General features: G+C 41.5%; 1 protein-coding gene across 3 annotated transcripts; it reads left to right on the plus strand.

Moving 5' to 3' along the window:
• Positions 1–31,426: 31,426 nt before the first annotated feature.
• Positions 31,427–49,707, plus strand: CCR3 (C-C motif chemokine receptor 3). 3 transcript variants are annotated; one of them, XM_077990829.1, is made up of 2 exons: positions 31,427–31,612; positions 48,262–49,707. In XM_077990829.1, exon 2 carries the CDS (start codon positions 48,273–48,275, stop codon positions 49,338–49,340), a length of 1,068 nt encoding a protein of 355 aa, XP_077846955.1. In that variant the 5' UTR covers positions 31,427–31,612; positions 48,262–48,272; the 3' UTR covers positions 49,341–49,707.
• The last annotated feature ends 22,382 nt before the right edge of the window (positions 49,708–72,089 follow it).

A 72,089-nucleotide genomic window follows, 5' to 3' on the forward strand; every position in this document is an offset into this window, starting at 1 on the left:
TATATAGTAGAAATGGGTGTCTTGTCATGTTGCCTAGGTTGGCCTCAAAGTGACCCTCTTGCCCCAGCCTCCCAAAGTGCTGGGATTACATGTGTGACCTGTGATCCCACCATGCCTGACCTAGATTTGCATTTCTAGTAAGTTTTGAGAATCACTGGTCTACAGGAATTCTCTGAAATGTAATTTGTTTATATTTTTAAGTACACAAAGTTTGCCTACCCCTGGCCCCTTATTTCCCCCATTTCTCTTCCCAAAAGGAACAACAGTATCAGATTCTCATGTCACTTTGAACATAGAACACACACACACACACACACACTTTTTTTTACACAGGTGAGTGAATACAATACACATTGTCTTCCATTGCTTTTGTCACTGAACCTCATACCCAGGAGATTCTTCTCCACCAGCAAGCACATGGGAATAAGCATTTAGGCAGTGACTGTAGCCTCTCGATGTGGTGGAAACAGAGAAGTATCAATAAGGTGCACACCTGAAGATTCTAACCTTGAGTTTGTCTAAGGCTCTGATTCCTTAATTTGATACCCCCTCCTGTGTCAGCCCCATGACTTGGCCTGCTGGTTCCTTCTCACGTATTTGCCTTTCATGACCTGCACATGTCATCCATGGCATCCAGTTTTGACCCAGACCTGTTTCTGGTTCTCCTTTCCTGACGCAAACTCAACATTCCAGAAATCTTATGCTCTGATTTCACCAAGACAGGGCAGGGCCCAGGCATCTCAACTGCATGGACCCTGGTGGTCACTGACGCAAACCTTTTAGGTTCAGTGGCTACATGAATAAGTTAATTTGGTGGTGCCGTGATCACAGAGATGTCCCTGTTGCCTAATTCTGGGGCACACTGTCTGCATGACAAAAGAGGTTGCTTCTGATCCCAGGCTATTTCCAGAACACCAAAGTCGGATTGGTTAGTGTCTCACAGATGGGCAAAAGTGGTTTTGGGAGATGTAAGAGGGTCTTAGGCAGTAGCACCGCAGGTCCCTCAGCATCACCTCATTTCCCCCACCCTGGCCCCTGTACCCCACTCCTCCTGTCTTGTCTTTCCCCAGCCTCTCTTTCCACCTCCCCTCCTCACTCCATACTTCTATCAAGGTGGTCATTTTTCCTCCTGCATCTCCGCCCTTTTTGCCTGCGTGGCCTCTGGCCTCTCCCAGGCACTCTCTCACCTCCCATTCTACAAACTCCAACATGACAAACCAAGGGGAAAGGGGCCCAGAGTTCTTCGCCCCCTCTGTCCCTTCTCTCTGTCCTGCTCATCTATCCCACTGTGCTTCATCATGTCCCAAAGCGAAAGAGGGCATTGGGCACATCTGTGTGAGATCCCTCACCATGGATCATCCAAGAGGCCACCTCTTCCCTGAAGACTTCCCATCCTCCATGGCAGGAAGTCATCAAAGAAAGACTGATGTCACACCTTTGAAGTTTTTAAGCTTCTTCGGGGGAGTAGGGGGAGATCTGTGTTGAAACCTCATTGTATAAATTGAGTACTTTTGAAAGCAAATAACAAAGCAACGGACTCAAAATAGCTTAAAAAAGAAAAGAAAAGAAAAGAAATCATTATTTTCTCACAAATCTAGATATTAGCTCTGGTTTGAAATTACTCTTTAACATTCTCTTGTCATAATTCTTGATGATTTCACTATTCACATGTTTCTATTTGTCTTTACATCCTAACATACAGCCTCAGAACTCAGGGGCTTGAAATCACAGTGACATTTTTTCCCATGATTCTGTGAGTTAGATGAGTGGTCCAAGGTGCTCTCACTCCCACATCTGGGGTTGGGGCCAGCAGTCAACTGTCAATTCACCTTTATGTGGCTGCTCATCCTCCAATTGGCTAGATAGACATGACATCTCATGTCTATCTCAGGCCAGTTACAAGAGTACAAAATAAAAGCTGTAAAGCATTTTAAAGTATAACCTCAGAAATCACATGATGCTGCTTTTGCAAGTAAGTCACAAAGCCAAGCCGTATTCAAGGAGTCAGGAAATAGAAACTACTTTTTTGGAAGAGCTACAAAGTCACATTGTAAAAGGCTGTGCGTACTAGGCTTGGGGGAGCTTGAGTCCATATTTTACCTTCTACCACAATGCACAAATTTCCTCTAGTTCCAAAGCCAAGTAGTCCCTTGAACTTCATCCCTCTAATAGTCTTGTCTTCCCCACACCTTGGTCACCCATGCCCATGATCATAGCTCCTGAATCTTACTATCACTAATATCTGTAGCTCTTCATACTCCCTGCTGCCAGCATCCAGCCTCTGACCACCACCTCCTACATTTACTACTCATTGACTCCAACACCTCAACTCTAACAGTTCTTTGACCCCAGTGGGACCTCCAATCCATTGATATTTTAATTTTCCACTGACCTTCAGTCTCCTCATGCCCTCACTTCCCATCATCTTAAAAACCCATGACCCATCATTACAGTCTCTCCCTTAAGCACACCCTCAATTCCTTTGCATTTTTCTGATCTTATCATGCCCACTTGGCAAAATTCTGGTCCTGGTTAGATCCAGCTCCCCACTTGCATCTGTGAAGTTGAATACAGCTGGAGAAAATCACACAACCACAGTGACTAGGGTGACTCTAAATGATGATAGCTGTATCCAAAGCATCCTTAATGCCCATCAACTGCATTCCCCTCTTTTAGACATTATTTCACACCTTTTGCCTTTTTCTTAAACCTCCAACACCACCTGTTATCCTCATTCTTAGCTGATGATCTTGTTTCCTATTTCACTGAGAAAATGAAAGCCATCAGAAGAAACTTTCTACAAGCCCCCACCTCCCACCTCCCCTGCTACCTGTCACTTTTTTCCTGGACATATCTCCTCTGCCTCCCACCTGTTACATGACTGGATTCTCCATGTTCCTGTCTAAACCCATCCCTTCCACTTGTGCAGGATCCCAACCTCTCTCACTCACTCAAGGACATTACTCTAGTGATTTTCTCTTATCTTGTCAGTTTTTCCTGCTCTATTGCATTATTCCTATCTGAGTTATTTAATTTAGAAGCTTCATCTGGGACCCAGATTCCTCCCATCTTTCTGCTGTGACATGTTCAGACCAGTTCTGCTCAGGGATATGGCTGCTGGTGTCACACCGAGGTATGAGGACATCTAACAGAGAAAAGGGCTGCTTCTCCTTTTTGCCAATTTATAGAAATAAGGAGCCCTGATGTTCTGTGAGAAAACAGCCACTTGTGAGGCAGATCCTCTGGGGAGACCAGGAGACAGCCCCTCCACCTTTCCTCCCTGGGCAAGCAGAGGGTAATATATGCTGCAGGGCAATGTGGATGATACAGGGAAGCCCCTTCCTTCAGGTCTTCTGGCACAGGGAAGTGCTTAGCAGAAAGCAGACACTGGGGGGCAGGATTTGAGAGTGTATGAATGAACCAAGAGCACAGTATCCCCTCCCAATGTCCCTCCCTGTCCCCAAACACACAAGTTTCTGGGGTGGTTCCTGCTGGCAGAGAGCCCGAGAGCATGGCCATTGAACCTGAAAAGGCTGGTGGCAAGGGCTGACAACTAGAACCTGGTAGGTCTGTAATCTACTCGCAAGAATGGGGCAGTGGCTCATTGTGGTTTGAACCTGGAAGGTGGGTAGGCAGGAATGAAGAGCTAATAATGATCCTTTGTACTCCAAACCTAAGCTGCAGACAGTCACAGGTATGCTCCTGTCACTTCTTACATCCAGTCTGAGTGCTCATGCTGGTATTTGTTCCCTTACACCTCATCCATCACACACCTATTAAGCATGTGTTCTCTCTGTCAAGCATGGAGTGGTTAAGAGTCCTAAAAGTTGAATTAGGTTGGGCCCGGAGGTAGTGTTATGCAAGGTGAGGTATGTGAACCAGCAGCAACTGCGTCACCTGGGAGCTTGTTGGAAATGAAGGTTCTCAGGCCCCATTGAAGGTTAGACCCAGGAATCTGTGTTTTAACAAGTCCTCCAGGTGCTTCTTGTTTATGCTAGAGTTTGAAAATCAGTACTGGACACTGGTGTTCAAAGTGATGGCAAGACCTGAGAGCTTACCAAAAATGCAGACTCTCAGGCCCCACCACAGGCTTACTGGGTGGGAGTCTGCATTTTTATCAGATTCCCAAGAGATTTGTTTGCACACGACAGTGTGAGACACCCTGTCTAGACGATCACGGTCTAGTGGGATAGAAGTCTGTGTGAGGTTCAAGAGAGACACAAAGGAAGTTAGCTGGCATCAAAAACACTTTGCAGAGATGTTTACCCTGGGGCTAGAGAAATGAGTTGGAGTCTGCCAGAGGACCAAGAGGGCCAGAGATGAATGAACGGTGCCACAGAACAACCCAGCACATCCCAGCACATTTCAGCTTGTAGATGTTCAGTAACCATTTTTTGGTTGGTTATGGGCTGTAGGGAGCAGGCTCACTAGGCTGCCCCAATAGATGGCTACTTCTGAGACCCAACCTGCAGCTTCACTTCATGGGAATAGCGAGAATCTGGGAGTCAGACACCTGACTTCAGATCTAGTTCCAGCACTGAGTTGGTGAAGCTGTGGAGGAAAAGTCATGCCTGCCTATTGCTGATGGGAAGGTAAATTGGGTCCCACTCCATGGAGGGCTGTTTGGCAATAGCTATCAGAATTTGAAGTGTATGCATGTTTTGTTCCAGCAATTCCACTTTTATGAATTTATCTTACAAATATTTACACATATGGCAGAAGATACAGGTTACAAGGATGTTCACTGCAATGTAAGGGACTGATTAAGTCCCCCTGGAATACTATGCAACTTTATGTGTTGACATGAAATGCCCCCCAGGTTGGGGTGCCAAGTGAATGAGCAAGGACTTTGTGCCGTATACACACTGCACACATTGGGTGAGCTGTGAAGGCACCTGTGTCTCTGGAAGAATAATTGGTGTGCCTGAGGAAAAAGAGGAATCTAAAAGTTTAGAAAATGTATCTGAGGGAATAATTGAGGAAAATTTCTCCAGTCTTGATAGTGATCTAGAAGTCCAAATACAAGAAGCTCAAAGAACACCTGGAAAATTCATCACAAAAAGATCATCATCTAGGCACGTAGTCATCAAGTTATCTAAAGTCAAGGTGAAGGAAAGATTCTTAAGAGCTGTGAGGCAAAAGCTTCAGCTTTTCCTTTATAGGTAATCTACAAGGAAAACCTATCAGATTAACAGCAGAATTCTCAGCAGAAACCCTGCAAGTCAGAAGATATTGGGGTCCTATCGTTCGCCTCCTTAAAATAATTATCATCCAAGAGTTTTGGATCCAGTCCAACTAAGCTTCATTAATAAAGGAAGATAAAGTATTTTTCAGGTAAACGAATGCTGAGAGAATTCACCACTACCAAGCCAGCACTACAAGAACTGCTAAAAGAAGTCCTAAATTGTGAAATAAAACCTCAAAATATACCAAAATAGAACCTACTTAAAGCAAAAATCTCTCAGGACCTATAAAACAATAACACCATGAGAAGAAGTTATTCAGGCAACAACTAGCATGATGAATAGAACAGTACCTCACATCTTAATACTAACATTGAATATAAATGGCCTAGATGCTTCACTTAAAAGAAATAGAATGGCAGATAGATAAAAATCCACCAACAAAGTATCTGCTGTCTTCAAGAGACTCACCTAACACATAAGGAGTCTCATAAACTTAAGGTAAAGTGAGGGGGAGGGAAGATATTCCATGCAAATAGAAACCAAAAGCAAGCAGGAGTAGTTATTCTTATATCGGTCAAAACAGACTTAAAACCAACAACAGTTAAAAAAGACAAAGAGGAACATTATGTAATGATAAAAGTATTAGTCCAGCAGGAAAATATCACAATCCTAAATATATATGCATCTAACACTGGAGCTCCCAAATTTATAAGACAATTACTACTAGACCTGAGAAATGAGATTGATGGCAACACAATAGTCATAGGGGAAGTCAGTTCTCTTCTGACAGTACTAAACAGGTCATCAAGACAGAAAGTCAACAAAGAAACAATAGACTTAAACTATACCCTAGAACAAATGGACCTAACAGATGTTTACAGAACATTCTATCCAACAACTACAGAGTATACATTCCTTTCATCAGCTCATGGAACATTCTCCAAGATGGACTATATGATAGGCCGCCAAACAAGTTTCAATAAATTTAAGAAAATTGAAATTGTATTAAGTACCCTGTCAGACCACAGTGGAATACAACTGGAAATTAACTCTAAAAGTTAAAAGGAACTGCTGAAACTATACAAATACATGGAAATTAAATAATCTGCTCCCAAATGATTCTTGGGTTAACAATAAAATCATGAGGGAAATTTAGCAATTCTTTGAACTGAATGACAATAGTGACACAACTGATCAAAATCTCTAGGATACAGCAAAAGCGGTGCTAAGAGGAAAGTTCATAGCATTAACCCCCTACATCAAAAAGTCTGAAAGAGCACAAATAGACACTCTAAGGTCACACCTCAAGGAACCAGAGAAACAAGAACAAACCAAACCTGAACCAAGCAGAAGGAAAGAAATAATAAAGATCAGAGCAGAACTAAATAAAATTGAAACAAAAAAATACAAAAGCTAAATGAAACAAAAAGTTGGTTCTTTGAAAAGATAAACAAAATTGATAGAGCATTAGCAACATTAACCAAGAAAAGAAGAGAGAAGTTCCAAATAAGCTCAATTAGAAAAGAAATGGGAGATATTACAAACAATGCCACAGAAATACAAAAGATTATTCAAGGCCACTATGAGCAACCTTATGTGTACAAACTAGAAAACCTAGAGGAGATGGATAAATTCCTAGAAATATACCACCCTCCTAGGTTAAACCAGGAAGAAATAGAAACTCTGAACAGACCAATAACAAGCAGCAAGATTGAAATGGTAATTTTAAAAATTGCCAACAACAACAAAAAAAGTCCAGGACTAGATTGATTGACAGCTTGAATTCTATCAGGCATTCAAAGAAGAATTGGCACCAATCCTACTGAAACTATTCCAAAAGATAGAGAAAGAGGGAATCCTCCCTAAATCATTCTATGAAGCCAGTATTACTCTAATACCAAAATCAGGAAATGACATAATGAACAAAGAAAACTACTGATCAATATCCCTCATGAATGTGGATGCAAAAATCCTCAACAAAACACTAAGTAGCCGAATTCAACAGCATATCAAAAAGGTAATGCACCATAATCAAGTAGGTTTCATACCAGCAAGGCAGGGCTGATTTAACATATGTAAGTCAATAAATGTGATATACCACATCAAGAGAATTAAAAACAAAAATCATATAATCATCTCAATAGATGCAGAAAAAGTATTTGACAAAATCCAGCATGCATTTATGATTAAAACCCTTAGCAAAATCAGCATAGAAGGGACATACCATAAGGTAATCAAAGCCATCTATGACAAACCCACAGCTAACATTATACTGAAAAGGGAAAAGTTGAAAGCATTTCCTCTGAGAACTGGAACAAGACAAGGATGCCGATTTTCACACTTCTATTTGACATATTACTGAAAGCTCTAGCCGGAGCAATCAGACAAGAGAAAGAAATAAAGGGCATCCGAATTGGTAATAAAGAAGTCAAACTGTCACTGTTTGCCCATGATATGATCATATACCCAGAAAACTCTAAAGACTCATCCAAAAAGCTCCTAGATCTGATAAATGAATTCAGTAAAGTTTTGGGATACAAAATCAATGTACAAAAATCAGTAGCACTGCTATACACCAACAGCAACCAAGCTGAGAATCAAATCAAAACCTCAACCCCTTTTATAACAGCTGCAAAAAATAATATTATAAAATACTTAGGAATATACCTAACCTAAGAGGTGAAAGATCTGTATGGGGAAAACTACCAAACACTGCTGAAAGAAATCATAGATGACACAAATAGAAACACATTCCATGCTCATGGACAGGTAGAATCAATATTATGAAAATGACCATGCTGCCTAAAGCAATCTATAAATTCAATGCAATTCTCATCAAAATGTCATCATCATTCTTCACAGAACTAGAAAAAAACAATCCATATGGAGCAATTCATACAATTCATATGGAGCCAAAAAAGAGCCCACATAACCAAAGCAAGACTAAACAAAAAGAAGAAATCTGGAGGCATCACATTACCCAACTTCAAACTATACTATGAGGCTATAGTTACCAAAACAGCATGGTACTGGTATAAAAATAGGCACATAGACCAACGGAATAGAATAGAGAACCCAGAAATAAAACCAAATATTTACAACCAACTGATCTTTGACAAAGCAAACAAAAACATAAAGTGGGGAAAGGACACCCTTTTCAACAAATGGTGCTGGGATAATGTCAAACCACATGTAGAAGAATGAAACTGAATCCTCATCTCTCACCTTAGACAAAAGTCATCTCAAGATGGATAAAAGACTTAAATCTAAGACCTGAAACCATAAAAAGTCTAGAAGATAACATCAGAAGAACTCTCCTAGACATTGGCCTAAGCAAAGAGTTCATGTCCAAGAACCCAAAAACAAATGCAACAAAAACAAAGATAAGTAGGTGGGACTTAATTAAACTAGAAGGCTTCTGCATAGCAGAAGAAAATAATCAGCAGAGTGAACAGACAACCCACAGAGTGGGAGAAAATCTTTGCAAACTATGCATATGACAAAATGGTGAATATCCAGAATTTACAAGGAACTCAAATCAGCAAGAAAAGAACAAATAATCCCATCAAAGAGTGAGCTAAGGACATGAATAGACAATTCTCAAAAGAAGGTACGTGAGTGGACAACAAACATATGAAAGAATGCTCAACATCACTAATTATCAGGGAGATGCAAATCAAAACCACAGTGCAATACCACCTTACTCCTGCAAGAATGGCCATAATTTAAAAATCAAAAAATAATAGATAATAATAATAGATGTTGGCAGGGATGTGGTGAAAAGGGAACACTTTTACGCTGCTGGTGGGCATGTAAACTAGTACAACTGCTATGGAAAATGGTATGGAGATTCCTTAAAGAACCAAAAGTAGAACTACCATTTGATTCAGCAATCCCACTACTGGGTATCTACCTGGAGGAAAGGAAGTCATTGTAATGAAAAAGCCACCTGCACATGCATCTTTACAACAGCACAATTCACAACTGCAAAAATAAGGAACCAAAGTAAATGTCTGTCAACTAACTAGTAGATAAAGAAAATCTAGTATACATACACCATGGAATTCTACTCAGCCACAAAAAGGAACAAAATAATGGCATGCCCAGCAACCTGGATGGAGTTGGAGACCATTATTCCAAGTGAAGTAACTCAGGGGTGGAAAACCAAACATCCTACGGTCTCACCTATAAGTGGGAGCTATGCTATGAAGATATAAAGACATCGGAATGACATAATGAACTCTGGTGACTTAGACAGAAGGGTGGGAAAGAGACAAGGGATTAAAGAATACACACTGGGTGCAGTGTATACTGCTCAGATGATGGGGCACCAAAATCTCAGAAATCACACCTAAAGAACTTACCCAGGTAACCAAACACCACCTGTTCCCCAATAACTATTGAAATAATAAAATAAAATGATGCACATAAAGAGTTTGACAAATAATGTAAACTCAACAAACGCTGTTATTGTGGTTACCTAAACTCTGTTAGACTCAGACTACCCACTTTCGCCTTAGTGATATTAAGTTCACAGCTTGAACTTGACCACAGAGAGTTTTTACACCAGGGAAATTGGAAATTGATGCTATTATATCAGGCGTGTTATGCCTGTTTTGATTTTTCCTCCAGAAAGCTGGTTGTTAAACACTTACCAGCACACCATTGCAAAGTACCTATAGGCCATGAATGTACAGGGAAGATGTTTGCATTTCTTTCATCTTAAGTCTTCAAGGACAAATGGATCTGACCACAGCACCAAATATTGTATCTGAGTTTATATAAAATATTTGGTTTCAGCAGAAATAGCTTTTACTTGAATATCTACTCTTCCCACTAGTAACTGGGGCCTGATTCTCTAGTTGTAGGGGTATTCCTGCACATGCAAGATGTACTCCTCACATGCCCCCCACAGCCCAGTCCTGCTTCACAAAGAGAGGTCCTGGCCTTGCCCCTCAGCCTTCTCGGCTGGGCTATGGTTCAAGACACACAAACAGTTCAAACCACACGGCTCTGCCTTCAGTTGAAGCATCTTGAACCCAATTTGCACTTCCCTTTTCTAGACTTTTAGTCTTATTCCTATCTTCCTTTTCCCTCTGTGGGTTATTTTGGGGGGTGGGTTGGAGTAGGGCTATTTTGTTTTGCTTAAGCCTTCATTTTTGAGCTTGCTCTCCTCCAAGCACCCCTGGCAGGTTTCCAGTCATTGAAATGCACATTCACTTCTTCCAAAGAATCATCCTGTGTTCTTTTGCCCCTTGCAAACCAGACCTACCCAAGACCACTGAAGACAAAGAAGGGGGTGGGTCCATGAAGGAGTGTGTCAGGGCCCCTGACTGATCGCCACCCTGCACTTAGCTCTGCCTGCCTTTCCTCCTCCCATATGCCCCCTAGTCCCTCCCTAGCCCCTCTCTTGCCACTGCTGTCCACACAATTTCTTACAGGCTTCCTCCACACAGACTGGCACTGAAGATTCCCCCTGAGGCCTGGGTAGGAGCCCTGAAGATCAGATAGGTAGGCCTCCCAGGCTGTCCCACTCTCTAGGACAATAAGTTGTGATGCTTTCCATGTTGAAGGGCCCATGTCTGAATTCCTGTTTCAGAGCAGTGAGAGGAAGCAGGACCGTGTATCATGCCACACCACCAATCCATATCAACACAGCAGCCACAGAATGTGGTACACCTAGGGCATTCCTGGATGGCCATGGTGGAGGTGGGGAGATGGGAGTTTCATGGGGATAGATGAACTTCTAGCTAGACTGGGCAAGTGATGGGTCCAGTATGATAATCTGGAGAAGTTAGAGGGGCTGACAGGCAGCCTGGTTGCATTACTTTCTCTTATTTAATTTGTCACCCTCTTGCTGCTGCCTTGCCTCTGAAGCCACCAAACAGGAAGCCCTAGGTTTCTTCTTGAAGGGTACTGCCAGGCTGGTAAAGAACTCAGGAGAAAAACCTCCAGAGTCCCTTACTCTTTCAGGGCCCCGCCCCACAGATCTGGTGCCCTAGGTCCTGGGCTCTAACCTCAGACATCATGCATGGCCAGGCATGCTGTGCTCCTCACCTTGTTCAAGCAACAGGCAATGGCAGCATCTTGCCACAGGCAGCAAGTCCTCCGGCACACCAGACCTGGCACAGCCCTCAGATGCCAGCCATGCCACCTTGGGCATTTTTCTTTACTGCTTGTCGGAACCTCAGCTTCCCCACCTTTAAAACAGTGAGAGTAATATTTCTTTCTCAGAATTGTTGCAAGAATTACATAAAATTCAATATGTGTCTGGCACTTGGTAAGTGTTCAGCTGATGGGAGCTATGTGGCTATTTATTTCCTCATCCTATGCCTCAATCAAACTGGTAAACATCTGTTGAGTGTCTCCTATGTGCAAGAAAACTGTCAAGAAACCCTCCATGCTAAAAAGGGGAAGGAGAGAGTGTATTAAGGAAGTGCTCTAAAAACTCCCTGTCCAGGTCCAGCCCAAGTTAACACTTACAGTCTTGCATGCCAAGTTTTAAAACTCTTTTGAGGCCAAGCGCGGTGGCTCACGCCTGTAATCCTAACACTTTGGGAGGCTGAGGCGGGCGGATCATGAGGTCAGGAGTTTGAGACCAGCATGGCCATTGTGGTGAAACCCTGTCTCTATACTAAAAAGACAAAATTAGTCCGGTGTGGTGGCGGGCACCTGTAATCCCAGCAGAGGGAGGAGAACTGCTTGAAGCCAGGATGTGGAGGTTGCAGCGAGCTGAGATCACGCCACTGCACTCCAACCTGGGTGACAGAGCAAGACTCTGTCTTGAAAACAGACAAACAAACAAATAAAACCTCTTTTGAGTCTGGGCTTACGTACTGTCTAATACACAGCATTTTGTGTCATGTCATCTGTATTACATCTTTTCTCTCCAACTAAATTGTAAACTTTTCAGCTGCTGGGCCCATGCCCAATCCTTTTTCATTTGTTTTCCACAGTACCCAGCACTGAGATGCATAGATATAAGAGGTGGTCACTGTAAGGACTTGCCAATTAAACTTGACGCTCACGTGTGTGCACACATGTTGTGTGCATGGGTGCAGGTGTGTGTGCATGTACGCATGTGTGACTATTGATAAGCACAGTTTGACATCTTTTATTCAGAGTGACATTATCATATGTCACTGTATAAATCTGTTTTCCCTTTTCAGCCTGCCTCAGTTTCAGGAAGCAAGAAGTCTTTTGGCTCCTGAGAAAGAAGGGAGAGAGACATTCTCCATCCCATGGCTTGCCCGAAACTTGGCCAGGGACAGTGTGCTGGTGCAGGTATGGGACATGGAGAGAGGTACTAGAGGACAGTGGATGATGTGAGCAGGTTCAGAAACGTAAGCCCAGAGGTGTCGGTAAATAGAATCTCCCATCAGGTGTGATCGGGGGTGCCAGGAGCTGGGTAGAAAGCAGCATGAGTGCCCACAGCCAGAGACAGCTCAGGGAGACCTTTTTCAAATAAAGGAGTGCATATACAAAATAAATTAAATACTCCTGTCAGTTAATAAGAAAAGGACCAATGGCCTATTTTTTTTTAATAGGCAAAAGACTTGATTAGGCACTTCATAGATGAGGATGTCCAAATAACTAACATGTATGTGAAAAGGTGCTCTGCATCACTAATCATTTGAGAAATGCAAATTAAAACCACTGGTTTTAATGAGACAAACCAATGAGACAGCAGCACATAACCACCAGAATGGCTAAAATGAAAAAAACGCAAAACAACATCAACAAAAAAAACAAACCCTGGGCCAGGTGCGGTGGCTCACACCTGTAATCCCAGCACTTCGGGAGGCTGAGGCAGGCAGATTACCTGAGGCCAGGAGTTCGAGACCAGCCTGGCCAACACCAACATGGTGAAACCTTATCTCTAATAAAAACACAAAAATTAGCTGGGCATGGTGGCACACGCCTGTAATCCCAGCATTTTGGGAGGCCGAGGTGGGTGGATTACCTGAGGTGAGGAGTTTGAGACTATCCTGGCCAACATGGTAAAACCCTGTCTCTACTAAAAATACAAAAATTAGCCAGGAATGGTGGCACACACCTGTAATCCCAGCTACTCGGGAGACTGAGGCAGTAGAATTACTTGAGCCTGGGAGACGGAGGTTGCAGTGAGCCGAGATCGTGCCACTGCACTCCAGCCTGGTGTCAGAGCAAGACTCTGTCAAAAAAAAAAAAAAAAAGCCAACCACAACAAAAAACGAACCCTGACAATAGACAATACCAATTGTTAACCAGGTTATGAGACAACGAGAACTCTCACACGGTTCTGGTGCAAGTATAAATTGGTACAGCCACTTGCAAAACTGTTTGACTGCATGTAAAGCTAAACATGTACTTTCCCTGTAACCCAGCAAGCCTACTTCCAGGTAAATACCCAAGAGAAGTGCATATAAACCCAAAAGATGTGTTCAAGAATGTTGTTAGTAACTTTATTCATAGTAGTCTCAAACTGAAAGCCCAAAATTCTTATCAATAATAAAATGGATAAATTAGTCATATGAGAGAATACTACATATAGTAATATAAAAGACCAAACTATTGCTACTACATGCTACATAACCTCATTTATAATGAATTCAATAATGGTCAAAACTGATCAGCAGTGATAGAAATAAAATAGACATGACCCCTATGGAGGTGGGTACTGACTGGGAAGAAGCACTGCAGAACATTCTGGGGTTCTAGTAATGTCTTGACTGGTGGTTACATGGCTATGTGCACATGCAAAAACTTAAGATTTAGGCATTAACGCTTTAGGCATCTTACCATTTCAATCTTTAAATCTTTGAACATTTTTTAGATAAATTGTCCATGGCATGGTGGCACATGGCTGTAATCCCAGCTACTCGGGATTACTCAGCTACAATTGCCAGGTTATATTATAAGCACGAATTTAGTTTTGTAAGAAGGTGCCATACTCTTTTTCATAATGGCTGTATTTTTTATGTTTCCAACTGCAAAATATGAGTGATTCATTTTCTCTGCATCCTTGCCAGTGTTTGTTTTACTATTTTTTATTTCAGCCGTTCTGATAGGTATGTAGTAACATCTTATGGTAGTTTTAATTTGCATTTCCCTAAAGACTAATAATATTGAACGTCTCTGTATGTGCCTAGTGGTTATCTGTATAACCTCTTCGGTGATGTGTCTGTGCATATCTTTGACCATTTTCTAATTGGAATTTTTGCTTTTGAGTTTTGAGAACGCTTTATATTCTAAACACAAATATTTTGTTAGATATGTTGTTTGCATTTTGAGTTACTTTTGTATGAGATGTGAGGTTTAGGCTGAGGATCATTTTGTTTTTTGGTTTATCTATGAATGTACAGTTCCTCAAGCACCATTTTTTGAAGACTATCCTTCCCTTTAATGGCTTTGCACCTTTGTCAAAAACCAGTTAAGCATATTTGTGAGTCTAGTTCTGAGTTCTCTATTTGTTCTTTGATCAGTATGTCTATCCCTCTGCCAATATCACTCTATCTGGATTACGGTAGCTATATAATAAGTCATGCAATCAGGTAAGTGATTCCTCTCACTTTATTATTGGTTTTCAAAATTATTTTAGCTATTCTGGGTCCTGTGACTTTCCATATAAACTTAAGAATAATAAGCTTACAAATGGCTATACAAATTTCACTGGAACTTTGATAATATAAATTACCTTAAACCTTGGATTAATTTGGGGAGAATTGATGCTTTTACTATGTTGAGTCTTCCAATCTATGGACATAGTATATCTCTATATATTTATTTAGGCCTTCTTTGATTTATTTTATCAGCATTTTGTAGTTTTCAGCATACAAGTCATGTATATACTTTACTAGAGTTATACCTAAGTATAATCTAAAACCTTTTTGGAGCAACTGAAAATGGCACAAAAATTTTTAATTTTGGCTTCCACATGTTCCTTAGTACATGAAAATGTGATTGAGTTTTGTTTGCTGGTTTTGTTCGTATAATCTTGCTGACCTTGGGATTTTCTGTGTAGACTGCTATGTCTTTCTTAAATAATAGGGACAGTTTTATTTCCTCCTTTCCAATCTGTATGCCTTTTATTTATTTTTCATGTCTTGCTGCACTGGCTTAAACTTCCAGTTGAATAGGAGTGGTGAGAGTAGATGTCTTTGCTTTGTTCTTGATCTTAGAGGAAAACATTCATTCTTTCTCCATCAAGTATAATGTTATCTCTAGACATATCTTTGTAAATGCTGTTTATCAAGTTGATGAATTGTCTTTCTATGTTTAGTTTGCTGAGTGTTTATCATGAATGGGTGAAATATATGTAAATATATATGTAAATATATAGGTAAACATATATATGTAAATATATGTAAACATATATATGTAAATATATACATATATATATATTTTTTAATTGAGATGGAGTCTTGCCTTTTGCCCATGCTGGAGTGCAGTGGCATGATCTCGGCTCACTGCAACCTCTGCTGCCCAGGTTTAAGTGATTCTCATGCCTCAGCCTCCTGAGTAGCTGGGACTACAGGTGTGTGCCACCATGCCTGGCTATTTTTTTTTTTTTTTTTTTTTTTGTATTTTTAGTAGAGCCAGGGTTTCGCCATGTTGGCCAGGCTGTTCTCAAACTCCTGACCTCAGGTAATCCACCCGCCTCAACCTCTCAAAGTGCTGGGATTACAGGCCTGAGCCAGCATGCCCAGCTAAAACATTTTGTTAAATCATTCTGTCACAGATATTTTATCTATGTCAATATTCAACAAACTAGTTTTTCTGAATGGTTAAATTTATAATAAAGTTGTTCATATATTCTATTATTATTCCTTTTAATGGCTGAAGAATCTGTAGTAATATCCCCTGTTTTATTTCTGATATTGGTGACTTATGTCTTCTCTTTTTCTCTTGTATGTCTTGCTAGAGGTTTATCACTTTTCTTGATATTTTTTAAAAACCAGCTTTTTGTTTCCTTGACTTTTTTTCTCTTGCATCCCTTGTGATGGAAGTTTCTTTGATTTTTGTCTACTGTTTTTCTGTTTTCAATTTTATTTATATTTTTTCTTTATTTTTTTCTCCTTTCTACTTATTTTGAGTTAATTTTGCTCTGCATTTTCTGGTTTCTCAAGGAAAGAACTTGGATTATTGATTTGAGACTGTTCTTTTCTAATGGAAGCATTTAGTGCTGCATATTTTCCTCTCAGAACTGCTTTAGCTGCAGCCCACATATCTTGATATATTATTATTTTGTTTTCATTTAGTTATATATATTTTGAAATTTCCTTTGAGATTTCCTCTTTGACCCATAAATTACTTAAAAGTGTTTTTAAATTTTCAAGTGTTTAGAGATTTTCCTGTTATCTTTCTGTTATTAAATTTTAGTTGGTTCCATTTTGGCTTGAGAACATACTTGGCATAATGTCAATGAAAAAACTAAAACCCTCGATATGGTTTATATCGGTGAATGTTCCATAGGTACTTGAAAAAGTTTATTCGTTGTGAAGGTATCTAAATTTTATATGAAGCCCCTTCCTGGTCAACATACCTAGAGAAGATTTTTATGACCAAACCCTGACAAACAGGAAAGTAACATCCCACAATATACAGCAAGCCTTCCTGAAAATCCCTGTTTAACATTTCTGTCTTTCCTTCCCAAACTCTTTTTCACCTACTGTCCAGTTTCTGGTCTTTTTTTCCTTCCTCACAGTCCCATATAGCCTTTCCAATCTCACTGGGGACATCCTGGTCTTTCTTCTTAGATCTCACATTGTACCCACACCCCCTCCCACTCTCTCTATCCCTGTTGTTAGAGAGAAAAAATTTTCTCTTCAATTCTAAAAAAAATTTTAAAATTTGCCTCTTCACCCTTCATCTCATAAGAATTTTCTCTGAGTCACCCTTCTTTGAATGCGGAGGCTGTAGTAAATAGCAAGTAACTTTCTTTATCTTCTAGTGCTGAATTTAACCCCACCCTTGTATCTGTGGTGCAGGTGTCTTCCTGGCCATCTGCCCTGAGGTCTAAATTGTGAAAACTATCTTCTCTAATCCTTGTATAATCTTTTGATAATATGACACAATCTTCACCTTCTTGGTACCCAGACTTATTTTGAAATCTGCTGGTGATATTCAAGGCTCTCACGGAAGGCAAAAAAACAAAACAAAACAAAATAAACAAACAAAAAAAAACCCTACAGTTGATTTGTTCTGCCCAATGTTAACAGCACAGGCTTAGGAATTAAAAATACCTGTGTACAAATCTATTCTCTGCCACTTGATAACTGTGCAAACATGGTGGGTCATATAATCTTGTGTTGCCTTAATCCTCATCTGTAAACTGGACACCTAGAGAGTTGTGAGGCTACATGTGATGATGATAAAACACTTGGCATGTGCCTGCTCATCAGATGATAGTTATTCTTTTCATCTGTTCTTTCTCTTGTGTTACATTTGTTATGCATATTCTTATCGTGTGTTTGTTATTTTGTTGTTGTGCTTGCTGTTATCAAAGATGGTAATGCTATGTGTCAATGTCTCTTTCTTCTTCCTCTTTCTAGCTTTTCCTTTCCTGCTCAGCTAGCTATATGCATATGTGAGAGCTTTGATAGTTTGTGGGCACATAGGTAGACTATATTTCCAGTCTCTCTTGCGTGTGTGTGTGGTCATATCACTGAGTTCCAGCCAATGGAATATAGATAGAAGTGCTATGAGCGATTTCCAGGCCAGCCCATAAAGCCCTTTCATGAACATTCTTTCATACTGTCTCCTTCCTTTTGGGTGGTGCAGTTGTGTATGTTGTGATCTCAGATGCTAACTCTCGTGATATCAGAATCACAATATGAAAGGTGCTTAGGAGCCTGTATTAATGTTTACCAATCCTGATTAGCTTTACATAATCAAGGGATACACCCCTAAGTGTTTAAGTCCATTGTACATTTCAGAGTTTGTTTTTTATGTAATTTTCTTAACAAATATAGAAACAGGTACCTTGAAGTGGGATGCTGACATACAAAAACCTAAAATGTACAGCATTGATGATATAAATTGCTTTAAATATTCAGGCAGTGGGTTGCAAAGGAATGAGCTTAAGGACTGGAAAGTCGTGATTGTCTGGAGTTGGCGGTGGAGGGCAGGATGGACTGCAAAGGGACACAAAGAATCTCTGGTGGGAGGAGGTGAGAGAAATATTTTGAATCTTGATTATGGAAGTTATTTAACAGATGTGTACAGCTGTCAAGATTCCTCAAATCATAAAAATTAAATTGATGCAATTTATTATACATACATTTTATCACAATAAGTTGTTTAAAACAACAACAGAACCCATACATGGTAAACTCCTTGTCTTAAGTCATGAGCCTAGATGCTGAGATGAAGATTCATGTGCAAGTAATTTATTAAGAAAATGTGCTCAGAAAAAAAAACAGCATAGGAGTCAGAGAAGCGGGACAGAGAGGGAGGAGGCCAAGCAAGAGCGTGGTCCCAGGCACAGCCCTTAGGGTAGCCCTTATCCCATTGGTGGACCCTGGACTCAGGAGCATTAGGTTATGCCTCAGAGTCTATTCTGACACAAAACAAGGAAGTTGGAGAGATTCCTTTTGGCTTTGTGGGCTAAACCACTTCATTAGTCAGAGGGCAGGTCTTGATAGAATCATAGGTGCAAGCAGCTGGAAGCAAAGAACATGGAAACAGAAAGGGGTGCATAGGAAGGGTAAGAAGGACTCCACAGGGTCCAGCAGAGCCCCACCAATATCCGTGACACTCTCCTTCTAGAAGGAGGACTCATTCTTTTCTGTAATGAAGTCACAATATGCAAGTTTTCTTCAGATTTTCTTTATTAAAGAGAAGTGTAGAATTAAAGCAGAGGTGTTCTGACATAAAATTAAACTCCTGCATCTTGGGCATGGGCCTCTGGAGCGGAATGGAAAGCCTGGAGTGAACAGAAATACTCCACCACCCACCCCTCAGGCCACCTGGTCCTATGTAACCCCTCATGCCACATCAACGGACCTCCAGGAAGGCAGCAGGCAGAGTGGTTAGGGCTGGGTACTAACCTGATAGAGCTGGATTCCAGGACAAGCCTCACCATTTTTTGCTTATGTGATCTTGGGCCTGTTGCTTAACAAACTCACCTCAGTGCCTCCTCTGTGAACTGGTAAAAAGAAACGCTGTCATCTCCCAGGGTCACTGAAGGGTTTGAACAAGACAGGGTACCTAAAGCCCTTAGCAGAGTGCCCAGCCCCTCTGATGATGTAAATGTAGCCCCTTCATCTACCTCCTTGCCCTGTCCTCCTGATCACCGTCCTAGTTCATGAGCCTGGGTCCATTAATGTTGTCTGGTGTTAAGGACTGAGGCACTTTTCCTCTACCCTCCACATTGGCCCTCTGATCTTTTCCAGGGCAGGGACCTAGGCACATGTTTTTATTCATTCAGGATTTGCAGTGCTCGAAACAGGTTTTGATAAGTTTTTTGTTTTTTTGTTTGTTTGTTTTGACGGAATCTCCCTCTGTCACCCAGGCCGGAGTGCAGTGGCACTATCTCGGCTCACTGCAACCTCAGCCTCCCGGGTTCAAGCAATTCTCCTGCCTCAGCCTCCCGACTAGCTGGGATTACAGGCACGCACCACCAAGCCCAGCTAATTTTTGTATTTTTAGTAGAGACGGGGTTTCAGCATGTTGGCCAGGATAGTCTTGATCTCTTGACCTCGTGATCTGCCCTACTTGGCCTCCCAAAGGGCTGGGATTACAGGCGTAACCCACTGTGCCCGGCCCAGATTTTTATAAGTTTTAAAAGTGCCCAGATGAATCTTGTGGATGGGATGCAAAACAGCACTCCATATGAAAATGGACTGTGCACCCCTCCCCACATGACCTTCTGAGAGTCCTGATCGCCACTGCAGTTTATAGAAGCCTACAAAACACTTTATTACTCAGGCGTGAACAAAGCAGAGATTACATCTTCCCACAATAAGAAACATTTCTGGTTGTTACTTGTAGGAAAAGGAGGAATTAGCTTCAATATCTATTATCTATCTATCTCTATTAGTCAACTAGCACAAAGTTTCAGTTATACAAGATGAGTAAGTCCTAGAGATGTACTGAACACCGTGGTGCCTCTAGCTAACAATACTGCGTCATATACTTAAAAAGGTGCCAAGAGGGTAGATCTCGTGTTAAAGTAATACTCACAATAAAAATAGGACAGGAGGAAACTTTTGCAGTGATAGATATGTTTATGGTATAGATTATGATGAGGGTTTCAAGGGGATATATTTCTCTCCAACCTCATCAAGTTGTATAGATTAAATATGCACAGCTTTTTGTATATTATACCTCAACAAAGTGGTTTTTTAAAAAGATCCATTATTCATCCACCCCTCTTACCTCGTTTGTCTTGTCTATTGATCTATCCCATCTCTTTGCTTGCCCCAATTTCTCTCTTACATTTCCAGGGGCCCATGTGACAGTGTGAGGTACCACGGAAATAAGGACTTCACATCTTCTACTTGGGGAACATTATATGAATTTGTTTCTGTTTATTGGAAGTGCATTGTTTTTGCACTTAATTAGGAAGTATTTTCCATATCCTGGAGAAAGAAGTGTATTTTCTGCATCATTTCTAAATCATTGTTCAATTTTTTTCTTCATCATCATATTTATTGACTGAGTTTGATACTAGATTTTTGATATCCTTATTAAAAAAAGTAAATGAGCAAAATGAAACACACAGAATGGTTAGAGGAACAACAGCAACAACACAGTCCCTCACGAGAATGCCCTGAAGGGATCTGAGGAATATTCTGAAGCTAATTTGAACATGCAGGTTACGTCTGTCCAGATCTCCAAAAGTAGCCATCAAGCAGGTTTTACACAGGGAAAGATTTTGTTGGAAAAGCACCTGGGAGGAAAAGTGGGTTGGGAGCAGGAAGGTCTGGGAGAGCCGGCAGAACCCCAGTGAGGTAGCAGGGGAGCCAAGGGGGAGCAGACGCATCCTAGACTGCTCTGCAGCCTGAGGAAGGTTTGGCATAGCCACTTGGGAGTCCTTAAGCTAATGTCAGTGCATCTCTCAGGATTGGGCCTGCCTCAGTATCCCATTGGATACATTGGAAGCACAATCTTGATTTCAGAGCCTGCAGAGGGGTCTTAGGCTTTCTGCAGTGGGAGGGGCATGTTCATGGCTGCACCGGTGGTTTGACCCATCCTTGGTGCCATTCTGGATGTGATGTTGCACTGATGGTAAATATCAAGGCCCAGGTCAGTGCTAGACTCTGTTTGCCTGTTATCTTGAAATTACGGGAAGCCCACCACCTCCCCCAATAGCACAGCTTCCACATTCTCACTCCTGTCTCTTTTGTAGAATAGGTTATCTATCGGGGGATAATCCTTTTGTTTTTTTGACATGGAGTCTCACTCTGTTGCCCAGGCTGGAGTGCAGTGGTGCAATCTTGGCTCACTGCAACCTCTGCTTCCCGGGTTCAAGCAATTCTCCTGCCTCAGTCTCCCAAGTAGCTGGGATTACAGGCGTGCACCATCACGCCTGGCTAATTTTTGTATTTTTAGTAGAGACGGGGTTTCACCATGTTGACCAGGCTGGTCTGGAACTCCTGACCTCATGATCCACATGTCTCGGCCTCCCAAAGTGCTGGGATTACCGGCGTGAGCCACCGCACCCGGCCCATAGTCCTTTTTGTAAAGGTTTCACAGGAAGGTGGCGTGCTGTCAGTGGAGGGAACACAGAAATACAGAGGACCGCCAACATGCCAGAGAGGGGCCCTGCTGGCCACGAAAGTCTTTCCACTAACTTCACTAGAACACAAGTCTGGCTGGAGCCCCACATTTCTGGCCCTGGTGCCCAGGAAGGAAGGTGGGTGCACTGAAGGAAGCTTTGCACTTCTCCCTGCTGCTCTGGCAATAGTTTCCGTTCACGCGCTCAAGGTTGTGGCTTGACCTATGCTCTCCTGCAAAATATTTCTGGCCCTTTCCTATTTCTGAGGTTCTTTGTTTTTCCCCTCCCATGTTCCCATACTCTTAAGCTATCTTCTGCGTGTGTTGTTGCTGTTCCTTTGGCTTTTTTTTCCTCCCCACCTCCCCAGAAATGTGTCTGCTTCAGTGTAATGTGGCAGTGAAAATCTGGGAGATTGGAAGAAATTTGTGTTTGGTTGGGTTTTCCCACACACCTCTGTTTGTCCTGTGAACTAAGAGCCCCAAAAGAAGCACCAAACATTTATTTCCCATGGTAGGAAAAGCCAGGACAGAACAAGCCATTCTGGACCTTGGAGAAAGCACTTTGGGTTCTGGTTTCCTTCAGGTTTGATGCCATCCTCACATTTGGCTGAAGGGCAACAGGCAACTGTTCTTCAGACGGCTGTACCATACAGAGCACCACGTGGCTAGCCCAGTCCTGGCCAAGCTCTGGGGTAGAACCAGCTCTGCCCTTCACTCTCTGTGGCTTTTGCCAAGTCCCTCATTGAGTCTCAGCTTCCCCATCGGCAACACAGGGGTAAGGTAGCAGGGTTGCAAGAGCGTCCTGCCACCTCCTGGGCTGCAATGGATACCCCATCAAGATGAGACAATGGACAGGGGGCAGTATGCCCTTGTAGTGCCTGTGCATGCATCAGGCCGGCACTGCTCAGAGTGCTCCTGAGGCATCCTGACCTTGAGAGATGCTAACACTTGTTATTTGAAAAGCGTTTTTTTTCTAAGTTAAAAATAGGTTTGAGAAATGCTGGATTAGGAATGTTTTAAACAGATTCATCACTACAGGACTTCTCAGGGGCCTTTAATGCACTGTGAGTCTCCAGCAGTGTTTTCTAACAGTGCATGCGTTTATCCTAAGAGACATGAAATGCACTGGGATGGACTCGTTGGTTTAATCAATGGGTAGTTCATGAGAAGCTTCAACCTGAAAGGTCTGAGGGCTCTTGACACCCAAGAAAGCCCAGGGGAGGATCCTTGACATCTGTGAAGCATCAGATCCAAGATCTCCCAGAGTGACCACATACCCTTTCAGAGTCCACTCGGGTATTTCTATCAAGAATTTATGTGGTTGTGCTTATCCTCACATTAATTAAGCCTCGTTTTAACATTCTATAAAGCTTAGTCTTGCAATTGATGACCACTCATTGCCCTAACTGGAGCACCCCACAAAATGCCCCCTGGTTTCCCTTGTTTGTATGTGGAACACACAGTAGAGTCCCTCCCATGAAGCTCTGAGTCACTGCTGAAATCCATGTTCCTGTTGATAATTTATCCCAAATTTGTGTTTTCTGCCGCAGAACCACCACTTTTTTTTTTTTTTTTTTTTTTTTTTTTGAGACAGAGTCTCGCTCTGTCGCCCAGGCTGGAGTGCAGTGGCGCAATCTCGGCTCACTGCAAGCTCCGCCTCCCGGGTTCACGCCATTCTCCTGCCTCAGCCTCCTGAGTAGCTGGGACTACAGGCGCCCGCCACCACGCCTGGCTAATTTTTTGTATTTTTAGTAGAAACGGGGTTTCACCGTGGTCTCGATCTCCTGACCTTGTGATCCGCCCGCCTCGGCCTCCCAAAGTGCTGGGATTACAGGCGTGAGCCACCGCGCCCGGCTTAGAACCACCACTTTTTAAGATCCCTTTATTATGGCTTTCCTTCCACCACCATCACCAGCATTTAGCTTGTTTTATGAAGAAATGAATCTCTTTGGTTGTTTAAATCACTTCTGGGGAGTTCTAAGGCTACAGTGAGTGGTGAGGATCGAGTTGGCCAGGTTCACTCACCAGGTGGAGGGCTCGCTCCCATGCATAGCCCGCATTCCCACATCCCACTCCTTTTCTCCTGAAGGGAGCTCAAAGGGTCTACACCTGGCTTCTCTCCACCCCTTTACTGGAGGTGGAGTGGCTTTTAAATTGGTCATATTTGGAAAGAATAGCTGGGAAGCCTTAGCCCAGCTCTGCTCCTCTTCCTCTTGAAAGAGAGCTGCCTGTGGCTCAGTAGATACATTTGTCCAGTTCTGTGGTTTAATTAACAGGTTTCTTTTTTCCGTCACTCCCCCATCCCCCATGTCTTAACTTGCTCAGACCCCAGACAATAAAGTGGGCAGGGGAGAGGGAAGGGCTTCTTTTTCTCCAGAGGATACTGAGCACCAGAAGACTAAGTAGGCAATAAATGCCACAGGAGTGTGGAAGGGGAGGTGAGTACCAAGGCCTGCTACATTAAGACATAACAACACATGATATCATGGTTAGCGTTGGAGGAGCAATTCCTACAAGCCAGGAGCGGGTGAAGGGCTTCTCATAGGCTAGCTCACCCAATTCTCACATCCCTGCAGGTACTGTCATGATCATTTACAGACCAGGAAGTTGAAACTTTCACATTGGTAATAACTCACTGGGATTGGAGTCCATTCTTTCTAAGCAGAAAGAGATACCTTTGTGGAGAAACTGAATCTTGACTGCAGGTCAGTGTGTAGAGCGCCCTTGACATAAGTAACTCCATCTTGGAAAAAGACCATTTTACATTTCAAAAGGCATCGAGGACCAGATGTTTTTGCCTGATCAAAACACTGCATTCAAGCAAATAAGGACATAACCAAACATACTCTTCCACTATAAGCCCTCACCAGAGGACTGGCCATAAAAGAGCAGGACTTCAGCAGCTCAAAACGGCCGACTTAACAGATGCTGTCTTGCTGTCATTTGTGATAAGTACACGGCATCTGCCGCCGAAGGCTCTATGCATGCCAAATACTCTTTCTTGAAAGATGTTGATGCTGACTGGCACCTGGGGCATTCCAGAACATTATTTTTGTTCATGTTGCTCTCCCTGAACTGGTTTGTTAACTCTTTTTCCTATCCCTTTTCTCTTGATGTCAAATGTTACTTTGTTTGATGTGGAATATTTAATCTATAACATTTATATATTGATTAAGTATACTATGATGTATGGTTTGCAATACTGACTGACTTGGGGAGTGGCTTGAGCCTGTGTGCCTGTGGCTCTGACTACAGAGTGAATAGGTGGTACCAAGGGGAACTGCCTCCTTGGGAACTCCATGCAGCTCGTGGCTTTTGTGACTGAAACAGCACCAGCAAAAGTGTGACCTCGTGGAAAGATGTGAAAACGCATAGACTTCGTTATCTCTGACCTTGTGCCCCTCATGATAGTTGAACTCAGAGCAGCAGAGAGAAAAGGGAAGACACCAGCTGCTGAGAGCTGCCCTCACCATGGTGTTGCATGGCAGGTAGAAAGCCACATGGGCTCTGCTCCACCAGCCCCATAGACAGGCTCCCAGGACAGCTCACCTTTCAGGAAGTCCTGCTGACACTGTTGTTGTTGCATTAGATAGAAGTTTGCCTCCATGTAACCTCTCCACCCTGGGCTGCGTCAAACTGCCCACAGGAAATGTCACCTCTATAATAACAAAAACCAACTAGAGGACTTCTTATCTTCTCTTTTGCAGACCAGAGGCTTCCAGTTCCTCTAATGCTTCTCCACTGGTTCTGCTGGCCCTCTTGGGACTGCTGGTTGTCAAGCTCCCTCACACTGTCGTCCCCAGGATGCCCAGAGTTTCCCAGCAGCATTGGAGAGAGGCAGCACACAGTGGGGCAGCACACAGTGGGACCCTAGTGGGAGGGGAGGCAGCAGGCTCAGAAGAGTTCAAAACCTCAGTCCCAAGATTCTGGACTTTAGCTAAGACACAATAGCACATGGCTGAAGATTCTTCATCAGGGGAGGAAGAGGGGAGTGGGTGTGAGGCCAGGGATCCTGGAAAGTTGTTCTGCAGGCAGCTCTAAGGGGAGACCTGAGGAGAGAAAGGAGGCAGCTGCCTCTCAGTCAATTCAAATTACCTCTTGTGAATTTGTCTTTCTATGCCTGGCTTATTTCACTTAACATAATGACCTCCAGTTCCATCCATGTTGCTGCAAATAACATGATTTCATTCATTTATGGCTGAATAATGTTTCATTGTGCATATAGACCACATTTTCTTTATCTATTCATCCATTGATGAACACTTAGGTTGATTCCATATCTTAACTAGGATGAACAGTGCTGCAATAAACACGGTGGTGCAGTATCCCTTTGATATACTGATTTCCTTTCCTTTGTAAAAATACCCAATAATGGGATTGCTGGAGGTACCTTTGTTCCATATTTAGCTTTTTGATAGATCTCCAGTTGTTTTGTTGAGTTGCTTGAGGTCCTTGTACATATTCTGGATATTAGTTCTTTGGTGAATGGTTTATGTGTCTGTTTTAATACCAACACCATGCTGTTTGGGTTACAATATAAGCTGTTACATTTTAAGATCATTTGATATGAAGCTACAGTAACCATTCACCAGTAAAGGGGTGGAGAGAAGCCAGGTGTAGACACTTTGAGCTCCCTTCAGGAGAAAAGGAGTGGGATGTGGGAATGGGGGCTATGCATGGGAGCGAGCCCTCCACCTGGTGAGTGAACCTGGTCAACTCGATCCTCACCATTCACTGTAGCCTTTCTATATGCAAACCATTCTATAGATTGTCTCTCATTCTATAGATTGTCTCTTCACTCCATTGGTTGTTTCCTTCACTATGCAGAAGCTTTTTCATTTAATACCGTCCCATTTGTCTATTTTTGTTTTTGTTGCCTGTGCTTTTGAAGTGTTAGCCACAAGAGCTTTGCCTAGATTAACGTCTTGAAACATTTTCCCTATGCTTTCATCTAGTAGTTTTATAGTTTTAGGTTTTATGTTTAAATTTTTAATCCATTATGAGTAGGTTTTTGTGACAGATAGGGGTCCAGTTTCATTCTGCATGTGGCTATTCAGTTTTCCCAGAAGAACGTATTGAAGAGGGTGTCCTTTCCTCAGTGTATGTTTTTGGCACTTTTGTTGAAAATAAGTTGGCTGTAAGTGCGTGAATTTATTTCCGGGCTCCTATTTCATTCCATTGGTTTATGTGTCTGTTTTAATACCAACACCATGCTGTTTGGGTTACAATATAAGCTGTTACATTTTAAGATCATTTGGTATGAAGCTACAGTAACCAGAATACCGTTTTTCATAATCCAGGTGACTGATTTTGATCTTCTTACCACCTTCAAGATTGAGAGAATAATTTCTACACATTTGAAAGAAACCAAGATCTGCTTACGTTTCCTAGTTGGTTAAACACATAGTTTCAGATCTTTTCTCTATTTCAATTACATATTCCTGAGAACCAAACTGCTTTACTTGAAAGTTGCTCCAATGTTCTGACAGACTGACACTTTTAGTTCTTTAAACACATAATGAGCTGCTTTGAATTGTAGTGCATTTTATAAGAAACTGCCTTATTTTCAGAGTGGCTATACCGTTTTTGCATTCCCACTGGCTATGTATGAAAACACTAGTTTTAGTGTTCTGTATTCTTGTCAGCACTTGATATTGTCAATTTAAAAAAAAAGGTATTCTAGTAAGTGTGTAGTTGTATCTCATTGCAATTTTAATTTGCATTTTCCTAATGACTAACAATATTGACAATCGTATGTGCTTATTTGCCATCTATACTTTTTTTTTTTTTTTTGATGGAGTGTCTATTCAGATCTTTTTTATTGGGCTGGTTTCTTAATGTCGAGTACAGTGTATTTGCTAGGGAAACTTCACAAAGTGTTGCAGCAGTTCTCATGACAGACAGTGAGAAAAAGAGATGTTCTACCTAGCTATGTCTGCCACGAAGGGATCAGGGTATGGAGTTTATATGAGGGTTTACAGAATTTGGCTCAGGGCTGGGGATCACTTCTTTTAGTGCTTTAGCAATAACCTGAATACCTTTATTAGTGCCTGGAAGTCTTCAAGTCCCCAGCCTGAGTTCAAGCCACAGAAGACAACACAAAGCTGGCCAAGTCACAGGGTAGTCAAGGTACTCTCTATTTCTCAGGTGAGACAGAGAAAAAAGTGGGGGGACCTTGGGGACCCTACAATCACTGGTACATGGAATGACACAAATGAATCTTAAACTCGTTATGCTGAGAAAAAAGCTACACACAAAGGAGTAGATATGGCATGATGCCATTTATATACGATATTCTAGAACAAGCAAAACTAAGCTAGAGCAACATAACGCAGATCAGCGGTTGCCTGGGACAGGGGATAAGGGAGTCATTGACTGAAATGGGGCATAAGGTACTTTTTGAGGTGTGAAGATGTCCTATATTTGATTATGATGGTGATTCAGAGAGGTATGCAATTGTTGAATTTGTTGACCTGTACACTTAAAATGGGTGCAAGCAAATGACTCTTCAATACGTTGTTAACTGAAAAACTAATGAGGGAAATCATAGAGATTCTTATAAGAATCTGCCATATTGCAAAATGTCAGAAAAAAATTCTGTCCCCTGTCCTCTTTGTTTTTCTCCAAGGTCTAGAAATGGAAGTGAATGAATTTTTACAATCTCTTATGAATTAGCTGTTAAAAATCTTTTGCATGTAGATTCTTTACAGAAATTTCCAAATGCTTTTTAAATCTTTGTAACCTTCTAGGAAATAATAAAATTTGTTGATTTCAGATGAAGGATGCTTTGTTATAGTTTTAACTCTGCAGAGATGTCATTTGGTAATTGTGATTATTTATCAAGCTACTACCATGTGTTTTATTTCAGCCAAAATTTCCACTGTAGATGGTGAAATTAGGGCTCAGGAAGGCTAAATGACTCATCTGTATGAGCCATAAATGGGTGAAGTGAACCCGGTCTGTTTGGTGCTAAATCCCGGGTACCTTCTATTTCACCACCGGTGAGAACACAGAGTGCTAATTAAGGAGGCTGGAGTTGGAATTCCTGCTCCATCATTTAGTCACGTGTGACCTTGGACAGATCACTTGACCTCAATTCCCTTACCCACAGGTTAGGTGATTGCCTGCATTGCTCCTCCTTCTGGTCTACTACATAGTCTCGGGGGAGCAGTTTGCATTGATTACACTGTGAATGGCACCCCATGGAGGCAGCTCTGGGATGACAATCTCCCTGTTAACTTTAAAGGTCATTGTGGGATTTCCACCCAGAAAATTTATGTGGAATATTCTGAAAACCCTCAAGCACTGATCTCAATCAGGTAGTACTGGTACTATCACTCAAAATCCTTTAATAGCTCCCACATTTCCATGGAATCTGCTGTGAACTCCTCAACTCTTTATAATCTCTTTATAATCTAGCCAAAACCAGCAATCGTATCTCCCTCCACTCTTTGCTCCATGCCCACTACCTCTGCCAGGCCCACGGCTTTCCTGTCTTCAGATGTCATCAACCACCTGTTGGCATGTCATGTGATCTAGGGATAAAACTCCCCAGATAAAGTGAAAGTAGTGGAAGCCAGATGCACTATAATGGGCCCGCCAAATTCCACCCTCTGCCAGAGATCTGTGGGTGGCTCTGAATGCTCTACAGGGCTGGAGCTTCTGAATGTGTGTCACCCTAACAGATGTATATAATGTTTTACACATTTTTAAATGTGTATGTGTGTATATATATTAATCTCCCTGGCTCTTGGCTCCTGGTATCAGGACGCAAGCATATCTGTTCCCTAATTTCATTCCTGCCTACCCCTGCACAGGGACCAAGCTCACCTCACCTCTTGGTTTTGGTAGCTCTACTTCATTTCTCCTGGAAACTCTCCCTACCCCTTCCACATGGCCAAATTCTATTCATCCCTCAGGCCCTTTCTCTTCCACGAAGCCGTTCCCAGTCCCTTCAACCAACATGGTCCTGTTTTCTAAACCCCATAGAACTTGCATTTGACATCCCACATGTTGAATCAGAGCACAAGATATTATGCTATATTTCAGGCCACCCTGAGTGAATGCCTCTTTCTCACTGAGAGGATCTGTCATGACAACCATGATAAATATTTTCATGACATTGTCCACATGTCACACACTGGTCTCCACTTAGTCCTAATTTATTTACTCCTCACACAGATCCTACAAGCTAGGCATTGCTACATTATTTTGCAGTAGCGCACACTGAGGCACACAGAGGTTATGTAGCTTGCCCAAGGTGATATCCCTATTAAGCGGTAAAGGTAGGTTTTGTACTCAAGTGTCCAGCAGCAAAGTCTGGGCTCTTACCACCACTCTAAAATTTTGTTTTAGCCAATTTGAATATGGTATATTGAATATACTGTGGATTAAATAGTGAAATGTTTCATTGGTTATGCTTTAACTATATTTGAGCATTCTTGATATTTTATCAGGTCTCTGTTGTCTCTGATCACCAACACTCTGATTGAGGTGGAAACTGAACCCCTTCCTCCCTTTCTTCTCTCTCTCTCTCAAATTCTCTCCCTATTCTTTCTTCACATCATGCTTAGTCAGAGTTTTTCCCACAAATATTGGGTGAATACATGATCTGTGCCCAGTACCATGCTAGGTCCCAAGGGACACATCAGCACATACAGTAGGCACATGGCTCTGCCCTGTGACACTTATGTCACAGTGGCATTCTACCCAGGCTTTACGTTTGCTTAGCCCTGTATATTCTGCAGACTTTTCACATACTTATCTTAGCTGGTTTCCTGGCAATGCTATGACTTAAATATCATTATTTCCAGTTTAGAGATGAGGAAGCTGAGGTACAGCGAGTTTAAATTACTACCTCCAGGTTATGCAGCTGTGTGTGCCACAACTGAAACTCAGACTCAAGTCTTTTAGACTTGTCTAAACCTTTGCAGCCACATTTTGCCCTATCCGAGTATCTACAGGACCCTGCAGAATAATTAGTTTATTCCTTTGCTGGGAAATTCTTATTTCATTCTTCATCCTGTCTCCTGATGGGCCAAATCAATGCTTATTCAAGAATTAGAAATCCCGGCATTTTAGGAGGCCGAGACAGGCAGATCACTTGAGGTCAGAAGTTTGAGACCAGCCTGGCTAATATGGTGAAACCCTGTCTCTACTAAAAATGCAAAAATTAGCCAGGCATGATGGCACGTGCCTCTAATACCAATTATTCCAGAGGCTGAGGCAGGAAAATCCCATGAACCCAGGAGGCGGAGGTTGCAGTGAGCTGAGATCATGCCACTGCACTCCAGCCTGGGTGACAGAGTAAAATACTGTCTTAAAAAAAAATTATAACAACCCCCCACCACCAAAAATGAGCAATGCCAATGGGGTGAAGAGCCCCTAAAGCAGCACTCATTGCAAGGATTTCTCAGGCGAGTGGTTAGTATGCGGTGTCAATCATGAAAAAGAAGAACTGCACCAAAGTAAGTATCTTTCTGAAAACCTGCAAAACTGAGAAGCTAGTCTGTTTAAAACAGGAAGTTATATACTTACATTGTTTACTACTTTACTAATGTCTGTGATCTGATGGTATCTCTGTTTCAGGAATGATGACATCTAAGCTATCACTGGGCATATCAAGGACTTCACTAAATTAGCAGGTGCCACTGGTCTTCTTGTGCTTATCTGGGCAAGAACTTACTGAAATACAACAGAAGTTTTTACTTAGAAGAGATTTTCAGGTAGGTGTCGCTTTTCCAGGAAAAGGGAGGTGGAACAAGGAGGGATCCAGGCAGGCGGAAGTAATAACTTCCAGCAGTGCTCTTGGATTTAGGGGGGAAGAGAAGGAAGGTACACAGCAATTTAGAGGTAGTATGGGGCCAGAGTGGGAGAAGATATGGCCACATATCTCCATTTTCTTCTTGTTTTTTATAATTTCCCCTTTCTGTCTCCCATTCACACAATGATATGTTTGCGTGTAGCACTCACCCAAACTTGGCCCTTTATACCTCTTTAGTCAACATCTGTGCCCATGTTACCCTCCTATACTTTCACAAATTCTCAACTATTGTACATAGGACTACTCCAAAGAGCTTACACTTAATAGCTTGTGTTTCTTTATATTGACTTGTAAGAAATAGTCAGTGAAAATATAATTTATATATGTGTATATATACACATACATTTTTATATATATACAGTCCTCCCTTGGTATCTGTGAGGGATTTGTTCCAGAACCATTGCAGATACCAAATTCCATAGATGCTCAAGTTCCTTTTATAAAATGATGTAGTATTTGCTGATTACCTATGAATATCCTCCAGTACCCTTTAAATCATACCTAGATTACTTGTAATACCTAATACAATGTGTACACGGTGCTTCATTCATGTGGAGTCGACATAGCACTTGCTGCGTGGCAAATTCAAGGCTTGGTTTTTGCAACTTTGTGGAGTTTTTTCCCAGATATTTTTGATCCGTGATTGGTTGAATACACAAATGTGGAACCCATGGATACAGAGGGCTGATTATAACACATATGTATGTGTGTATTAAGTATGTATGTGTGGAAATATATGTATTTATTTGAAGTTTTCATTGAAAATCCACACTAAGTCAAGCTACTAGATGAGTCAGTTGATTGATTTGATGTCTTTTCTTCTGGGTGAACGAGGTTGTCTGTGTTAGAGGGTAGAGCTGGAAAGCCTCAACAATTCTTCTGGAAATGCCTGGATTGACAGAGGATGAGTGCTAACTTTGACAAGTACTTCAAGTGAGAGTGGTGGGAATATGGGGTCTTCCACATGGATGTGGTATAAGTTGAAGTATATTTTTGAAGTGCAGGTGTTTCCAGAAAGTGGTGATGATTACATTGAACCAGGCAGGCTGAGTTAGCTCTTCTGGGAGAAGAAAGGTGAGCCCTGTGTATGACTTAATAGGAAAAAAGCAGATCTGTACAGCAGAATAAATTGGGTGAAGGGCAGAAAGAGATAATACACAGAAAAGGAAATATGAATAATTCACAGAAAAGGAAATATGAATGACTAATACTTGTAGTTAAAAAAATCAGTAATGAAATAAATGTTAATTACGACAATAATGGCATCCCTTTTGCCCATCTAATTGGCCAAGTAATTTTTTCTTTCTTTTAGATCTTCTCTATATTGATGGATGCTTGCTGAAACGGGCACCATCACCTACTAGTGCAAAGAGTATATATATTGTTACACACTTTCTGGAAGCAATTTAAGAAAATGCGTCAAGAGACTTCGAAATATAATTCAGTGTAGAAATTGTGATTTGTGTAATATACCTTAAGGAAATAATTTTAAAATGCACACAAATATGTTTATTGCAGTATTATTTATAGCAGAGCAAACTGAACAACTTAATCACACAATGAAAAGGTTGATTAAATAACCATGATTATCTATACAATATGTTGGAATCATTACAAATTACATTTTCACGTAATTTTTAGCCACATGGAACTAGGTGAAAGATAAAGAAATTAAGATATCAGAATACAGAATGATATGCAAAATCATATACAAAATGATTTACATACTTTCTGGAAGCAATTTGACAAAATGCATCAAGAGACTTCGAAATATAATTCAATGTAGACATTGTGATTTGTGTAATATACCTTAAGGAAATAATTTTAAAATGCACACAAATATGTTTATTGCAGTATTATCTATAGCAGAGCAAATTGTGAACAACTTAATCACACAACAAAAAGGCAATGATTAAATAACCATGATTATCTATACAATATGTTGGAGTCATTACTAATTACATTTTTAAGTAATTTTTAGCCACATGGAACTAGGTGAAAGATAAAGAAGGTATGAGAATACAAAATGATATACAAGTGTGCTATCAATTATAACATACATGGTACCTGGAAAGGCTCTCTCTCCATAGCACAGTTGGAGGTGGAAGCTCTGGGTCCCAGAAAGCTGAACATTCTGGTCATGCTGAATACCTCACAACCATGTTATTTGGAATGTATACGCATAATTTCCCTATGAAAACATATTCTTCATGACCAACTCCTTCAACTAAATAACATATCAGCCTGTATTGGAAAGTAAAAATCAGCCACATTTGAAACACCTGTTACTAAAATGTAATGAACAAGTCTAATATTTGGTCAAGGAGATTGGTAAAAAGAATCCAAAATCATTTGGCTGTTGGGTGAAACTCTGTCACTTAAGATGAACTGACTGCACTCAGACACAATTCTGAAAGAAACAAGCATGAGGTGTAACTTTGAACCAGTAACTAGTACTAATGATTGGAAACTTTGGAAATCCATGTGCTGCTCTAGAATACCGATGCTGGGAAATGTTTGTGGCTGGAAAGAGAAGACTGCACTCATTCACGATTTGAACTTTGAGAGGCTCTTCTTGTGTATTTCCAGGGAAGAAGCTCACGGGTTCCCTCATTCTGTTCCTGCACTGTTCTCAGAAAGTTCGTCCCCGTGTGTGGGTGAATCTAGTTTCCTCCAAGGTCATCAAATTTCTGCTCTATGAGAGTCTACTTCCTCTTCTACAGGAAAAACTATCATATCATAGACTTTTCTATCTTATGTGGGCCTAAAACATTGCCTAATCCAACCCTTTAATTAAAAATAAAAAATAAAAATAAAAACATTTGATCCAGACCAAAGGCATACAAAAAAGAAAAACAAAACTAAAATGAATCCAAATATGATGATTTTCCTTTTTTAACTTTTATTTTAGGTTTGGGGGTACATGTGAAGGTTTGTTATATAGGTAAACTCGTGCCATGGGGGTTCGTTGTACAGATTATTTCATCACCCAGGTATTAAGCCTAGTAGTCAATAGTTGTTTTTCTGCTCCTCTCCCTCCTCCCACTCTCAAGTAGACCCCGGTGTCTGTTGTTCCCTTCTTTGTGTTCGTGAGTTCTCATCATTTAGCTCCCACTTATAAGTGAGAACATGTGGTATTTGATTTTTTGTCCCTGCATTAGTTTGCTAAGGATAATAGCTTCCAGCTCCATCCATGTTCCTGCAAAAGATGTTATCTGTTTTGTTTTTATGGCTGCATGGTATTCCATGTGTATATGTACCACATTTTCTTTATCCAACCTGTCATTGATGGGCATTTAGGTTGATTTCATGCAAAGACTATTATTTTTCATACAAAACATTCCAAGTTCTGCCAACTGTGGCTGATGTTTTGGGACTCTTATCATCCTACCTCCTTCTATATTCTAGGGTTGATAGAATTTAAAATTTGGTGCCTGGAACAGAACATAATATTTCAGATGTGTAGTCCGGACAGTGCAAAGCTGAGTAAAAATTATTCTACTCCATCCTTTCATACACTGCAGAAGAGTTTATTAAGCAGCTTTCATTTGTCAGGCATCATGCTGGACACTAGGCCTGTACTGTCCACTACTTGCTACATGTGGCTATTTAAATTAAATAAAATAAAAAGTTCAGTTTCTCAATTGCACTAGCCACATTTCAAGTGCTCAATAGCCATGAGGCTATTGTCTGTCTTTTTTTTTTTTCTCTTTTTGAGGCAAGGTCTCACTCTGTCTCCCAGACTGGAATGCAGTGGCATGATCTTGGTTCACAGCAAACTGCACTTCCTGGCTCAAGAGATTCTCCTGCCTCAGCCTCCCAAGTAGCTGGGATTACAGGGGTGCACCACTAATGCCTGGCTAATTTTTTGGTTTTTGAAGTAGAGACAAGGTTTCACCATGTTGGCCAAGCTGGTCTTGAACTCCTGACCTTAAATGATCCACCCACCTTGGCCTCCCAAGATGCTGGGATTGTAAGCATGAGCCACAGTGCCCGGCCAAGTGTCTCTCTTATCGGACAGCACAGACACAGAACATTTCCACTAATACAGAAAAGTTCTATCGGACTACTGCACAGATAACTAACTTTTCTGGATACTCCAGGTTTTTTGAGAAAAGAAACAAAGGAAGGGAAGGAAGTGGGAGGGGTTGGGAGGGGATCAACTTAATTGCATAGATGGGAAGCAAGTTGAATATCTAGATGGGTAATTGGATGAAAACATGAAGGGATAGCTGGTGGAGAGGTGGATGGAAAGTCAGGTGGTAGATTTCATTTGTTCTGGATAACACAGCAATATAGACTACCATTAAATTGGCTCTTGTGTTTGCCATTCATGGTGTTAGCTTCTAAAGAACTTGCAACTGAGGATATTCTTTATTCTACCCCTAAGTTTCTCCTTTTCTTTTCACTACACTTAAAGTAGGTTGGAGGGTTATATGACTCAGGGATTTAAAAAAAAAAAAAAGTTCAAATTTAGGAGGGACTTCATGTCATGTAGTGCAGGAGCTGTCAGCCTTGGCTGCACAAGGGAATCACCAGGAGAGCATTAAGAACCACTGAGAGCCAGGTCCCATCTCCAGAGACTGATTTAACTGTTCAGAGGTGTAAGCTGGGGATTTTCAAGAGCTCATCTGTGACTCCCACATGCAGCCAGGGCTGAGAAACGCTGCTCTAGCCAACCTGCCTCCTTCTGGGGGAATCCCTCCTACCCTGTCCCTGATAGGAAGTCACTGAGCCTCATGAATTCCTCCAGTCGCAGCTCACTCAAGACCTCACGTGGCACCCATTTCATCGCTGGATAATTCTACTCAAGGTGTTCTTGAGTGGTGGTTGAATTTGCATCTTTGAACTACTTCTTGCTGGTTCTGGGAGGCTTTGCTGTGAGTCACACATAATTCTGATTCTCATCTGCCCAGCCAGTATCCTACTCTCTCCCCTCCCTAGAGTGGCTTTTCTCCAAGATGGATACCCACAGCTTCAACTCATCTTTACTGGGTAAGACTTCCTCTTGACTGCATTTCAGTTGGTGAACGTTTGCATTAAATGAGCCCTGGACATATTTGGACCACTTTTGGATGCTGTGAAATGATCCTTTCCACTATCTGCATACAACACTTTTATTAATTTAGATTAAATTAAGATTAAATTTAACGAAGTTTACACGCAGGAAGTTTCTTTATTAACCCCATCATGTGTTAACCTCAAGGGAAACTAGAATTACAGGATTTTGGGGGAGTATATTTGTTCTACTTTTATTTTAGGTTCGAGAGTAAATGTGCAGGTTTGTTATACTGGTAAATTTTGTATTGATGCCCAGTGTGGGTAATCTAAATTCTGTTCATAGAAAACTGTTTAAATTCCACACAGTGGAATACCATCTCATGATTAGAAAGAATGAGGCAGTTCTACAAGTGTTGATATAGAAGGATTTCCAAGATGTAAGGTTTAAAAACTCTCAGAAAACTTGGTATTTCTTACTCTGATTTATGTACCAAAGAATGAGACAGTTCTACAAGTATTGATATAGAAAGATTTCCAAGATGTAAAGTTTAAAAAGTCACAGAAAACTTGATATTTCTTACTCAGATTTATGTTCTGATTTATGCACCAAAAAGCCACTTATAATTATGTATATAAATTCAACCACCACTCAAAAACACCCTGAATAGAATTATCCAGCAATGAAATGGGTGCCATGTGAGGTCCTGATTTATGTACCAAAAAGCCACTTATAATTATGTGTATAAATACATAAACAAATACAAGAGGGCTCAACAACAATCTCCCCTCTGAGGAGGAGAAGAAATTGAGAAAGGGGAGAGTAAAGGAAATTTTACATTTGTCAAAAATAAAATCAGATCAAAATTTCAAGTTGCAGACGTTTATTGTGCACACAAAAGAACAGTTTGAGAGCGAGGAGACATAGATCTGAAAGTGTAGGGATTCCCACTTAGAGCACTTACAGCATAGTTTATAAAGCATAAAGGAGGAAGTACTTTTCCCCTCTGGGTTCAAAGTTCTTTTTTGTAAAAAATTTAAAAAAAATAAATTTAAAAAAAATCAATAGGTTTTAGGGGAACAGGTGGTGTTTGGTTACACGGATAATTTCTTTAGGGGTGATTTCTGAGATTTTGGTGCACCTATCACCTGAGCAGTGTGTACACTGTACTCAAAGTGTAGTCTTTTATCCCTCACTCCCCTCCCACCCTTCCCCCTGAGTCCCCCAAGTTCATTGTGTCTTTCTTATGCCTTTGCTTCCTCATAGCCTAACTCTCACTTATGAGTGACACTGTACAATGTTTGGTTTTCCATTCCTGAGTTACTTAACTGAGGATCTCTAATTCCATCCAGGTTGCTGCAGATTGGCATTATTTCATTCCTTTTCATGGCTGAGTAGTATACCATGGTGTTGCTATAAACGTATGCGCAAGTATCTTTCTCATATAGTGACTTATTTTCCTCTGGGTAGATACCCAGGAGTAGGATTGCTGGATCAAATGATAGATCAACTTTTAATTATTCAAGGAATCACCACACTGTTTTCTATAGGGGTTGCGCTAGTTTACATTCCCATCAACAGCATAAAGTGTTCTCTTCACCACAACCACGCCAACATCTATTTTTTTTTTTAATTATTATAGCCATTCTTGCAAGACTAGACAGTATCACATTGTGGTTTTGATTTGCATTTCCCTGATAATTAGTGCTGCTGAGCATTTTTGCATATGTTCGTTGGCTATTTGTATATCTTCTTTTGAGAATTGTCTATTCATGTCCTTAGCCCACTTTTTGATGGGATCGTTTGTTTTTTTCTTGATGATTTGTTTGAGTTCCTTGTAGATTCTGGATATTAGATTTTTATCGGATGTATAGATTGCAAAGATTTTCTTCCACTCTATTGGTTGTCTGTTTACTCTGCTGATTATTTCTTTTGCTGTGTAGAAGCTTTTTAGTTTAATTGAGTTCCATCTATTTATCTCTGCTTTTGTTGTATTTGCTTTTGGGTTCTTGGTCAAGAACTCTTTGCCTAAGCCAATGTCTAGAACAGTTATTTTGAGGTTATCTTCTAAAATTTTTATGGTTTTGGGTCTTAGATTTAAGTCTTTGATCCATCTTGGGTTGATTTTTGTCTACAGTGAGAGATGAGGATCCAGTTTCATTCTTCTACAGGTGGCTAGCCAATTATCCCAGCACCATTTGTTGAATAGGGTGTCCTTTCCCCACTTTATGTTTTTGTTTGCTTTGTTGAAGGTCAGTTGGCCTTAAGTATTTGGGTTTATTTCTGGGTTCTCTATTCTGTTCCACTGGTCTATATGCCTGTTTTTATACCAGTACTATGCTGTTTGGATGGCTATGGCCTTATATTAACAGTACAGTCTGAAGTTGGGTAACGTGGTGCCTCCAGATTTGTTCTTTTTGCTATCTTGCTTTGGCTATATGGGCTCTTTTGGTTCCATGTGAGTTTTAGGATTTTTTTCTAATTCTGTGAAGAATAAAAGTGCTATTGTGATGGAAATTGCATTGAATTTGTAGGTTGCTTTTTGCAGTATGGTTATTTTCACAATATTGATTCTACCCATTCATGAGCATGGGATGTGTTTCCATTTTTTTGGGTCATCTAAGATTTCTTTCATCAGTGTTTTGTAGTTTTCCTTGTAGAGATCTTTCAGTATTTTGACCTTTTTTTGTGATTTGTTTGTACATTAACAATGGTGTTGAAACAAGAACTTTTAAAGCTGATTTGTCTATAGCAGATTGGTTTAATTTCACTGAATCATGCTGACAATGACATAAACTTTATATTTTGTGTTTCATTTATTATTACAGTTGGCTTTTCAGGGAAATCAGGATGCCTTCAGTCTTGGCTATGTGGCCACGGGTGGTTGCCCTTGAGGAGTTTGGGCTATAATCCTGAAAGACACACTACTGAATGCCATAATTCCAAATGTTGAAATCTAGAAAGACTAAAATTTTAAATCCAAAAACCACTATCCCAAAATATTAAAATCCCGAAAATATAACTCTGAAAACAATAATTTAAAAGACATTTATTTATATTCCTAAAGGAGGATTTATCTTGAAAAACTTATTAAAACACAACAGAACACTTCATAATAGGGAATAATATCATACATATTTTTGCAAGCATAAACACTCAGGTATACTAACAACAGTCACAAGGGTATAACAGTTATGAGCAGATGAATTTACTCATAAATACATAGGTCAAAAATCACAATATATAAATGCATATCACTATAGTTGGTAATTGTGTGCACCCAGCTTTATAAACTGTGGTCATCTGAAATACTGTGATGGACATCCTCAGTCTTTGAATGAGATCAGTCACCACCACATTTGCCAGTTGCCCAAAGAGCCAAGACCTCGAGAAATTGTATCTTTCACAAACACAGAGGCACACAAAGGACATCTGTTTATTTATGAAGGAGGTCTTGACATTTGTGTGCACACACACAATGCTTACACACAAACTTATAATAGTAATGCACTTTCAGGAGTCAAATTTGCAAAAAAAAAAAAAAACGCATAAAACATAATAGAACTCTCTAAATGTCTTTACACAGTTTATACCTCCACTACTGAAAATGACGCAAAGATTAAATACATAGCATAGTGAATTGGCACTAGGTGTGAAGAGACAGAAGTGATACACAATTGAATAACTTGGCAAGGGAAATTTCTTGCATTTTTCCCCTGTGTTTTCTCTTCTAGGTTCTTCAAAGCACTTGCTGCACTTGTATTTGGAGAGTCGTTGTGGTCTACACATTGCCTAAGTATATGCTGTCCATTTAAAAGTCCACTTATTGCTTGGCTGTTGCAATTAAGGATTGGTGCTTTTGTAGCATCAATAATAATTAACTTAAAAATTTTTATCTTTCACCATTAAAGTAACCTCATACACTTAGCTTGTCACAGGCTTTTTTTTTCCTGGGAAAAACGTTCACCAACAATTTCTTCCATTGAGAATAAAGGAAGAGTAATGGAATATTGTGATGCTCATTAGACATTTAAGATGAGATTTTGAGTAGGAGTTTGGGTCAGGGCTTAAGACATCAATTTGAGAGTCCTTAGCATGTATTAGTATTTAAAACCACAATGGCATATCATTCCAGTAAGAAGGATGATACTCAGCTTCCTCAATACCAAATCTATATTCGGGTTCTCCAGAGACAGAACAATAGGATATGTATGTAGATATAGGAGATGGGATTTATTAGGATAATTGGCTCCCAATTATGGTGGCTAAGAAGTCCCACAACAAACCATCTGCAAGCTGGAGACCCTGGAATACTGGTAGTGTGGCTCAGTGTAAGTCTGCAGGCCTCAGAAACAGAGAAGCCACTCTTGTAACTCTCAGTCCTAGGCTGAAATCCGCTGAGTTGGGGAAGGTGGGTAGTTGTATAGTTCAAAGGCTGGTGAGCCTGGATTTCTGATGTCTAAAGCAATAGAAGAACAGTCTGTTCCAGCTCTCAAAGACAGACCAATTTGCCTTCTGTAATTGTTCACTTCAGGCCCCCAGCTGATTGGATGGTGCCTGTCTACACTGAAAGCAGATCTTTCCCACCTAATCCACTCAGACTCACACAGCAATCTCTGGAAACACTTTCACAGACACACTCAATACAATGCTTCACCAAGTTTCTAGTTATTCCTTTACCCAGTCATGTTGACATCTAAAATTAAGTCCACAAATGCACCCTTTGTCAAGTTGACATGCATACACATCTCCTTAAACCATACTTAATTTTCAAATAAAGATAATAGCAAGTAATAGTTCCTCTTAACACAATGCAACTAACATTATGCAACTACAGTGTGTACAACCAGAAATGCACTAATCCTTCCCCAGAATTCAGCTTTCAGGATTTCAACATTAGGAATTTTAATCTTTTAGGATTGTGATTTTGATATTTTGGGATTTCAACATTATGGTATTTGGGATTGTGTTTTTCAAGAATATGATTAGCACTGGGTCTTGGGATGTATCTAAACTGTGGCCTTCATTTTTATTTTTCTTTAATAGTTCCCCACTTTTGATCATTCTCTCACTTGAACTGAGAATGTGACTGGCTATTACCCTTGGTTACTACATGTTGTTTTCCTTTCTGCAGACATTTATGGGTCACAAACTAGAATCTCAGTAGGTTATTTTGATGACTCTTGTTCATATGGTTTTGGTTTTCAATCTTCACGGAGATCAACTGTTGAGTTAGTGGCCGCTGACAAGCACTTAAGACCCTTGTGAGACTACATTGCATAAGGGATATTATCAATATGACTAATAGGAGGATAATACCAAGAGTCTGAAAAATACCCCAAAACCAACCAAACCAACTTCCTTAAAAGAGCCAAGATTTAGTCAATCAATTTTGCTTCTCTGATCTGGTAGAATAGTAGGATCTGATCTCTTAGATCTCTAAGATTTAGGGCTATAATTCCTGACTCAATGGCATAGAAACAGCATTTTAAAAAATATGACTGTTTCACTTTAATAGATTTTCTTGGCTTGCAGATTGAATGTCTCTGGTGGTGTCATTGGTGGTCCAGGAACTTTCTGAGCAGCCATGCAGCAACATGCACAAAAGATGTTCATATACAAGCAGTTGTGGTGATTTCTCTGGAGTTTATTTTAGGTAATTCAACTTCAGCTTGCAGGACTATAAGGCTGGAAACAACCCTAGTTCAAAACTGTCAGAAATCTATAAGTGTCAGAGTCTTTCTATGAATTTCATGTCATTTTGTACCATAAGGTATTTGCAAAAGCCTTCAGGAAAGCACCAGAGTAAAACAATAACTGCTGTGGATGAACAATGGTTTAAAATGCCCCTGAGAATTTACTATAATGCAGTTAAAGAAGAAATTTGGTTATTTCTGTGATATACAACATTTTGGCTGATGAAATATATACAACATATGGCTGATAAACAACACATGGCTGATAAAATTATACCAGGACATATCTGATATGTAGGAATTTCATATAATTTCTGAAACACATATTAATAACATGTATCTATACAAATATAACATAAAGAAGATTTAACATTATTTTTTATTTGGCAGTGCTTCCCATACAATGTAGTATGTTAAATAATTAGTCTAATATCTCTCTTTTTATAATATAAGGAGAGAATAAATTCCTTTGAGGATTTTCCAGAGGCTCTCTGCAAAATTCCAAAGTTAGCTTAAGGTCAAAAAGACTGTATGTAGAATTGATTTAGGAAGGTTGTCAAAAATGCGAAAGTTTTAAAGCACTTGATTAAATAGGATCACAGTTCACTCTGAAACAACACTTAGGTATCCATTTAGCCAAAGTGACAAGTAAAAGATTTCAAAGGCAAATACAGAAAGTTACATAGTTGTATTAGTCCATTTTCATGCTGCTGATAAAGTCATACCTGAGACTGGGCAATTTACAAAAGAAAGAGTTTTATTGGACTTCCAGTTCCATGTGGCTGGGGAGGCCTGACAATCATGGGAGAAGTTGAGAGGCACGTCTCATGGCGGCAGACAAGAGAAGAAAAGTTTGTGCAGGGAAACTCCCCTTTTTAAAGCCATCAGATCCCATGAGACTCATTCACTATCCTGAGAACAGTGCAGGAAAGACTCACCCCTATAATTCAATCACCTCCCACCGCGTGTCTCCCATGACATATGGGGATTGCGGAAGATACAATTCAAGATGAGATTTGGGTGGGAACACAGCCAAACCATATCTTTCTACCCTGACCCCTCCCAAATCTCATGTCCTCACATTTCAAAACCAATCATACCTTCCCAACAGTTGCCCAAAGTCTTAACTCATTTCAGCATTAACTCAAAAGTCCACGGTCCAACATCTCATCTGAGACAAGGCAAGTCCCTTCTGCCTATGAGCTTGTAAAATCAAAAGCAAGTTAATTACTTCCTCAATACAATGAGGGTATAGGCATTGGGTAAATACAGCCATTCTAAATGGGAGAAATTGGCCAAAACAATGGGGTTACAGCCCCCATGCAAATTCGAAATCCAGCAGGGCAGTCAAAACTTAAAGCTCCAAAATGATCTCCTTTGACTCCATGCAGTCAAAGGTTATGCAGTCAAAGGTTATGCAGTCAAAGGTTATGCAGTCAAAGGTTATGACTCCATGCAGTCAAAGGTTATGCAGATGCAAGAGGTGGGTTCCAATGGTCTTGGGCAACAGTTAAGAAAACAAAAACGAAAAATCTTAGTTCTTGTAACACAAATAACTCTATTTTCATAAGTAATCAAAGATCTTGATAAAGACAACTTTGTGGTTTTTAACAGAAAGAAGACCAAATTCTAGTTTTGCATCAGTGTACTTTGATATTGAAAGCCCATTTTAAAATCTTTGTAATAAATTCATTCAATTTTATCCAGTTTAACCACATAAGATTCTCTGTCTCATTCTCTTTCTCTCCCTCCTACTTTCTATGTTCATTTAGCTTTTGTTCTTTATTATCCTCTTTTTTCATGTTGAAATAATCTTTAACCTTCAAAGTAGAACAAAATCACGTTCCCAGGTATAAAACCTTGATATTGTAAAGTTATCAATTCTTCCTAAATTTATTTACAAATGTAACACAATTCCACCCAAGCTTGAGTTTTTATAGGTAATTGACTAGATGATCCTAAAGTTTAAGAAACAAATGGCTCTAATATGTAAGACATTTGGAAATATATAATGAAAGGGAGTTGCATAATAATATCATCTATATAAATCATCTTATAAATCTACAGTAAGAAGAGTGTCCCTAGCACAGAAATAAAATATCAATAGAATATAAAGTACAAAATCAGAATCAGGAACATTAAAGAATATATGACAAAGGTGATATTTCAAGCCCAAAGGGGAGAGGACAGTTATTCAACACATACTGTTTCAAAATTTGTCAGATAAGAATGGAGAGGAGGAGGCTTTTCTCCTCTGACCCCAGGGAATGTGAGAAGAGACACAGTGGTTATGACAGGAAGCAGTCACACCTGCGAGTCCCTACCTTCCCCATCAGACCTAGGGGGCATGGAGCACTCTCTGCTAAGATGGGGACCCCCAAGGAATGTCTCCCTGCAGAGCACTTCGTTACCAGATGGAATGGCCAGTGCGGTTAAGTTGGTGGTCAGGCAGAAAAAAAAGATCTAGTTTGTACTCTTGAGAGTTCCTCAGTTTGTTCATGGCATGGGCGGGAGTCAAGGAGCAGCAGCCTTGCCTCAGTGCCTACCAGTGTAGGAAAAGCTACATAGCCTGGGCCAGGGCCCTGGTGGAGACGTAGTGGTAACAGAAAGGGCTCTCCATTGCAGACCAAGGAAGACTAAGAATGAATACCTCATGAGTCTATTAGCTACAAACCACCACAGCAGGTTCCAGAAAAAGGCTCAGGGTTGGGACCACATCACCCCCACTCAGCAGACACCAGTCATATAAATCAAGGACCAAGAGGAGACAGAAACACCCCCTTCTCACTCTTCCCTGTGTCTCAAGTTGTACTGGCCTTTCCTCCAGATCTCTGCCACCGTCTTAGAAAGGACCACTGAGAGAAGAAATTGAAATTATAAGCTGACAGCATAAAGAGGATGAGTAAAATCTAAAATCATTGTTCAAATGAATGAATCAAGAGAAGTTTAAACCACTTTGGACTAAAATGTGTGAATCCTTTTTCCTGCTACCCAGCAGATGAGAAGCTGGTAACAGAGAACAAAATAGTTTGGAGACTAAAGAATCATTGCACATTTTACTGCTGAGTTGTATTGTGAGTAATTTTAGTTGACCTCACTTTCTGAAATCTTGCACATAGGCATCCGTATCTGCACAGAGAAATGTTAACAGTGGGAAATGCTGCATGAGGAGATTGGGTGATTTTTACTTTTGTTTTTGTGCTCTTCTTTTTTGTTGTTCTTACTTATGTACTATTACCCCATCATTTTCCAAAATGCGAAAGGCCATTTTGAAAGCCTAGTTCAAACCTCTTGAGTATTTTATACCTAAACATTCATCTTGATTGAGACTGGGTAGACAGATGAAAACCATATCAGGTTTTTAATTTTTTAATTTTTGAGACAGGGTCTCATTCTGTCACCCAGGCTGGAGTACAGTGGTATGATCACAGTACACTGCAGCCTCAACCTCCTAAGCTCAAGTGATTCTCCCACCTTAGCCCCCCAAGTAGTTGGGACCACAGGTATATGCCACCATGCCTGGCTAATTTTTTATTTTTATTTTTTGTAGAGACGGGGTCTCACTACATTTTCCAGGCTGGTCTTGAATTCCTGGGCTCAGGTGAACCTCCCACCTGGGCCTCCCAAAGTACTGGGATTACAGGCATGAGCCAAAGTCCCCTGCCCATATGAGATTTTCTATCTCTGATCCCATGCAGCTAGTAATCAAGGACTTGGTTGCTGACTCTGGAGGACCTGTATGCTTTCTTGAGCTTTGAACTTTAGTGCTAAAAGCTCACAGGCAGCCCTGAAACCCAAACCAAAAGGTTCTATGGTTTATCATCCTGAGCATGTTGATTTTATAGAAATAACATATGAATTAAAGATACTACCCTCAAATTGAGCAAAACTTAAGTAATTTTTTAAAAGTTTGACCTGTTTTTAAATCACTCTTGGAGAAAAGGAAAATAAATACAAATAATTAATGGTGAGTACAGGCTACTATACCTTTGTTCTCCAGAATAAGCAGTTCTGTTCCTTTCTTGCTTTAGATGCTGAAGTGTAGGACACTCTCTGTGATTGTACATGTGTAACTGACAAAATGTGTATTTTTTTTCTCAGCTGCTATGGATTGGATTATGCTATTAGGAGTAAGAATGCTGATAAGAGCACACACAAACTATTTGTTCCTCAAGTCCATTTTCCTCCTCAAAAGCCTGGAGCGTGCCGTTGATCAGTGGGAGATGTACCTGGACAGACCCATGAAAAGAGATCAGCAAGTTCCACCCAAGGGACCCTATTTTTCCTAATTTCATTTGAAATAGCTTCTAATTGTCCTTCTTTCATTCCTGGTTCCTACCAGTTTTACAGCTTTTTCTGGTTTCAAATGTGAACTCACATACACTCTCATTTATCCTCATAACAACCCCTAGTGACCCAATGGTCGTCAATTTGGATATAAGAAAAGGAGGCTCTGCGTTAAGGGCTTGTCCAAGGCATCCAGCTGAGAGGTGCTAAGACTGGCTCCATTTCCATCTCTATTCTCACTGACTTTGACCACATAGAACCCCAACATGTGGGGCCTCAGTATTTGATCAATTATTCTATTAAGAAGCAAAAGCAATTCCTCGCATTGGCCCCAGGTATTAAGCATTTCTCAGATTTACCTCGAGAAACGCTCATCAGCCTGTATATTCACATCTTCACCCTTGTCCCTTCCTCCTAGAAAGAAGAAAGTCAGTTGGATGCCCTTTGAGGAACCAGTGCAGGCTTAACTGTCCTTCCACGACTCCTGCCTTATCTGTTTTCTATTTTCCTCCTTCTCCACCGAAGTCTGTAATCTCAAGAAAAGCAGGCATTGGCCTTAGGGCTCCTGGCCTAAGAAATATCGAGTCCAATAAGAAATCCCATTGACTGACCCCTCCTGCTTACCCCTTTGTGATGGAGAAGCTCCCAGAGGTTTGCTTTTGGCACATTACCAGCCTAACTCAGCATCACTAGGAGCAGGAAAAGGAAAGTAACCTAAACTAATACTGCTTATAATTGTAATTATTGTAATAGTTAATTACTGTATTTGTACAGGTGTAACAGACAAAAGGTGTATTTTTTTCACAGCTGCTATGGATTGGATTATGCCATTTGGAATAAGAATGCTGTTAAGAGCACACAAACCAGTTGTTCCTCAAGTCTGTAGCAAATTTTTCAAAAGTTAAATTTAAAAATCACTACATTTGAATTTAGTGACAGGAGAAATGGACATAGATAGAGACTAAAGATCTAGCCCAAATTTTATATTTACTTGTTAGAGGATTTTGAACAAATTACTAAATTTCTTCAAGGGTTCAATTTCCCCCATTAACTTTAATGAATGGCACATCATTATGGGGCCCCAGAGAAGCACAGTTACTTGTAATTGTAATCATCATTGTTATTATTATTATACATATTTTGCTTTTAAATGGATAAGGATTTTGAAAGTATATATAAACTGTAAAACATAAAATGCAAAACACCATAAGAGACAGTAGTAATAATAATGATTATTATATTGTTATCATTATCCAGCCTGTTTTTTCCTGTTTTGTATTTCTTCCTTCAAATGCTTTCAGAAATCAGTATCCCCATTCATCACCACCATCCCACATTTCTGTTTCTTTTCCCATCTCGGATCATGCTGACTTTGAAAGCTTCAGCTCTTTCCTTCCTGAACCCCTCTCCTGGTACCTCTGATATGCCTTTTGAAATTCCTGTTAAAGAATCCCTAGGCTGCTATCACATGTGGCATCTTTGTTGAGTACATGAATAAATCAACTGCTGTGTTTTACAAAGGGTGATTATGCTTAATTGTGGAATTGTATTTTTCTTCTTCTATCACAGGGAGAAGTGAAATGACAACCTCACTAGATACGGTTGAGACCTTTGGTCCCACATCGTACGATGATGACATGGGCCTGCTCTGTGAAAAAGCCGATGTTGGAGCACTGATAGCCCAGTTCGTGCCCCCGCTGTATTCCCTGGTGTTCATGGTGGGCCTCTTGGGCAACGTGGTGGTGGTGATGATCCTCATAAAATACAGGAGGCTCCGAATTATGACCAACATCTACCTGCTCAACCTGGCCATTTCGGACCTGCTCTTCCTCTTCACCCTTCCGTTCTGGATCCACTATGTCAGGGAGCGTAACTGGGTCTTCAGCCATGGCATGTGTAAGGTCCTCTCGGGGTTTTATCACACAGGCTTGTACAGCGAGATCTTTTTCATAATCCTCCTGACGATTGACAGGTACCTGGCCATTGTCCATGCTGTGTTTGCCCTTCGAGCCAGGACTGTCACTTTTGGTGTCATCACTAGCATCGTCACCTGGGGCCTGGCAGTGCTAGCAGCTCTTCCTGAATTTATTTTCTATGGGACTGAAGAGTTGTTTCCAGAGACTCTTTGCAGTGCTATTTACCCACAGGATACAGTATATAGCTGGAGGCATTTCCACACTCTGAGAATGACCATCTTGTGTCTCGCTCTCCCTCTGCTCGTTATGGCCATCTGCTACACAGGAATCATCAAAACGCTGCTGAGGTGCCCCAGTAAAAAAAAGTACAAGGCCATCCGGCTCATTTTTGTCATCATGGCTGTGTTTTTCATTTTCTGGACACCCTACAATGTGGCTATCCTTATCTCTACCTATCAATCCGTCTTATTTGGACTTGACTGTGAACGGAGCAAGCATCTGGACCTGTTCGTGCTGGCGACGGAGGTGATCGCCTACTCCCACTGCTGCGTGAACCCAGTGATCTACGCCTTTGTTGGAGAGAGGTTCCGGAAGTACCTGCGCCACTTCTTCCACAGGCACGTGCTCATGCACCTGGGCAAATACATCCCATTCCTTCCTAGTGAGAAGCTGGAAAGAACCAGCTCTGTCTCTCCGTCCACAGCAGAGCCGGAACTCTCTATTGTGTTTTAGGTCAGATGCAGAAAATTGCCTAACGAGGAAGGACCAAGCAGATGAAGCAAACACATTAAGCCTTCCACACTCACCTCTTGAACAGTCCTTCAAACTTCCAGTGCAGCACCGAAGCTCTTGAAGACACTGAAATATACACACAGCAGTAGCAGTAGATGCATGTACCCTAAGGTCATTATCACAGGCCGGGGGTTGGGCGGTGTACTCATCATCAACCCTAAAAAGCAGAGCTTTGCTTCTCTGAAGAGTTACCTACATTTTAATGCACCTGACTGTTAAATAGCTACAAAAACGTAAAAGTTTTTATATTTTATATGTTAACTTCAGCCAGCTATTGATATAAATAAAACATTTTCACACAATACAATAAGTTAACTATTTTATTTTCTAGTGTGCCTAGTTCTTTCCCTGCTTAATGAAAGGCTTGTTTTTTTAGTGTGAATAAATAATCTTAAGCAACATAACGGCATGCCATTCCTGTTCTAAATATTCTTAAAAGTTTGTGGATTTCCTGTTCACACTGAATGGCAAAATTTCCCATGGGTGATTCACAGAGCCCTGAGAACTGTGCACTGTCCTCTTAATGCCAATCTTGCATTGCTGAGGAGGCCAGGGGCCTACTCTAAATATGAAGTAGCCTGGGTATGGAGTGGGGAGGTGTTGGGCCTGCAGAGACTCTTGACACCTGTAGCTCAGTGGCTCTCAAACTTGTCGTCAGAAGCACCTGGAAGGTGTGTGAAAACGTGGATGGCTGGGCCCCACCCCAGAGTTTCTGATTCAGCGGATCTAGAATGAGACACAAGAATGTGCCTAGCATCACTAGCAAGTTTTCAGGTGATGCTGATGATGCTGGTCCTGGAACCACACTTTTAGAACAACTGCCCTAGCTAAAATGTCTGGATGTTCCAGAGTCATCCTTGAAATTGCAGATTTTAGGTGTCAGAAGGAAATGTAAAATACCCTTGTGATCTAGGCTCTGCCAAGAATAATCACCACCCAGGGCAGCATATATATGTCAGTTCATCGTAAACCAATTTGTTTAGTAGGACTTTCTACTCCATCGTTTTTATTCAGTTGAGCTTTTCTTGAGAGCCTGTATTTAATACCCTGCCCTAGAAGCTATGATAGATACAAAGATGAGTAAGACTTTGTGTGAGCTACATCCTAAGGAGGAAAACATGCAACTTATGATGTAAAAGTATCTCCCCCCCAAAAAAGTAAGAGTGGCCCAGGTCCCCATTCCCTTTGGTTCTCCCTAGTTATGGCTTCTGTGGGAAGTAAGTTCTAAGCTTCTGATTAACTTGTGCCTCTCAGTAGAGATCATATGACTGTGCAATGTGAGCCTTGCCAGCTGTCTGTCCAATAGCTCTTCCTGCTCTTCCTCTTCACCCTTCACCTATCTGTTAGGTGATCTGGACAGGATGCACAAACACTGCTTCAGGTTAAGTGAAAGATGCAAAACTGTGTAAGACAAGCACAATCCCTGCCCCTATGAAACCTTCAGTCTAGTAGGGGTTATAAGATGGAAACAAACAACTCTGGTGCAAAGAGTTAGACACTCAATGCTAGGCCTGGACCAGGAAGGGAAAAACTACTTCTTGCTGGAACCTGAGGGGAGGAAGATTTCATGGAGGAAGTAGCTTTTGAGCAGTTATCTGAAAGAAAGGCAGGATTTAGAAAGGGAGAGGATTTGGGAGAAGCCACCTTTAACCCAAGAGAATGCCCCATCCAAAGATGAGATGCACATCCAAAGATGCACATTTGCGGACAAGAGGGTGGCATGGACAGGGTAGGGTGGGCCATAAATTTCACACAAGGAGAGCTATGGAAGGGTTTAGAGCAGGGGAGAAAAACAATGCAGGAAGATATGTCTGGTAACACAGAGAGCATGGAGTGGAGGCCCCAGAACCATGCAGGAGGGAGTTAGGAGGTGAGTGCAAGTGTGGAGGCAAGGAAAGATCAGCAGCTGGTAAGAGAAGTTCCAGGAGCACTCAGGAGAATTTGACCAAGAGACAGCGTGAAGGATGAATTAAAGCACTAGGAGTGATATATGGTTGAGTGTAAAAATCAAAGGGCAAGCCTGGGCACGGTGGCTCATGCCTATAATCCCAGCACTTTGGGTGGCCGAGGTGAGCGGATCACGAGATGAGGAGATAGAGACCATCCTGGCCAACACGGCAAAACCCTGTCTTTACTAAAGTACAAAAATTAGCCAGGTGTGGTGGCAGGTACCTGTAATCGCAGCTATTCAGGAGGCTGAGGCAGGAGAATCACTTGAACCCGGGAGGCGAGGTTGCAATGAGCTGAGACAGCACCACTGCATTTCAGCCTGAGTGACAAGAGCGAGACGTCGTCAAAACAAACAAACAACAACAACAACCAAAAAAAAAAAACAAAGGGCAAAGTAGTGTATCATATGCTTAAAAAAAAAAAAAAAGACACACATGTTTTACTTTGTACGTAGATGTATAGACCTCCTCTCTAAGGATACAAAAGAAACCAGTACCAATATGGGGTGGCTGGAGAACAGGAAAAGAAGTATGACTTTTTGTGCCTTCTGGATTTTCAGTCATGGGAACATACTACTCATTCAAAAAATAAATACAACCTTAGAATGATATAAAAAATAAAAGACTAGGCCACTATGCAGATGTTCAGAAGTAGGCATCCGTCCTACCAGCCATAAGGAGATTAGAAGCCTCCTGCTATGAATTAATCCTGTGACCTGGCACAAATTATTTGGCCTCTTTAGCCTTGATTTCCTCATCCATATAATAAAAAAAGTTGAATTAAATCATCTCTAAGGCCCCTCTGTGGCCCAAGTAGACTCTAATCTTGCTAAAATGTTAGGAGCTGGAGGCTCTAAGTTTACAAAATAGATGATAACAGAAAGGAGAAGAGGAGTGGTGGACAAGCCCACAGCATTACCTCCACTGGTCGTGAGGCCAGGCATGGTTCCCACTGTTCACTAAGGGGTACTCAGGTCTTGTTCATTCATTTGGTCATTTACTATTCAGCAAACATTTGCTGAGCATCCACCATGTTCTTAGCTAAGTTCTGAGAAAACAAACGAGGGCACATCCACAGGTGTCCAATTCAGTCTGATGGTGAGCTCCCTGGGGATGTCCAATTCAGTCTCAACTTGGATGCTGCCCACAGGGGGCTCACCATCAGACTGAATTGAATACTGCTCTTGTCCTCCACTGCCAGAGTTCATGACTATGCCTTAAAAAGGAATTACCAATGCTTAAATTCAACCCAGATGAGAGTTCCACACAAAGACCAGAAGACATTTTCTACTTCCCAATCCAATGCTTGGAGAAAGGGAGTGCATTCTCTTGGCCATCATTCCATCCATCCTCACCCTCTGGTGAGTGGCCTGGCCTTTTGTCACTGTTATGCCTATCTGAGAGCTCTGCATGGCCGACACAGGATGTGAACTCTGGAACACTCTAAACCACACAACACGAATCTCAATTTGGCTAGGACACTTTGAAGTACTTCTCTTTTTTGTGGTTCAGCCAAAATGTAAATAAAACAATCATTTAAAAACTGAATTATACATCACTGATTCTCTCTCGCATTATGAAGTTGCATCTGCCCTTAGGTAACCACAAGCGCAGGATAGAGTTGCTTGTTCACACCATACTCCTCTTACCCTTGGAAGCTTTTCGGAACTTTTTGATTCACTTAAACTTCACCTAACCAAATCATGAATTGGTGTGTGCTGCTTTGTTCACCAGCCCAGCTCTGTTCAAGAATGATAGAAATACACCGAGGGAAATGTTCTGTATCTGCACTGTCCAATATGATCGCCGCCTGCCACATGCAACTATTGAGCACTTGAGCATTGAAATGTGGCTTAGGTGGCTAAGGCACTGAATTTTTAAATTTTATTCAATTTAAATTACTTAGGATTTAAATTTCAAGGGCCACATGTGGTAGTGGTGCAGCACTAACCCCTTCAAATCTGCCTCTCAAATCTGCCTCTTGACCCCTCCTCTACCTATGCATCCAGCATCCCGTAGCCCTCAAACACATGCCCTGAACACTGCACAACAATAGGGAAAATGCTGGTGATGCAATATGAATGAGATCCATTTCTAGAACACTCACTCACCGTTCAGTGGAGGAGACTGACCTGATTCCTGTGGCTGTAATGAAACGTGAGGGGTGCCTGAAGGACACTGCTGCAGATAGTAGGAGGGAGACATTGAAGAAAGGTGCACAGAGAAGGTGTCTTTCTGCTTAGATGGGGTTCCTCCAGGCACAGACCCTGAGCAAGGATTTGAGGGAAAAAAGTTTATTTACAAAGTGCAGGAAACTCCAGTAGGAAAGTGAGGAAGTAAAATAGGGAGGGAGGAGAAGATGCGAACAAGGGTACATTATCCAGCCATTTTTCACAGGGGGTGACTGGAGTTAAAGCCACTTGGAAATTCTGCGAGACAGCACAACATACTTCTCCTGATTTGAGGGGTGAGGGAGTTGGGGTATTTACAATCCATTCCCGCCAGTCATTGGCCGAGGATTGCTCCTGGGGAATGTTAATCCCCAGCACTTCCCGCTGGCCTTGCTAGGGCAGGAGGCCTTCCCAGCTTTGGAGAACATTCCTGGGGCAACAAGATGTAGATGCTGGATATCGGAAGACAGTTGGGCATGTTTGGTTAAGGCTTGACAGATAAAGCATTTACTACGCATTTGAACTAGTGTTAGAACAGTTTTTTCATGAAGCAGAGGGTGGGAGTGAGAGTAGCATCCAGGCAGGTGGATCAGTTTGTTGGAAGGCACTGTGGCACAAAAGTGACCCACAGATGCCTGCTGTGGTGATGCCTAGTGTGACATTGGGCAATGACCGATGCCCTTTATTGTGCCTCTCTGTTTTCTTCCCTGTTTGCTTTACTCCTCCTCCTTTTGTTCAGCATAATAATCTGCTGTTTCAGAAGATGGTCCTTTCCAGCTTGAGATCCTGAAGTGTTCTACAGATTCCAGAGCTAAAATTCTAAAGGCTTCACATCTCCTGAACAAAGCAGTTTCTGGTCCTTTGTAGCCTATGGACTATAAAAAAAGCTTTACTGAGGTTTTTGTCCACTTCTTCCCAGGTAAATCCCAAGTGTAGTTAGGGTCATCATTCTTCTTTTGCTAGTCTCTGACCTAATCCAGGGCTCGGACAAGGACCTGCAGGACAAACCTGGCCCACTGCCTGTTTGTAAATAGAGTGTCACTGGAACACTGCCAGGCTCATTTTTTTATGCATTGTCTGTGGCTGCTTTTGCACTACTATGAAAGTTGAATAGTTGCAACGGAGACTGTATAGCCCACAAATCCTAAAATATTTACTTTTTTGTCCTTTACAGAAGAAGTTTCTGACTCCTGATAATCCACAGGACTTGGCTCTCCTCAGCCGTGAGGAGGAGAGGAGGAGAAAGAACGGGTTGTCAGGGGGAGAACTTGGGGTGTGAAGTGGTCAAGCCACTTAAGTCCCCAGGTTAGTTTTTCCTTGAGTCTGGATGCAATACAAAGCAAACAAAATAGGGTTCAATTGTGTATTAGTCAAATGCTTCTCACTAATGCAAAACACTAACAGTATGCACCAAGATATCATATTGGAAGTTTTTATTGAGGCAGTAGGATTCCTTAGATGCTGTATCTCAAAGTAGACTATAAGGTAATTTCCAAAGGAATTGTAAAAACAGATTTCACAACTCTTGAGACTCACTTATAAGGGGGACAAAGGGATTGGATTGATTGATGAAATTAAGGAGGTATTTGAAAAGTTCTTTGTAGAGGGCTACTGGTATTCAGGGGTGCCTTCTTCTCACCTTAAGCCTGGTGAGAGTGATGCCAGTGGCATCACCTGAGAGCTCAGTAGGAGTCACCAGAGTTAAAGAAGCACCATGCATGAGGATCTGACTCACACCCAGGAAATCTGGAGACAAGGAACAGGCCAGCCAGTTGCACTGGGGGTGGGGTGGAGGAGAACTGCCATTACTTTGGGAGGGATCTATACTTCTAGAGATGATTTTGGCCAAGAATGTAGAATTCTTTTCATGGGCCAGATACCAGAGAGCTGACTGGAGGATTTCCAGTCCTGCCCAGTGGACCCCAACAGCATATGTGTATGCAGTGGCCTGCCAAAACGACGGGATGATGGGAGGTTGACAGCCAGGGAAAATGCTTTTCTTTTTTTTTTAGACAAAGTCTGGCTCTATCACCCAGGCTGCAGTGCAGTGGCGCAATCTCGCCTCACTACAAGCTCTGCCTCCCGGGTTCATTGCCATTCTCCCACCTCAACCTCCAGAGTAGCTGGGACTACAGGCACCCGCCACCATGCCCGGCTAATTTTTTGTATCTTTTAGTAGAGATGGGGTTTCACCGTGTTAGCCAGGATGGTCTTGATCTCCTGAGCTCGCGATCCACCCGCCTCGGCCTCCCAAAGTGCTGGGATTACTGGCGTGAGCCACCGTGCCGTCGGAAAATGCATTTTTTAAAAACTCACAGGAGTTATGTTGAATATTCCGAGGAATGACGCCAATGACTCTACCGAAGCAGCCCATGAGAGAAATGATTAACTTGTAAACATCCACCAGCGCCAGAAAGGGCGACATCATCTTATGGCAGGACCAGTCAAACAAACACTTTCCTAATACCAACCCTTTTTCCCTTCCCAGCTCCCACACAGTGAGAGGGTGAGCATCCATGTTTAGCAAGCTGGGGAGGGGTCAAAATGCAGGACAGAGAGAAAGATAGACAGTGTTGTGCCCCGCTCCTCTCTCCCACAAGTGGTTATTCCTCAGCCAGCTGGGTGAGCTGGGAAAGCGGGGAAGATTTAAGTGTCAAATCAAATGGAGTTTTGATTATTATATAGGGATCAACTTTTTAATTTTTGAATTGAAATTGCCCTTTTGTGACCTCAAATGATCCTGGGACTTTTTTCTGCCTAAGCATAATGACGAAAGCCATGGGACTGCTGGAATTTTCATTCAGGAATTCAAGTATAGATGAACTTCAGCCTCTAATTTGGTTTAAAGAGATAGTGAGGCACAAAAGTAAAGTTTACATCTCATGAATTCTGTCAGTTTAGTATAGTGCTGTCAAATCCAAGCCCTCAAGTTTCAGCTCTCTGAGGTCCACATAGGCTTACATGAATTGACAGGACTGAACCGCAGGTCTTAAATGGACAAAGAGACATGAAAAACACTTCAAGGTTAAGAAGTTGAGAAGTTTTGGGGGGCGGAGCAAGATGGCCGAATAGGAACAGCTCCAGTCTCCAACTCCCAGCGCGAGCGACACAGAAGACAGGTGATTTCTGCATTTTCAGCTGAGGTACTGGGTTCATCTCACTAGGGAGTGCAGGACAATCGGTGCTGGTCAGCTGCTGCAGCCCGTCCAGCAAGAGCTGAAGCAGGGCGAGGCATCGCCTCCCTGGGAAGCGCAAGGGGGAAGGGAATCCCTTTTCCTAGCCAGGGGAACTGAGACACACAACACCTGGAAAATCGGGTAACTCCCACCCCCAATACTGCACTTTACCAAGGATCTTAGCAAACGGGCACACCAGGAGATTATATCCCACACCTGGCTGGGAGGGTCCCATGCCCACGGAGCCTCCCTCATTGCTAGCACAGCAGTCTGTGATCTACCGGCAAGGCAGCAGCCAGGCTGGGGGAGGGGCGCCCACCATTGCTGGGGCTTAAGTAGGTAAGCAAAGCAGCTGGGAAGCTCGAACTGGGTGGAGCTCACAGCAGCTCAAGGAGTTCTGCCTGTCTCTGTAGACTCCACCTCTGGGGACAGGGCACAGCTAAACAACAACAACAACAACAAAAAGCAGCTGAAACCTCTGCAGATGCAAACGACTCTGTCTGACAGCTTTGAAGAGAGCAGTGGATCTCCCAAAATGGAGGCTGAGATCTGAGAATGGACAGACTGTCTGCTCAAGTGGGTCCCTGACCCCTGAGTAGCCTAACTGGGAGACATCCCCTACTAGGGGCAGACTGACACCCCACACCTCACACAATGGAGTACACCCCCGAGAGGAAGCTTCCAAAGCAAGAATCAGACAGGTACACTCGCTGTTCAGCAATATTCTATCTTCTGCAGCCTCTGCTGCTGATACCCAGGCAAACAGGGTCTGGAGTGGACCTCAAGCAATCTCCAACAGACCTACAGCTGAGGGTCCTGACTGTTAGAAGGAAAACTAACAAACAGGAAGGACACCCACACCAAAACCCCATCAGTACGTCACCATCATCAAAGACCAGAGGCAGATAAAACCAAAAAGATGGGGAAAAAGCAGGGCAGAAAAGCTGGAAATTCAAAAAATAAGAGTGCATCTCCCCCTGCAAAGGAACGCAACTCATTGCCAGCAACAGATCAAAGCTGGACAGAGAATGACTTTGACGAGATGAGAGAAGAAGCCTCCAGTCCATCAAACTTCTCAGAGCTAAAGGAGGAATTACTCAGTGCAAAGAAACTAAAAATCTTGAAAAAAGAGTGGAAGAATTGATAACTAGAATAATTAATGCAAAGAAGGCCATAAACGAACTGACAGAGATGAAAACCATGACACGAGAAATACGTGACAAATGCACAAGCTTCAGTAACCGACTCGATCAACTAGAAGAAAGAGTATCAGCGATTGAGGATCAATGAATGAAATGAAGCGAGAAGAGAAATCTAAAGAAAACAGAAGAAAAAGAAATGAACAAAGCCTGCAAGAAGTATGGGATTATGTAAAAAGACCAAATCTATGTCTGATTGGGGTGCCTGAAAGTGAGGGGGAAAATGGAACCAAGTTGGAAAACACTTCAGGATATCATCCAGGAGAACTTCCCCAACCTAGTAGGGCAGGCCAACATTCAAATTCAGGAAATACAGAGAACACCAAAAAGATACTCCTCGAGAAGAGCAACTCCAAGACACATAATTGCCAGATTCACCAAAGTTGAAATGAAGGAAAAAATCTTAAGGGCAGCCAGAGAGAAAGGTCGGGTTACCCACAAAAGGAAGCCCATCAGACTAACAGCAGATCTCTTGGCAGAAACTCTACAAGCCAGAAGAGAGTGGGAGCCAATATTCAACATTCTTAAAGAAAAGAATTTTAAACCCAGAATTTCATATCCAGACAAACTAAGTTTCATAAGTGAAGGAGAAATAAAACCCTTTACAGATAAGCAAATGCTTAGAGATTTTGTCACCACCAGGCCTGCCTTACAAGAGACCCTGAAGGAAGCACTAAACATGGAAAGGAACAACCGGTACCAGCCATCACAAAAACATGCCAAAATGTAAAGACCATCGAGGCTAGGAAGAAACTGCATCAACTAACGAGCAAAATAACCAGTTAATATCATAATGGCAGGATCAAGTTCACACATAACAATATTAACCTTAAATGTAAATAGACTAAATGCTCCAATTAAAAGACACAGACTGGCAAACTGGATAAAGAGTCAAGACCCATCAGTCTGCTGTATTCAGGAGATCCATCTCACATGCAGAGACATACATAGGCTTAAAATAAAGGGATGGAGGAAGATCTACCAAGCAAATGGAGAACAAAAGAAAGCAGGGGTTGCAATACTAGTCTCTGATAAAACAGACTTTAAACCATCAAAGATCAAAAGAGACAAAGAAAGTCATTACATAATGGTAAAGGGATCAATTCAACAGGAAGAGCTAACTATCCTAAATATATATGCACCCAATACAGGAGCACCCAGATTCATAAAACAAGTCCTTAGAGACTTACAAAGAGACTTAGACTCCCATACGATAATAATGGGAGACTTCAACACCCCACTGTCAACATTGGACAGATCAATGAGACAGAAAGTTAACAAGGATATCCAGGAATTGAACTCATCTCTGCAGCAAGCAGACCTAATAGACATCTACAGAACTCTCCACCCCAAATCAACAGAATATACATTCTACTCAGCACCACATCACACTTATTCCAAAATTGACCACATACTTGGAAATAAAGTACTCCTCAGCAAATGTACAAGAACAGAAATTATAACAAACTGTCTCTCAGACCACAGTGCAATCAAACTAGAACTCAGGACTAAGAAACTCAATCAAAACTGCTCAACTACATGGAAACTGAATAACCTGCTCCTGAATGACTACTAGGTACATAACAAAATGAAGGCAGAAATAAAGATGTTCTTTGAAACCAATGAGAACAAAGACACAACATACCAGAATCTCTGGGACACATTTAAAGCAGTGTGCAGAGGGAAATTTATAGCACTAAATGCCCACAAGAGAAAGCAGGAAAGATCTAAAATTGACACTCTAACATCACAATTAAAAGAACTAGAGAAGCAAGAGCAAACACATTCAAAAGCTAGCAGAAGGCAAGAAATAACTAAGATCAGAGCAGAACTGAAGGAGATAGAGACACAAAAAAAAACTCCAAAAAATCAATGAATACAGGAGTTGGTTATTTGAAAAGATCAACAAAATTGATGGATCGCTAGCAAGACTAATAAAGAAGAAAAGAGAGAAGAATCAAATAGATGCAATAAAAAATGATAAAGGGGATATCACCACCGACCCCACAGAAATACAAACTACCATCAGAGAATACTATAAACACCTTTATGCAAATAAACTAGAAAGTCCAGAAGAAATGGATAATTTCCTGGACACTTACACTCTCCCAAGACTAAACCAGGAAGAAGCTGAATTCCTGAATAGACCAATAGCAGGCTCTGAAACTGAGGCAATAGTTAGTAGCCTACCAACCAAAAAAAGCCCAGGACCAGATGGATTCACAGCTGAATTCTACCAGAGGTACAAGGAGGAGCTGATATCATTCCTTCTGAAACTATTCCAGTCAATAGAAAAAGAGGGAATCCTCCCTAACTCATTTTATGAGGCCAACATCATCCTGATACCAAAGCCTGGCAGAGACACAACAAAAAAAGAGAATTTTAGACCAATATCCCTGGTGAACATCAATGCAAAAATCCTCAATAAAATACTGGCAAACCGGATCCAGCAGCACATCAAAAAGCTTATCCACCATGATCAAGTGGGCTTCATCCCTGGGATGCAAGGCTGGTTCAACCTATGCAAATCAATAAACGTAATCCAGCATATAAACAGAACCAAAGACAAAAACCACATGATTATCTCAATAGATGCAGAAAAGACCTTTGACAAAATTCAACAGCCCTTCATGCTAAAAATGCTCAATAAATTCATATTGATGGAACGTATCTCAAAATAATAAGAGCTATTTATGACAAACCCACAGCCAATATCATACTGAATGGGCAAAAACTGGAAAAATTCCCTTTGAAAACTGGCACAAGACAGGGATGCCCTCTCTCACCACTCTTATTCAACATAGTGTTGGAAGTTCTGGCCAGGGCAATCAGGCAAGAGAAAGAAATAAAGGGTATTCATTTAGGAAAAGAAGAAGTCAAATTGTCCCTGTTTGCAGATGACATGATTGTATATTTAGAAAACCCCATTGTCTCGGCCCAAAATGTCCTTAAGCTGATAAGAAACTTCAGCAAAGTCTCAGGATACAAAATCAATGTGCAAAAATCACGAGCATTCTTATATACCAGTAACAGACAAACAGAGAGCCAAATCATGAATGAACTTCCATTCACAATTGCTTCAAAGAGAATAAAATACCTAGGAATCCAACTTACAAGGGATGTAAAGGACCTCTTCAAGGAGAACTACAAACCACTGCTCAGTGAAATAAAAGAGGACACAAACAAATGGAAGAACATACCATGCTCATGGATAGGAAGAATCAATATTGTGAAAATGGCCATACTGCCCAAGGTAATTTATAGATTCAATGCCATCCCCATTAAGCTACCAATGACTTTCTTCACAGAATTGGAAAAAACTGCTTTAAAGTTCATATGGAACCAAAAAAGAGCCCACATTGCCAAGACAATCCTAAGTCAAAAGAACAAGGCTGGAGGCATCACGCTACCTGACTTCAAACTACACTACAAGGCGACAGTAACCAAAACAGCATGGTACTGGTACCAAAACAGAGATATAGACCAATGAAACAGAACAGAGCCCTCAGAAATAATACCACACATTTACAGCCATCTGATCTTTGACAAACCTGACGAAAACAAGAAATGGGGAAAGGATTCCCTATTTAATAAATGGTGCTGGGAAAATTGGCTAGCCATAAGTAGAAAGCTGAAACTGGATCCTTTCCTTACTCCTTATACAAAAATTAATTCAAGATGGATTAAGGACTTAAATGTAAGACCTAATACCATAAAAACCCTAGAAGAAAACCTAGGTAATACCATTCAGGACATAGGCATGGGCAAGGACTCTATGTCTAAAACACCAAAAGCAACGGCAACAAAAGCCAAAATTGACAAATGGGATCTAATTAAACTAAAGAGCTTCTGCACAGCAAAAGAAACTACCATCAGAGTGAACAGGCAACCTACAGAATGGGAGAAAATTTTTGCAATCTACTCATCTGACAAAGGGCTAATATCCAGAACCTACAAAGCACTCAAACAAATTTACAAGAAAAAAACAAACAACCCCATCAAAAAGTGGGCAAAGGATATGAACAGACATTTCTCAAAAGAAGACATTCATACAGCCAACAGACACATGAAAAAATGCTCATCATCACTGGCCATCAGAGAAATGCAAATCAAAACCACAATGAGATACCATCTCGCACCAGTTAGAATGGCAATCATTAAAAAGTCAGGAAACAACAGGTGCTGGAGAGGATATGGAGAAATAGGAACACTTTTACACTGTTGGTGGGATTGTAAACTAGTTCAACCATTATGGAAAACAGTATGGCGATTCCTCAAGGATCTAGAACTAGAAGTACCATATGACCCAGCCATCCCATTACTGGGTATATACCCAAAGGATTATAAATCATGCTGCTATAAAGACACATGCACAGGTATGTTTATTGTGGCACTATTCACAATAGCAAAGACTTGGAATCAACCCAAGTGTCCATCAGTGACAGACTGGATTAAGAAAATGTGGCACGTATACACCATGGAATACTATGCAGCCATCAAAAAGGATGAGTTTGTGTCCTTTGTAGGGACATGGATGCAGCTGGAAACCATCATTCTCAGCAAACTATCGCAAGAACAGAAAACCAAACACCCCATGTTCTCACTCATAGGTGGGAGCTGAACAATGAGATCACCTGGACTCGGGAAGGGGAACATCACACACCGGGACCTATCATGGGGGTAGGGGGAGGGATTGCATTGGGAGTTATACCTGATGTAAATGACGAGTTGATGGGTGCTGACGAGTTGATGGGTGCAGCACACCAACATGGCACAGGTATACATATGTAACAAACCTGCACATTATGCACATGTACCCTAGAACTTAAAGTATAATAATAATAAAAAAAAAAAGAAGAAGAAGAACACTTCAAAAAAATCAATGAATACAGGCGCTGGTTTTTTGAAAAGATCAAAAAAATAGACCACTAGCCAGACTAATAAAGAAAAAAAAGAGAGAAGAATCAAATAGACACAATAAAAATTGATAAAGGGGAGACCACCACTGATCCCACAGAAATACAAACTACCATTAGAGAATACCGTAAACGCCTCTACACAAATAAACTAGAAAATCTAGAAGAAATGGATAAATTCCTGGGCACATACATCCTACCAACACTGAACCAGGAAGAAGTCGAATCCCTGAATAGACCAATAACAAGTTCTGAAATTGAGGAAGTAATTAATAGCCTACCAACAAAAAAAAGCCCAGGACTAGACAGATTCACAGCCAAATTCTACCAGAAGTACAAAGAAGAGCTGGTACCATTCCTTCTGAAACTATTCCAATCAATAGAAAAAGAGGGAATTCTCCCTAACTCATTTTACGAGGCCAGCATCATTCTGATACCAAAACCTGGCAGAGGCACACCAAAAAAAGAAAATTTCAGGCAATATCTCTGATGAATATAGATGCAAGAATCCTCAATAAAATACTGGCAAACCGAATCCAGCATCACATCAAAAAGCTTATCCATCATGATCAAGTTGGCTTCATCCCTGGGATGCAAGGCTGGTTCAACATACACAAATCATTAAACATAATCCATCACATAAACAGAACCAATGACAAAAACCACATGATTCTCTCGATAGATGCAGAAAAGGCCTTCAATAAAATTCAACACCCTTCATGCTAAAAACTCTCAATAAACTAGGTATTGATGGAATGTCTCAAAATAATAACAGCTATTTATGACAAACCTACAGCCAATATATTGAACAGGCAAAAGTTGGAAGCATTCCCTTTGAAAGCTGGCACAAGACAAGGATGCCCTCTCTCACCGCTCCTGTTCAACATAGTGTTGGAAGTTCTGGCCAAGGCAATCAGGCAAGAGAAAGAAATAAAGGATACTCAAATAGGAAGAGAGGAAGTCAAATTGTCTCTGTTTGCAGATGACATGATTTTCTATTTAGAAAACCCCATCGTCTCAGCCCAAAATCTCCTTACAAAATCTCCTTAAGCTGATAAGCAATTTAAGCAAAGTCTTAGGATATAAAATCAATGTGCAAAAATCACAAGCATTCCTATACACCAATAATAGACTATATACCAATAATAGACAAACAGAGAGCCAAATCATAGTGAACTCCCATTCAAAATTGCTACAAAGAGAATAAAATACCTAGGAATACAACTTACAAGGGACGTGAAGGACCTCTTCAAGGAGAACTACAAACCACTGTTCAAGGAAATAAGCGAGGACACAAACAAATGGAAAAACATTCCATGCTCATGGATATGAAGAATCAATATTGTGAAAACGGCCATACTGCCCAAAGTAATTTATAGATTCAATGCTATCCCCATCAAGCTACCACTGACTTTCTTTACAGAATTAGAAAAACCTACTTTGAATTTCATCTGTAACCAAAAAAGAGCCTCTATAGCCAACACAATCCTAAGCAAAAAGAAGGATGGAGGCTGGAGGCATCATGCCGCCTGAATTCAAACTATACTACAAGGCTACAGTAACCAAAACAGCATGGTACTGGTACCAAAACACATATATAGACCAATGGAACAGAACAGAGGCTTCAGAAGTAATGCCACACATCTACAACCATCTGATCTTTGACAAACCTGACAAGAACAAGCAATGGGGAAAGTATTCCCTATTTAATAAATGGTATTGGGAAAACTGGCTAGCCATACGCAGAAAACTAAAACTGGACCCCTTCCTTACACCTTATACAAAAATTAACTCAAGATGGATTAAAGACATAAATATAAGAGCTAAAACCATAAAAACCCTGGAAGAAAACCTAGGCAACACCATTCAGGACATAGGCATGGGCAAAGACTTCATGACTAAAACACCAGAAGCAATGGCAACAAAAGCCAAAATAAACAAATGGGATCTATTAAACTAAAGAGCTTTTGCAGAGAAAAAGAAACTATCATTAGAGTGAACAGGCAACCTAGAGAATGGGAGAAAATTTTTGCAATCTATCCATCTGACAAAGGGCTAATATCCAGAATCTACAAGGAACTTTAATAATTTACAAGACAAAAACAAACAATCCCATCAAAAAGTAGGGGAAGGATACGAACAGACACTTCTCAAAAGAAGAAGTTTATGCTGCCAACAAACATATGAAGAAAAGCTCATCATCACTGGTCATTCGAGAAATGCAAATCAAAACAACAATGAGATACCATCTCATGCCAGTTAGAATGATGATCATTAAAAAGTCATAAAACAACAGATGCTGGAGAGGATGTGGAGAAATAGGAATGCTTTTACACTGTTGGTGGAAGTGTAAATTAGTTGAACCATTGTGGAAGCCAGTGTGGCAATTATTCAAGGATCTAGAACCAGAAATACCATTTAACCCAGCAATCCCATTTCTGGGTATATACTCAAAAGATTATAAATCATTCTATTATAAAGACACATGCACAAGTATGTTTATTGCAGCACTGTTCACAACAGCAAAGACTTGGAATCAACCCAAATGCCCATCAATGATAGACTGGATAAAGAAAAAGTAGCACATATACACCATGGAATACTGTGCAGTCATAAAAACGGATGAGTTCATATCCTTTGCAGGGACATGGATGAAGCTGGAAACCATCACTCTCAGCAAACTAACACAAGAACAGAAAATCAAACACTGCATGTTCTCACTGATAAATGGGAGCTGAACAATGAGAACACATGGACACAGGGAGGGGAACATCACACACTGGGGCCCATTGGGGGCGGGGGGCCTAGGGGAGGGATAGTGTTAGGAGAAATACCTAATACGGGTTGATGGGTGCAGCAAACCACCATGGCACGTGTATACCTATGTAACAAACCTGCACGTTCTACACATGTATCCCAGAACTTAAAAAGGCTTTGATATTAAAGGTACATAGGCCAGGCGTGGTGGCTCATGCCTGTAAGCCCAACACTTTAGGAGGCTGAGAGCAGCCTGGGCAACACGGCAAGATCTAGGTCTCTAAAAAAATAAACAAAAATTAGCTGGGTGTAGGGGTGCATGGCTATAGTCCCAGCTACTAGGGAGACTGAGACAAGAGGATCACTTGAGACTAGGAGTGCAGTGAGCTGAGATCCCACTACTGCACTACATCCTGGGTGATAGAGCAAAACCCTGTCTCAATAAAAAATACATATATAGATATAGATTTAGAAATGGATATAAATACGGATACAGATATGGGCTTGAATATGAAAATACCTAATGATGCCTTTAAAATCCTGTATACTTGAATTTTGCCTACTTCAAGGTTAACCTCTCCTAGCTAAGCAAGAGCGCTGTCCAGTGCCCATGAGAAGAGCCGCCCCTTGAAGTCAAGACTTCCTTTCACTGAGGGAGCCCTCTCAATTTTTTCAGACAGGACAACCTTCTCCCTGGCTCAGTTCCAGGTCCTGGTCAGATGAGCCCCACCTCAGATGAGTCCTTCACTTGCTGGCATCAGCGTCCCAGACAGTTGCAGTGGGGGAACCTGAACACCAGGGGGTGTTGGCCAGTGGCAGAGAGGAGCTAGCTCTGCACAGTTCTTCAGTCAGCAGAGGGTGTGCCCGAGGGCTAGAGGGAGGTGAGGTTTGATATTACAGCAAGAAACTCAGGAATGCCTAAATCTGATATTGTCCAACTGTGTTGCAAAATGTGTGGGGGATGCCGTCTGTATCCCCAGGAATTGTGCGAGGCTGTGACCACAGGAAGAAAGCAACAGAAGATAGGAAACAGGGTACACCTTGTCGTTATCTGGGAGAATTCCTAGCTCCTTTGGATGGAGGGCTTTGGTAAAGCTGCGTGTGGCTCAAGGTCTACCTATTCCCCTACATCCCATTAAACCAAAATTCAAATTATATTCCGGAAGACCATGGCCAAGCCCACAGCAATGGGCACGCTAAAAACACATGTGAATATAAGAGAACAAAGAAAAGCAAGAGAGCAGCACCTGCGCCTGTGAGCCACAGCCTGGTTCAACCCACCACTGCCTGGAGGGGAAAGCAGTAGACTTGCTAGTGCTTGTGTGGGACCTTTTAACACAGAGACCCCAACCACTCGTAAATGTGGCCCAGTCCATGTTCTGAAATCCGACGATCAGAATAGCAACTCCTCTGACCTGGGACAAGTGAGAATGGATGGAGAGGCCGACATCTTCCTCATCCTATGTTGTTCAATCCAGATGCTGTTCAAACCCCAATTGATCTCATGTATGGAGCACACCTCCTCCCACCCTTTTCCCCTTCAGACCCTGGGCTGGTAATAAATCCCTGCTGTTACTCACCTCATGGGATGGTATTCTCACTTTACCCTACTAGTCCCTATGTAAATAGCCCCTTTATTAAAGTGTCCTCAAATTGCCCAGTTCGAGTGTCAGTTGTTTGCTGCTGGGACTCTGAGTGACACAAGGAGACCACATACAGCACAGGAAAAGAAACTGGTCATTAAAAAATTTTTAGTAAATGTCAATTGAGTGTTCAGGGAAGACTTCCTGTAGGAGGAGAGACCAGACTGGGTCTTAAAAGACAGGAAGCGACACCCCTGAGGAGAGCCGTGGCAGAGGGCTAAGCAAAGGCAGAGTTGGGAACGAACAAAGAATGTTTAGAACAGATAAATTGGGCAGGTGGGAGAGAGTTATGGAAGCAAGGGCACTTTGATGCCAGAACTAAGAACCTTAAATGCCAAGACTTTGAAACCTATCAGCAGCAGGGAGTGATTCTACTATAGACACAGGCTGGGGAGTTTGCCTGGCTTGCATTGATCCCTGCAGTGGCCACCACCAGGCTCCTCCCACAGCCCCTTCTCTTATTTAATCCAAGAGGGAATTGATGGTAGCCTGACCTAAGCTAGGCCAATTGGATTTGAAAACTCAAATGAAGACACACAGAGATGGGTGGGACTGATTGATCCTATGTCTAAAGAAAGTCTACATGGGAGAAATAGGAACATTTTTACACTGTTGGTGGGACTGTAAACCAGTTCAACCATTGTGGAAAACAGTGTGGCAATTCCTCAAGGATCTAGAACTAGAAATACCATTTGACCCAGCCATCCCATTACTGGGTATATACCCAAAGGATTATAAATCATGCTGCTATAAAGACACATGCACACGTATGTTTATTGCAGCACTTTTCACAATAGCAAAGACTTGGAATCAACCCAAATGTCCATCAGTGACAGAATGGATTAAGAAAATGGCACATATACACCATGGAATACTATTCAGCCATAAAAAAGGATGAGTTCGTGTCCTTTGTAGGGACATGGATGCAGCTGGAAACCATCATTCTCAGCAAACTATCACAAGAACAGAAAACCAAACACTGCATGTTCTCACTTATAGGTGGGAATTGAACAATGAGATCACTTGGACACAGGAAGGGGAACATCACACATTGGGGCCTATTGTGGGGAGGGGGAAGAGAGGAGGGATAGCGTTAGGAGATATACCTAATGTAAATGACGAGTTAATGGGTGCAGCACACCAACATGGCACATGTATACATATGTAACAGATGTGCACGTTGTGTACATGTATCCTAGAACTTAAAGTATAACTTAAAAAAAAAAAAAAAAGGCTACATGGGGCTGGGCACAGTGGCACATGACTGTAATCCCAGCACTTTGGGAGGCCAAGGAGGGCAGATCATCTGAGGTCAGGAGTTTGAGATCAGCCTGACCAACATGGATAAACCCCACCTCTACTAAAAATACAAAATTAGCTGGTGTGGTGGTGCATGCGTGTAATCGCAGCTACTCGGGAGGCTTAGGCAGGAGAATCGCTTGAACCCAGGAGTCGGAGGTTGTGGTGAGCCGAGATCTCACCGTTGCACTCCAGCCTGGGCAACAAGAGTGAAACTTCGTCTCGAAAAAAAAAAAGAAAAGAAAAAAAGAAAAAAGAAACGCTACGTGGGCCAGAGGCAGTAGCTCACACCTGTAATTGCAGTACTTTGGGAGACCGAGGTGGGTGGATTACCTGAGGTCAGCAGTTGAGACTAGCCTGACTAACATGGTGAAACTCCATCTCTACTAAAAAGTACAAAAATTAGCCTGGCATGGTGGTGGGTACCTGTAATCCTAGCTAATCAGTAGGCTTAGGCAGGAAAATTGCTTGAAACCAGGAGGCGGAGGTTGCAGTGAGCCAAGATGGCACCATTACACTCCAGCCTGGGGACTGAGCAAGACTCCATCTCAAAAAAAAAAAAAAAAAAAAGAAAAGAAAGAAAAAAAGAAAGGCTACATGAACTTCCAGGGCTGAGGTTCCTGTCCTCTCTGAGGGGCTCCTGTCCTCTCTGAGGGCTAAAGGTCCTTCTTTCTTCCATTCTGTGAGCCATCCAAACCCTGTCCATACAGTTATTCTTGGCTGAAGCTGGGATTGTTTATAAATCAAAAGGTTAACTGATATGGAAATGTGTGCTAAAAAGCAGGTTGCAGACATCAGCCTTCCAAGGAGGCGATGAGTGTTTAAATTAGTTTGCAGGAAGTAAGACTCCCCTCCAACTCCAAGAGGGGAAAATAGCACCCATGTGATAGAGTAGCTAAACAACTAGTCAAGTTATCACCTCAGACCATGTGCCTGTTGAGGATAAAGCCTGGTGGGATGAGGGTGGGGAGTTGGCAGGAAGGTGATGCTATCCACCAATCTAAAGAGGATGAAGAAGGCCAGAACTAGAGGGTAGGCTGGCTGCTTCTGAAGGCACTGAGAAACTTAAAGCAAGACCATTCAAATGCTGAAACTTTCATTTTCAAGTTAGAGTGAAACTTAGAGCCTTTCTGTGACCATGTTGGGGGGAAAAAAAAAGTCTCTTTTTACTTGCAGCTGCCAGGTTGAGACTGTTGGAAATTAATTCAGAGCATGAAGTGTCTTAATTATAATAGGAGTTGTATTTGCAAATTTGCTAAAAAGCCTGTATGAATGTTAAGGCATTGATAAGATAGACTGAGGATTGGTGGGAATGGGGATATCTGGGAGGATGCACAGGACCTGGGGAACACTGTTCCTCCATCCCCTCTGGCACACTGTCATCTCTACCTCTCTTTCTAAGGAAGCTGTTTTCCCTTAGCATGAGAAAGGTAACAGTTCGTTCTTCATTGTTGCTCACCTAATAAACAGCATTTGAATTCAACCTGGCCCAGAGGGTAAAATGCAGAATCAGGGTAGGGGAAAAAATTCCATAAAGAATTACAGAAAGTGGTCAATGAACATTATTGAAAAACTGAGTTTGGCTTTTAAGAGTGCTTAATAAAAACTGCAGAATAGAAATTTGGATTGGGCTGAATTAATTGACATGTACACTCATCGAAAATATTGCACTCAATGGTTAAGGTCCTAAGAGTTGTTGATTGGTCTAACACAAACCTGGACCAAATGCTGGTCCATCCTAGATGAGTGTGAAAGGCCAGAGATCCCAGGAATCATCTAGAGGAAGACAGGAACATTATACTTCCATCAAGTATAATGTCAGTCTACCACTGACACTCTTTTTCTTGTCATAAAGATAAGATTGGAGAGGGAAGCTCATTAGGAATGATAGTGGGAGGGGCTGTAATTGAAATGCAATCTTTGGCCTCGGGTGGGTAGGGAGTATGTTAAGTGCGGAATTTTTACCTGCAAGAAACAATGTAGATGTGGCCATTATAAAAGCCAACAGAAAAAGGATGGTGATAACAGCTCAGGGAGTGATCTGACATCCGGAATCCTCTGACTATGTTTATTCATTATGGAGATCCCAAGAATTAAGTCAAGAAAATGTCAGGTCTGGCAAAAAACAGATCTGTCTTGAGTTGTAGTGAGAAAATGTGGCCTCTCGCCAAATCCTCAGAAGTGAGTCACTTCATAAAATGAGGGCCTCTTAAATGAGAAGAAAACCACACCTTAAAAAAAGAGCTCTACAATATGTCACACATGATACTCTAACACCTAGGCTTTCCTAAATGAACCTGTAACCAATTTTCCTGGAATAATACACACTGGGAAAAAGAAACACCCACAGCCTTTGGTATTATTGATTGCAAATTTTAAGTTACAATAATTCCAAAAGACCCAGGAAATCACTCTGGTCAGCCTCAGAGTAGGCACCCATGAGGGCCAAGAGATAGAGGTGTTTCCCCCGCCCTTTTGAGATAGGGTCTCACTTTGTCACCCAGGATCGAGTGCGGTGGTGTGATCTTGGCCTCCCCAGGGTCAGGCGATCCTCCCACCTCAGCCTCTTGAGTAGCTGGGACTACAGGCACATGCTACCATGCCTGGCTAATTTCTGCATTTTTTGTAGAGATGGGGTTTTGCCATGTTGCCCAGGCTGCTCTCAAACTCCTGGACTCAAGCAAACTACCTGCTTGGCCTCCCAAAATGCTAGGTGATAGGGTTTTGATGTGGCTTTGCATCATTGTAGGCAGAATTTGGCCCAGAACCCACCTTGTGATTTTCACCAGTCTCCAGTGCGGTGTTAGAATGAACATACTTAGTAGGCCAGGTGCAGTGGCTCACGCCTGTAATCCCAACATTTTGGGAGACCGAAGCAGGCGGATCATGAGGTCAGGAGTTCGAGACCAGCCTGGCCAATACGGTGATACCCCGTCTCTACTAAAAAATAAATAAACAAATAAATAAATACAAAAGTTATCCAGGCATGATGGTGCAGGCCGGTAGTCCCAGCTACCCGGGAGGCTGAGGCAGAAGAATTGCTTGAACCTGGGAGGCGGAGGTTGCAGTGAGCCAAGGTCGTGCCACTGCACTCCAGCCTGGGTGACAGAGCAACACTCTGTCTCAAAAAATAAAAAATAAAAAAAAGAGTGGAATCCCCATTATGGCTTTCAGACAGGAAAGAATGGCTATAATAGAGGAAGACCCAAGTGGAAGCCACTGAAGCCCCCCTGCCCATACAAAGCAGAAAATCAAAAACAATGCTCTATCCTATGAAGAAAATAGCAGATCAGTGTCTCATCACAGATAAGAAAGACACAGATATGTTGATTCCTGTCATACCTCCTTTTAATGCTCCAGTTTTGCCTGTAAAAATATTTTTAAAATAATAAAATAAAATAAATTGATGGGTCTTGGGGAATAGCCACGGAATGTTGCAACTAAATCGGATGGTGACTTTCACTGTGTGTGTTGTCTTCCAAGTTTGGTTCCCTTGGTGAGGCAAATCATTACAGTCATTTGGCATGTAGATACAAGTCTAGAATAGAGGCTGGCAAACTTTCTCCTAAAGGGCCAGAG

The sequence above is a fragment of the Macaca mulatta genome, chromosome 2 (assembly GCF_049350105.2).
Source record: "Macaca mulatta isolate MMU2019108-1 chromosome 2, T2T-MMU8v2.0, whole genome shotgun sequence".
Classification (NCBI taxonomy): domain Eukaryota; kingdom Metazoa; phylum Chordata; class Mammalia; order Primates; family Cercopithecidae; genus Macaca; species Macaca mulatta.

Excerpts from the sequence above, each read along its gene's own strand:
- CCR3 (XM_077990828.1), top strand. The coding sequence starts at position 36,672 with ATGGATACCCACAGCTTCAACTCATCTTTACTGG. Across the intron at positions 36,706-48,261 it reads CTTCAACTCATCTTTACTGG|GGAGAAGTGAAATGACAACC; the intron begins GTAAGACTTCCT and ends CTTCTATCACAG.